At 37.5% G+C, this 72,089-nt stretch overlaps 5 protein-coding genes across 9 annotated transcripts; 2 read left to right on the top strand and 3 right to left on the bottom strand.

Annotated features, from left to right (window-relative positions):
• Window positions 1-2,625: 2,625 nt before the first annotated feature.
• LOC107185852 (enhancer of mRNA-decapping protein 3) lies at window positions 2,626-4,845 on the top strand. 2 transcript variants are annotated; one of them, XM_015573624.1, is made up of 6 exons: window positions 2,626-2,774; window positions 2,969-3,135; window positions 3,257-3,507; window positions 3,687-3,832; window positions 3,920-4,180; window positions 4,252-4,845. In XM_015573624.1, exons 2-6 carry the CDS (start codon window positions 2,978-2,980, stop codon window positions 4,843-4,845), a joined length of 1,410 nt encoding a protein of 469 aa, XP_015429110.1. In that variant the 5' UTR covers window positions 2,626-2,774; window positions 2,969-2,977. The 2 variants fall into 2 exon arrangements, with proteins under 2 accessions (XP_015429110.1, XP_015429109.1); XM_015573623.1 differs by having other exon boundaries at window positions 3,684-3,832.
• A 2,888-nt stretch (window positions 4,846-7,733) lies between these two features.
• Window positions 7,734-19,594, bottom strand: LOC107185810 (MAP kinase-activated protein kinase 2). Its single transcript, XM_015573572.1, has 10 exons — window positions 19,521-19,594; window positions 18,752-19,034; window positions 17,150-17,441; window positions 10,290-10,429; window positions 10,126-10,190; window positions 9,941-10,048; window positions 9,748-9,846; window positions 9,549-9,624; window positions 9,256-9,466; window positions 7,734-9,021 (listed from the first exon to the last, which is right to left on the bottom strand). The coding sequence occupies exons 2-10, from the start codon at window positions 18,784-18,786 to the stop codon at window positions 8,782-8,784; spliced, it is 1,266 nt and encodes a 421-aa protein (XP_015429058.1). The 5' UTR covers window positions 18,787-19,034; window positions 19,521-19,594; the 3' UTR covers window positions 7,734-8,781.
• Window positions 19,595-22,497: 2,903 nt separating this feature from the next.
• Window positions 22,498-28,719, bottom strand: LOC107185817 (orphan steroid hormone receptor 2). 3 transcript variants are annotated; one of them, XM_015573581.1, is made up of 9 exons: window positions 28,592-28,719; window positions 24,730-24,870; window positions 24,506-24,613; window positions 24,253-24,408; window positions 23,902-24,166; window positions 23,562-23,809; window positions 23,286-23,482; window positions 22,932-23,209; window positions 22,498-22,855 (listed from the first exon to the last, which is right to left on the bottom strand). In XM_015573581.1, the coding sequence occupies exons 2-9, from the start codon at window positions 24,862-24,864 to the stop codon at window positions 22,596-22,598; spliced, it is 1,647 nt and encodes a 548-aa protein (XP_015429067.1). In that variant the 5' UTR covers window positions 24,865-24,870; window positions 28,592-28,719; the 3' UTR covers window positions 22,498-22,595. The 3 variants fall into 3 exon arrangements, with proteins under 3 accessions (XP_015429067.1, XP_015429069.1, XP_015429068.1); XM_015573583.1 differs by having other exon boundaries at window positions 24,730-24,866; window positions 28,592-28,622; XM_015573582.1 differs by lacking the exon at window positions 28,592-28,719 and adding an exon at window positions 26,624-26,767.
• A 1,937-nt stretch (window positions 28,720-30,656) lies between these two features.
• On the bottom strand, window positions 30,657-31,899 carry LOC107185879 (microtubule-associated proteins 1A/1B light chain 3A-like). Of its 2 annotated transcripts, none has more exons than XM_015573652.1 (4): window positions 31,738-31,899; window positions 31,234-31,396; window positions 30,968-31,152; window positions 30,657-30,885 (listed from the first exon to the last, which is right to left on the bottom strand). In XM_015573652.1, exons 1-3 carry the CDS (start codon window positions 31,778-31,780, stop codon window positions 30,990-30,992), a joined length of 369 nt encoding a protein of 122 aa, XP_015429138.1. In that variant the 5' UTR covers window positions 31,781-31,899; the 3' UTR covers window positions 30,657-30,885; window positions 30,968-30,989. The 2 variants fall into 2 exon arrangements, with proteins under 2 accessions (XP_015429138.1, XP_015429137.1); XM_015573651.1 differs by having other exon boundaries at window positions 30,657-30,868.
• A 2,630-nt stretch (window positions 31,900-34,529) lies between these two features.
• On the top strand, window positions 34,530-71,212 carry LOC107185800 (dual specificity tyrosine-phosphorylation-regulated kinase 2). Its single transcript, XM_015573562.1, has 2 exons — window positions 34,530-36,627; window positions 70,043-71,212. The coding sequence occupies exons 1-2, from the start codon at window positions 35,482-35,484 to the stop codon at window positions 71,081-71,083; spliced, it is 2,187 nt and encodes a 728-aa protein (XP_015429048.1). The 5' UTR covers window positions 34,530-35,481; the 3' UTR covers window positions 71,084-71,212.
• The last annotated feature ends 877 nt before the right edge of the window (window positions 71,213-72,089 follow it).

Here is a 72,089-nt window from a genome sequence, read left to right as displayed (position 1 = left end):
ACATTTTTACATATGAATTTACTTACACGTTATTTACTTCCAAAAATTTTATTTATTGCGAGTAATTAAATAATGAACGTATGTTAATATTCAGCTACTCGTGGTGAGTATTATCATCGGTAAAGTACTGTAAACTGATGACAATATCGAGCTAATGGCTGCGAACTTCGAATCTATCTCATAAAACCACGTTCTATATTACATCGAACTAGGATTATTTTAGAAATCGATATGAGATTCAAAGTGTAACAATTTCTAGTACTTTGAACGTTTTAGAAAATTATTCGAGATAAAGATGTATGGAACTACTGAAAATTACTTTAGATTCCTTTTCCTTATTCTGTAAATTCTTTGATTGGAATATGAATGTTGCTGGAAGTAGGAACATTTTCACAGGACAATGATATAAATGGAACTTTAAAACTTTTTTAAGTGTTACAGTGATATTTCGTTATATGTTCCATAATATCAATATTGATTTCCTTGCAACATTCATAATTATTACAAATCTCAATATAACGAAATATCTTTTATGCGATGTTTGTGGTGTAATAAAAATCTGTGTTTCGATTACGTTTTTGATACGTATTACTCACTTATATGTAATAATATAGAATAAAAATATACTATTAGTCCGATATTTGAAAATATGCATGCGTTCGTTGTCACTGTTAAACTGTTGTAATAACAATGGAATAATAAAATAATTTACTCAAATGTACATAATAATACATATACATATCCATAAAAACAATATTAAACGCAATAAGTTTTTTGTACGCGAAGAAAAACTAATATAGGTCCGTCGGGATACGAACCCAAGACTCCTTTCTAATACGTCTACTTTATAGCGAACGGACGGAAGAGAATCGCTCACGACCATGGTCTCTTCTTAGATTTAACATAGTTCACAAATTCACCGTTCTCATAACGTAGAGGGCAGCAGAAAATCCCTGACTTTTTACACTATCGGTATTTCAGAACGTGAGACACGAAGTCCCATAAGATGATAGGTCTATCCTATACCTAGTCGGTACTATTATGTAGCAGCAATAATTTTTTCATTGGTTGAGGATCTTCTGAGTTTTCCATCGTAGTTGGTGACGAATATTAGTGTTTCTTAACAATTTACATCTTAAAAAATTGCTCCCGATTTGCTCTTTCCGAATCTGAAATTGCTCCCACAGCACAGACTATTTCCTATCTATTTTGGAGATAACAAATTTTTGCTTTATTTGCGTAGATCTCATTAAATATAAACAGTGCGATGGGAGCAATTTCAGATTCGGAAACAGCAAATCGGGAGCAATTTTTTGAGATATAAATCGTTAAGATACGTTAATATTCGGCGCCAACAATTTTCCGGTGGCGTCAGAGACCCCGCGTGGTGAGATCGTGGGGTCACAGAACCCCGGTGGAGGCGCCAGAGACCCCGTGTGGAGAGATCGTGGGGTCACAGAACCACCGGTGGAGGCGCCAGGGACCCCGTGTGTGTAAAATGTAGCCTCACGAGCAAAGTTATTGAGTATCTGACTATTGATTATTATAAAACAGATCAGGAGCAATTTTTTGGTACCATAATATTTGTGTAAAAAGGTCATTTACTACCTATTTTGTTAATAACAAATTGTTACTTTTTCTTTTGCGAATATCTCATTAACTATTAACGGTGCTGGGGGAGCAATTTCAGATTCGGAAGGAGCAAATTGGGAGCAATTATTTGAGATATAAATCAAAAAAGTTAAGATACGTTAACATTCGGCGCCAACTATTTTCCAGTCTCGATCGCTTGAAATATGTCCTTTACCTTCAGTAGTCTACATTCATTTTTCTTGTTTAAAAGAGTCATAAGCATGTATATTTTTATATATATAATCACTATTAACAATGTATAATCTTAAACTGTAGAGTATTCTTAAATCGAGTATAAAACCTTTTACCGGACGTTATTAAAAAAATGATGTCTTTCTAACTAGGAAGATTAATGCTACTGGCCTGTTTTTCACATTGATGCCTGAAAAACGTTCTTATTGCAGATTGCACCTAACGAAATCATAATATTTCACAGTAAACATTATGTATGTAAAAGAATAAGAATTTTTAACTTTATTGATAGTTGTTGGGGTTCAAAACGAGTACAAGAATGCATTTCGATCTACATACTGCTTTAATCGATATTATCACAAAATGTACGAACTTTGTCCCTATCTAACAAAATTATTATTAAATTTCCAAATTTAAATTCTAATTGGGATATAATTGGAAGTTGTAAACAAATACGCAAGATCCAGTAGTTTCAGTGACTTTATTTGTTCTCTTCAAAAATAAAACTTCCATTTATAACTGTACACTTTCCTTTGTTTAGACACATGAGTAAATATTATGTTTAACTTCTTTTTTACGAATTGGACATTTATTTAGTACTGAGTCTGATGCCGTGAAGAATATTGATAATAATGTTGTAAAGACTGGACAATTTTTAGTTCTTTTTCATAGGGAGAAATCGATACTATTACGCCAATGTTATGAAGTTACGCCTGTTTTCCGTGAAGCGTGTTGTGTAGTCCTCTATAAACCGTGCGCGGTTAGAGTAAGAATGAAAATGCATGGAAATTTGATGTCCGTTATTAGACATTCATGAATGTATCGTTACATATGTTTTATGCTTCCTAATTTCAAAATAATAACAGGATTTTAAGTTAATTACGAAACTGTTAGGCAGCATACATAATCGTTTTAAAAAGACATTCGAGTTTACGTATCACTTGCATTAGGTTTGTATTTTTTCCATTTTTCCGATCAGTGTCGATTTTCCATAATGTTTGATTTATAATTTCCAACGTATTCATCGATAATGTTTTACTAATTCTTTGTGAAAATATCACTCATATATAATAATAATTTTATTAAAGATGAATGTTGACAATGAAGCAACACTTTTAATTTATAATTTTAAATTTATGAACAGGTAAACAAAATGTCAGAACAGTTTGTGGGCTGCACAGTCTCTGTGAAATGTATTGAAGAAATTGGAACTTATCAGGGACAGATTGTTGATTTGAATAAAGATTATGTCTCACTTTCAAAAGCTTTTTGTAACGGAGTGCCTCATTCTTCATCCATTGTTGTCTTAAGGTAAAGAAAACTTATGTTTTTATTAATAAATGTACATATTAAATATATTTACACTTAAATAAATGTATTTACAGTTGCAATAACTCAAAACCTAAATGATGTTATTGTTTAATGGTTTCAGTGCAAAAGACATTTTAAATGTAGAATTTATATCAATCAATGATACAGGAGTCAATGCAAATGATAGTAATCAAGCACAAAATAAAGTGACTGTAAAAAGACCCATTGCTAAAAGAGCTGGCAGATCATTTTCAGAAAGTGTACCATCTTGTACTCAGTCAACATCTTCTCAAACACAATCTAATTTTAAAAAACCGGACACCAATATTCAGTGTTTTACAGAGGAAGCTACAAATGGCAAAGTTTCATTAGGTACAAAATATAATTTAATGCAATGTATTTCAAGAAACTGTTTTTTTACTATGTAATATTGCACTTGTCTATTACTAGAAATTATGCAAATGAAATTTAATGAAACACAATTTTTGAAAGGCATTCTTTTTTTCCTGTTAAATATAAACCATTTTTAATAGAAAACATTTTTTCAGTAGAAACTGCTAGTAAACCAATTCAAAAAAGATTGAGCCACAGACAGAGAGCATTAGAACGAGATGAACACACATTTGGTACACCAATTGATCAATCCTTAAATCAAGATTTTGATTTTGAGAAGAATTTAGCATTATTTAATAAAAAGGTTTGTTTATAAATAATCAAAGTATTTAGTTCTGATAAGAACAGTTTCATGGGAGTAATGTTTAATAGTTGTGTAAACTTTCAATAGGCAGTTTGGCAAGAAATAAATTCTTTGAAGCCTGATATTGTCAGGCAGTCTGAAAATAACAGGAGTACCACTGGAAGATACAGACACGATGAGAACATTATTGTTGCAGAACCTACAGTTTTTAGACAAATTATGGTACCCAGTGCTGATGAAAAAGAATATGTAACAGACAATGGCTTAATAATTCCCAGCATAAGTCTTAATCTGCACCGTCAATTAATAGGAGCAGCAGATCGTTATGGAATCAGTTGGGAACGAAGAGTATGTATAATGCATTAAGGAATTAGTAAAATATTTTAGACATTTTAAATGAATGAAATTTTATGAATTAGGTGGAACTTCTTGGCCGTGCTGGTGCAGAGATTATATTACAGCTGCTAGGAGGTAGCCACAGACTTAATCCGAATAATGCTCATCAGTGGCCAACGGTTGTTGCACTTTGTGGACCTCATCGTTCAGGTGCTGCTGGTGTGAATTGTGCTAGACAGTTATCTAGTCATGGTGTTAAAACAATAGTATTTGTAGAAAATTCTGAAGACGTTTTCCTATTGCAAGAATTGTCTTTGTACAAACTGACTGGAAATAAGGTAGATAGTAAAGTTAAGAATTTACCATCAGTAGTAGACTTAATACTTGTAGCACTTTGTGATGAAAATTCTCCGAGAATGATTACACCAATAGCAAAGTGGGCAAGCAGTAACAGAGCACCTATTTTAGCCATTGAACCACCAGCTAAAGGCACACCTGGCATACTTAGTAAATTCAGTCTACTTGGTGGATTACCATTGTCTCATAGCGTTGACAATGGCAGATTATACTTATGTAATCTTTCACTACCAAACAAAGTATATGCAGATGTTGGTATAACTTACAGATCGCCTTTTGGACCTAAATTTGTTATTCCTTTACATTCCAATAACTCTTAGCAAACTTATACAAAGGACGATGCTTCTAATAAAATATTTTAGCTTAATGAAACTCTAATTTTAAGCCTTGCATCCATAAAATGATCATTTTGCAAGGGGATTGTCCGGATTTATTTCAATAACGATAACGATAATGTCGCATTTAATGTTATAGAGTTAAAATATAGTTTGTGTATAGAGCGTTATAAGTTAATATGTAAAATCATATATAATTGTTTTTTTCTTCAACGCGCAAGTGTAGAAGAAATTAAATACTGAAACAGGAAGTTTATAAAAAAAAATTCAATGTTCCTGCAGCCGTAATAAATTGAGCAATTCTTAAACATTATAAATTGTGGACATTCAATACTGTGTGTATTTTGATTCATTTCAATAGATGTACTCTTTGCTATTACAATACACGTGTCGCGTTTCTTTATCACTTATAATTAGATAAAAAAAGCACTTAATCAATAGAAATAAAGTTTAAACCACCTTAGACTTTAGTAATACAGTCGTATAAACCAGGCGGCAGTTTGCTAGAAGAAAAAAGTCTTGTGATATATTAACATAACAAAATTTGTAAAATATTTATTTATAAATTACCTATTTTTTAAAACTGTAATAGTATTTGAATTCACTGTTAGCTGTATGATCTACTGTCAGCAAGTACATGACAAACAACAAAAATTGGTTTCATTATTCAGGGCACAAAATAAAACATAGTTGTTTATTGTATTGTATGAATTAAATATAATGTATTATTTTATCTTTTTTAGTCATCATTTGTCGTAAGTTGTGGATAGAAAAAAATTTATCTCTGTTTAAAGTGTAATTTAAACTTAGTTGTATGCTTTATTATATTTTGTGCCCAATGTTATTATACTTAATTGAGTAATGTCTCATCTATGATAGTGGAATTCAAATAATTACTTATAAAAAAAAATTTGTATGAGATTTATTTTAGTTGTAATTAGCGTAAGTAAGTTATTTATATTTTATATGTAAATACATATTTATATACTTCGGAAAATAATCTTGACCTTTAACAATGATATATTTTATAGATAATGGCAATGTAATCTTTCACAAGTTCTTCAAAATCACTGAACTTTAAATTAACTTAACAGATAGCGTGAAAAGCTATATTTTACTTATATATACAAAGAAGTGTGTTGGATGGTTTAAAATGATAACTATTTAAATTTTTATGACCCCAATGTAAGAATAAAATATATGAAAACAATATAATTAAAAAATTGTGATACTAATGATATTATGTTTACTTTTTTATAACACTATAACTTATTGATTTCATGTTACGATTTCTAAGAAACTACTTTTGTGAAGTGATATTTGAAAATTATATTAACAAAATGAGCTATTTGTATGTTAATTAACGTCACCTTGTATATTTATTGTCAAATTCCATAAATGCAATGCAGACCAACAGACTTAAATCCATTACAAAAATATTTCAATATTCTAGTTCAGCTCGAATAAAGATTAAATATAGTTTTTATCTAGTATATAATCATTCTAATCTATACAATTGTACTATCACAATATCGTCAAATACAATAGCATAACAATCTTTTATATTATATAAGAAAAGTACATATGTTACTTTGATCTGAAAATGTACCGTAAGATTCTTTTTTTTTAATTAAAGCATTATTATTTTCATTATAGTATGCGAGCTGAACAACCATCGTGTAACACTTATGTTGCAAAAATTTGTTTCCACAGGTGCTTGTTACACCATTATATTCACATGACTGGTAACATTAATTAAATAAAGATATACAAATTTAGTATTGCAAATAAAGTCTAATTAAATGACATAAAACTGTGGAAACAAATTGAGACCCTATCTCACTTATACATTCTCATGTAGTTTATCAGTTACAAAATCTATTTTCAATCGTGAAACATTCTGAATACTTATAACATGTGGAGGGCTACTAATAACATTACTGATCATTAATAATTAATGTAGATATGGATACTCTTATTAAAAATAATTAATACATATAATATTTACAGTTTACAACATATCAGTCGTATCTGAAAAAAAACACTAACACACTCATAAGATTTGATCACCCTTTGATTGAAATTAAATCTGCCCCTAATAGAAGTACTTAATATTTATAGTCGAAATTGGACTAAACTAAAAATAGGCCTCACATTGACTTTTCCGATCTAAATTCATTTCCTTTCTATTTTATGATATATCTAACCAGAATATATTTTTTACATTTTTTTTAATTGAAGTTTACATACTCATATATATATTGTGTTCATTACACGTTTTTTTTTCACTTAAACAGCTTTCATACTTTATCATATTGTAGGAGCGTTGGAAAAATGAGAGGGCCCAAGCGGGCTTCGAACTCACGACCCCCGGCACCGAAAGCAGAGACTCTCTACCCACTACTCCACGGAACCCTCCTATTTTCCCAAGATGTTATTTTGCTCCTTTGTTGGGTATGGAGTTCCCGATCCCACAATATTCTTTTAATATGTAGGTAATAATTACAGCAACATATATTTATAAGCACCTTGACACAATTTTAAAGATACTTACATATAGTGAGTCTCAGTCAAAATATCTCCTAAAATTACATTCTTTTATCTTTTAATTAAATTTTGATTTTATAATTTAATTGACTTTCAATTACACACGGATGCAAATTCAAAATTATGCGTAATGATGTAATGTTTTGTAAAATATTTTTTTCTTTCGTGTGAATTATGATAATTAAAAGTATTATAATAATTTTTAAATATTACAAAAACAAACCATTATGAAATATGTTTTAAGTGATCAAATAATACAGAATTTATTATAGCTACTAAATTATGTGTTCATTAATTTCAGATAATAGACTTCGTTCATTATAAAGTCTAATACAAGGTGTGACTATAAAATAACCGAACTTCTTTTTTTGTCGGTTTCCCGTGGCCTCGAGAACAGCGAACAGAGTGGGGTATTTACCTGTGCTGTTCCCTCTACCTACCGTTACACTTCCAAACCACGTGCGACGAACACTAAATAACATTTTTCCAACGTAGTTCAGGTATGTGGTCTGCTTTAAACACAGGCCACTGCGGAACTGTTGGTTGCACGTGGTTTGGAAGTTTAACAGTAGACAGAGGGAAAAACGCAGGTAAATACCTCAACCTGCTGGCTGTTACAAACGCCACGGGGAACCGACATAAAAAATCAGTCTGGTTATTTTATAGCCACAACCTTCTATATTCTATATGTAGGCCACGAAACTTGAATCTTGTCACATTATTTTATATCAGTTAACTCCGTTATTGTTTATTTCCTTTAGACTACTATTTTTACTACAGGACGTATAAAATGCACCATAACTGAAGTGTAGTGAAGTACCCTTTACAAATATGCACCTATCACTAGTCTGTTTCTTCATGCATGTATCATGACAATAGTGACTTCAAAATTTAAATTTATTAGGATATGTTACAAATAGCTGTCGACTTTTGTTTATAAAGCATTAAAATTGATCTCATATATTCTCCACCGTTTAAAATATAATAATCGTAAGTTTTGTTTGTTATTTAGTCATTATTTCTTTTATCTTCACCACCTGTGGTTGAAGTTATTTGTAACTTAACCCAATAATTATCGATTGGAAACAAATTTCTATGCGATGATAAATAAATACGCAACAATACGAACTCGTGCAATGCATTGCTGGAGCATCATCTTCGAGTTCCATTTGTTATAACATGGTGTTTGCGTGAAATTTAGCTGCCTGCGTTTCGATACAGGTATATCTTTTCTTTCAGAATTAGCCTGTTCCGTAAGCTGTCGTATTTCGTGCAATGTAATTGTTAAAAAACAATTCTCACTGTAATTAGACTATATCTTATACATCTACGTAAAAAAATACGCCAGTGCTGTCTGGCTCTTGTCGCGTCTCCCTAGGAGGCAGGCGTAGGATTAGCAGTTGGTGGTACAGCGTTCGACTGCTTTGCTCTCCTGCGTTTAATCAATAATGCATTATTTGTGTGATCCAATTGTTTCAAATTAGCCGTGTCATAGTCAACGCGCATCGTCGCCAAAGACCGTGTCATCTCCTCTTGAACCTCTGGCCAAAGTTCTTCGCCTTCTCGAAGTACGCGTCCAGTGTGTAAAGGAGTGGCTGGTACCTCTGTATGTTTCTAGATAAGAAAAGTATTTTATTAAATACACTGGATTCATCTATCTGGATATTCAAGGTGGATGTAATCGAGGAGGAGCTGATTTCGTCGTATAACATTTAGTTTCCCGAAATCGAAGTTGCATATGAAAACATGTTACTCTATATTTTCGATTTGTTTTTCTACTCAGAATCTCTTCCTTCTCGATTTTACAGTGTGAAACATTCTCTCTATGAAAGTAGAATGAATTCTTACAGAGATCCATTTGTTTCGCATAACTTCGCTGATTTGTAATCTTCTGGCCGGCTCTGTACACAACATTCCCTTGATAAGATCTTGCGCCTCTGTGCTTACATTTGACCATTCTGGGGCTGGAAAATCGTATTGCCCTAACCGAATTCTCTTTTTCATTCCCGGTGAAATTGCTAAACCATGGTTGCTATAAAATGGTGGGAAACCACATAATCTAAAACAGTGGACAATGTTGATTTGCTACAGGACGTCTGATCCAAGTTTACAAGTACAACTGATTAATGGTTTTCACTTACAATATGTACATAATAACACCAAGTGACCAAATATCACAGCTTTTATCATATTTGTCTGGTCCCAACACTTCAGGAGCTTGAAAAGAATATTAATTATGTAATCGTTTATCTTAACCTTGTGTCTATTGTTAATTACTTTCACGATAAATGTACAGTACAATTAGGAGAAAATGATCATGGAGCTATTAATACAACTTACCTACATAATATGGAGTATAACATGGTGTTTGCAATGTATCTTTCAAATGTGTTTCTTTTGCAAAACCAAAATCTGTAAGCTTTAGAATTCCAGTACTATCTGAAAATTAATATGCAGTCTGCATAAATAAATTTGTAACAATAAAAACTTTGTATTAAAACAATTTGTAGAAGAAGACAAAGAAATAATGTACCAGGCCTGGAGTAAAGAAGATTTTCTGGTTTGAGATCCCTATGTGCAATGTTCATGTCATGTAGATGCTTCACAGCGACACAAATTTCATACATTATTTGTGCAGCTTCTGTAGGTAAATTACAGAAAACAATTACAAGACGATCTCATTTATTAAAAATTTGTGCATAAATGTACTTTTCTTACCTCTTTCTGTGAAAGCACCATCTTGTCTGTCTTGTATCCTTTCAAATAGTTCTCCTCCTTCCATGCTGAAAATTTTGTAACATATATTTAGTTTCACTCTTTCAATTAACAGAGCATTACTTAATAAAAGTAAGATCTTAGTATTAAAATATGCAGAATCTCACCATTCCATAACAACTAATAAGCACTTATTTCCGCTATATGTATTTTCATATACATCTTTGACTTGGACTATATGCCTGCAATTTGATGCTCTCCAATGTAATTCAACTTCCCTTCTTGCCTTTACGCAGTCGTACAACACCTGCACATAAAAATTTATTTGATAAAACAGATTATGAAAATGTTTCATCTATACATATAATGCTGTTAATTATATATTTTGAATGTAATGAAATCCTAAACAAGGGAAATAAATTTTTGTTAAATTCTTACTTCTGTAACTTATTGTATAAAAATATAAATTTGCATAAACATTCGTAGTCTAATTACAAAAATTCGGTCACGTGATGCATTCACATTATTGTTTCTAGAAAGTTTAAGTTTTTTGTGAAACCTAAATCTTTGAAAAAATTAGTTATTTAGAATAAATATAGGAAGCGATAACAGTGACTTGCGAATTACCGGAGCGTTGCATCACTCGTATTTAGTTCCAGTATGAAAAAGAATATGTAAATGTTATATCAGTTTCTCAGCATGTGTTAAAAAAAAAAAACTTCTTGCCACGCAGGTGAACTTTTACATCCGTTTTTAGAAATGCTGGTGAATGACCCAAAAACGGCTGACGCAGCGATATCGTTAAATCGATGAAGCTTATTGCATTAATGTCCCCGATACTTGATATTCTTCGGTTAAGATAATACTATATGCGATCGATAAATGTAACCATTCACGATACTGCATTTGTCGCGCTATTCTGTCGGTTTTTATCAGATTGGAATGAAAACTTGAACAAAAAACGATCGATAAAAATCCCACAATATATTATCTTCAACTAATAAAATTTCTCAAAAAAATAAATATTGAAAATTATAGTAGAATTAAACAAATTTCATTGACTCAGTTCAAATTTGTATTATACTAAATAAAGATTACAGTGATTCATATTCTGATTGACCAACCAAATATGGTTAGCCGGGTTAGCCTTGTGGCCTTAACAACAAGGGACACTATTGTCATAATTTGTGGCCTTCAGTATTATATATATATATATATATATATATATATATATATATATATATATATATATATATATATATATATATATATATATATATATATATATATATATATGTATTATCATGATATATGCATGACGTATGTATATCACTGAGCTTAAAGAATTGGCAAAGCGTACAAAGGCATTATCTAACGTGCCAAAACTGCTACTGGCACCGACCGAAACGTCTTTTATTGCGGTTGCCACAATTGGGAACATTGTTCAAATATATTATTATATTCACATTACCTAATTCAAAAGGTTACATTACAGTATACTTTATATTACAATCAACTTTGGTATTATTCTTCTAGTAGTAATCAAATATTCGAATTCAATTATTATACATGATTGACTCGAAATTGATGATATTGTAAAAATCGTTTTCATGTTTCTGTATGCTACACGTAGAAACCCTAAAAAAATTACATGGTAGTATCGAGGAGGAAAGAGGAAAAGAGTGCCCCGCGGTTAAGTGGTATATTTTTAGTGCGCCGGGTATATTACGTGTTCTAAAAATATTCAAAGACAATTAAAGCCCGGGAAACAGACTGAAAAGAAAGTCGAAACCGGTTTCGTTTCGAAGTACACTTCATGGAATCTGTACTCGGTGACAGTTATGACGGACGGAATAGATCATAAATCATAAACATTATATATGTACATGGAACAATTTCAATTGCAATGTAAAATTTAATATTGAATCGACACAAACAAAAGACGACGTGAATAATTACAAAAGTTGTTTGAAATTACATTATTATCGAACGGACGAGTTTCGAATGCAAAGCGCGGGAAAATTGTTTAAACAGCAGTTTTTAACGACATCATAATTCTTAATTGTTAAAGAGATTTAAATGCGCGCGAATTCCCATAATGGCCTGTAGTCTTCGGTCTTAAATGAAAATACATTAGTCACGCGCCGTGAACACACGAGGTCTCGTATTATTGCGTGATAATGAGATTAGCGTTTCGCCGAGTGACATATACCCATTACTGGGATGAGCAGGACAAATGTGCGCGAGGAATTACGGTTGATAGGCTGGGTAACTAGATTATACGTATGTACGTTTCTCGTCCTACACGAAGGTATTTTACGCGAAACTTAATACGTGCGTCGCCAGCTGATTGGAATGTGACGTAAATGCCTGCGAAAATGAATATTAAACCATCTGGTTTTTCCTCCTGTCATTGGAATTAGGAATACCATTACTACCGCTCCAGTTTAACAATGGAAGATTCCATCTTGGAATTCCTATTTCTGCCTGAATTGTCGCATTCCCGGTTCTCACACGTAGGCCTCAACATGTAAGCCTATCAGAAGCTGAATTGATCTCACGACAAATAGTAAGAAAATTTAACGATATTTCAGTACATTATTTAAAATGTACGTTTTATATTAAAATATGTAAAATACTTAGAAACAAATAGTAAAGAAAATACTAAAATGGAGAAATTTGTAACTGACATTGATCGGTTTAGCGTGACTATTTTTCAACAAAACTAGACTACCAGACTACATGAACGCTAATCCAATTAGATTGCAACTGTCTCACGGAGCTTCATTTTTAACCCTTAGTTAGCGATATAAGATCTAACAAACCCGATTTTTCACTCTTTGACACTAAATACTCGAGTTGTTTTTGTATGTACTCTCGCGAGCAAACTCGACTTCCGCTAAGGGAAAAAGTGGCATAGGGTAAGGGCCTACTACCACTTGGTAAATTTATTTCAAGTACTGAAACAGATGTTAAAATGAATGTTAATTTGGCATAAATTTCAGAAACTTTCGAAACTAAATGTTTGGTGGCCCTTTCTCTACGCCACGTTTTTCCCCAGCGGAAACCGAGTTTGCACGTCAGTGTACCATAAATGTTTGACAGATTCCAATGTTGCTTCTGTCAGTTTTTCTTCGAATGTTTATAGTTAACCACTTCTACATGAAAAACCGTGAAAACATTCCCCCTTTCTTTTCGTATTGCAAAAGTTCCACCGAGGGTTTGCGTAGTAACGAGAAACGAACCGTTCTTAAAGGAACCGAGAGATAAAAATTGAGACGATTCTCGGAATGTAACGGCTAAAAGGAAACAAAGGAATATAAAAACAAACTAAGACGACACAACAGTCTGTCTGGTAGACTGTAGGTAGTCAATCATATTCGTAAAGGGAAACTAGCAAATATTGAGTGATTTTGAGTGACTTTGCAAATATTGACTTTTTTGTGACTGTTCTCTGAGGGACACGGAAATACAATTTCGATAGCTTTCACCTAGAGAATGCTCGGAGCTATTTTACTTGAATAAGTAAGGCATATGTACTGATTTTATGGCGAAGCTTAGACGGAGCAACTTCGCTGCATCTTCTCATTTCATTTGCGCTCACTTGTATAAATTGTCTCAATATTTTAAAAATATACAGTACACATACGAAAAAAAGCGAATAATCTTGATCGATGCATAATAACTGCAACGACCTAATTTTCGATCGAATCATAGAACAAAAGCGCCGTATCAGTTCGACATTGCTACGAAAGAATTCGAAGGTCGTAACGAAGTTTCCAATTATCCCGTTCGTATAACAGATTTATTGTCCTTGCTGTCAGATTTCTTCACGGTCAACCGGCATAATTCAAACTGTTTCGCCAATCTACACGTGGGCTCAACTCCAATAATTCGATCGAATCTGTGGAACGAATTTCCATTAAATTTCGTTTCGTGCGAATCCGTATCATCGAACGGACTGAAGAATTCGGAAGTCCGTGAAAAATTGAAACGATATTTTCCTTATGATGTGCAATAAAATTCTTTTATAACGGTATATATTATTATTGTTTAACCTATTGACTTTTAACACATCACATACGCGTATGAGATTTCATTACGCATTCTTATACATATATCTTCTGTTATCCAACCTAGATAAAAGATACAATCGATGAATTCAATGTATGATGTCATGAAATAATTATTCCAAATGTAGGAGCAATTATTTGTAATTGGTAAATAGACGCAACACAATATACCAACTAATCAAGTGTTCTGGTACTACGTAGATGTACTTATATATAAAGCCTTCCCAGGCGATTATCCGTCGAGATCAGTTATGCGTGCATGTTGCTCTAATAATCCTATAATAGCTGTACCCCATTCAACCACTATCATTTACCTAGTGCCAGGTATCTCGACATTTATAACTGATAATACAGTCGAGTCAGAATAATTTATCCTTTTGGGACCATATTTGAATAACACGTTCGTCTAACGTGAAAATGATGGCAAAACAGTTTCGCCATATCTGCAATATTAATGGTTCTGACTGGCAATAACTCTTGATCTATCTGGAAAGATATTAACCTCAAACTATAGATTGTCGGACAGATCAATATCGTCGAAGGCATCAACTGTTCAACGTTAGCAAATATGAGATCATCATTACTATATAAATAGTGATATATTTTCGTTGAAGCTTTATCAGTTATTCTTATCCATTCAGTCAGATACATACATGTACACGTTCTCCCTATGTAGCGCGTATTTACTTTTCCAAGCACGAAAGAAATAAACCGGTATATTCGAGACATAAACTTAAACGAGCTGTGACAACTATGCACCCTACATAACTGCAATCGTTCATGCCAGTCAAGAATGTTACATTGGCAAAATTTCACCAAGTAAAATGATGACACACGAGGAAATATGATTTTGTATACATATATACGTAATTGCATAACCGTATATCCCATTTTACACACTTATTTATATTTCATATTTTCAAATTTCACGAATTCGTGTGAACAAACTGAAACTTCCGGTCTAAAATTGATACACATCTTTTCGGTTATAATGATAAAGGCAAAATCGAATTTCGTGGTATAGTAAACAAGAACTGAAAATAATTTATAAACAATTTGACAGCGGGGTCGCGTGTTTACTTGTGGACCATCGTATGATTCGAACAATCGATCATTGGCATTCCGTGTATTTGCATCGTTTAATCAATATACTACTGACTTTTATACATATTCATGGTTTTTTTGAAAATTAATTCCTACTTCTTTAAAGTACATTGGAATGTATGTTCTTTACTGAAGATTTTATTATGGTAGAAATAAAATTAAAATTTTATTAACACCGTTCACCGCTAGTGCATACATTAGTTAATTTTTCGTGTTCGTCAATTGCATGATTTTACATTAAAATATCATTCACCAGTGATCGATGAGACGTAAACGGAAAGTTCAATATCGGTCATCGTCACGGCGGTAAATGTGTCAAAGTTTAAGGAATTTATTAATTTTTATCTATCTTATTGCGTTTCGTATATTTTAAGAATGCATAACGTCCATAGTCTAGTAATGAATGTTTCTTGTAAAACCCATGTTTCTGTCTCGTAAATAAAAAGATTTGTGCGTCATGTACGCATGCGCCTATTTACAGTCTATTCCTAGCTTGTATTTTTTACAATTTTGTTTATGCAACAGAAGATTCGCGTTGAGTAACTAAGCAAAGTTACCACAACTTTCGTTTTGTCACATTCCCTTAATACTGATTCTACAATGACCACGTTGGCAATAGCGTCACTGAATCGCAACTCTTTTTGTCTGACGACGCTTCCGTTCATCCTTCGAAAGTTTTCCCGCCAACGGTCCCCGCCCCAAGAACAACAAATCAACCGCGAAAAGACCACAAATACGTGGCTTCACGAATTTTTCGAAGAAGACACGAAGAAAACAGGAGGCACAGGCTGGGGGTTCAGCGATATATCGCATGACCGGAATCGTCGAACGGGAAATCATCGAGTATAAATAGAGGATGACTCGCGGTCTGGTCCCGCTTCGACATCCTTAGTCGATCTTCGTACTCCGTTGCGTTAAGGAGGCATCGATACACCCTGAGATATAGGCTGTTCCCACTAATGTGAAAATGCATATTTAATGCCCGATATCGGATTCATCTGCAGAGTATCGTTCCAAAAATAGCCAAGGACGAGCGTGTCATGTTACACTTAAGAGTGCAGAAATACGTACATAAAAGTTTTCGTGTCTCTCTTGATAAGAGCTCGAAGCCTTCGTCGAAACTCTGTTTGTTACGTTTTATCAGAGACGCGAACGCTTCGAAATGGTACCATAAAAAATAATATCCGTCGTTTTCCGTATACGTTGTTTCGAACACGCCTGGGCTTTGTAACCGTTCGTTTAAACACGGTTGTTCGCCTGTTCGTGCGTGAAATTTTAATTAACCTTCACCAAGTTGCAACTCACAATGAAGGACCGAATGGTAACCGCACTTTGCATGTGCCACATAAACAGGCAAACAAAGCACGTCAATATATACGCACTGCTTTTGAAATCATTCAATTAGAAACTAGAAACAAAAATTTACTTTTTCAATGTTTACAATGGAAAAATACAATGGATCTATTATAATAAACATAACAAATTCTTGGAAGTTCATATCCTCTGCTAACAAGAGAAATAAAAAAATGTGAGACAAGCTGTGTATAAAGCAAGCCTTGAATATAATTCTTTTTATGAGAGATTTTAAAATGATTCAGAGTAAACTTTCAACTTGCGATCAATTTCTAACTAAAAACTAAAACAATACCGTCAGTACCTTTGTCCGTTAAAGAAAAAGAGAAACGTATTTTTTGTATTTTCATAAAAAACTTTCTCGTTTACAGTAAGAAACATAGTGGACTATCGAATTCGTCAACACGTTACACTTTCCCCACGCATACTTGTCTAATTGGCGGAAGTGAAACCGAAAGATACATGATTTCCATGAAGGAGTTTCAATTATCTCTCACCTTGAGCGCATACTTTTCCCTGGTGTTCTTGTCATAACACTGAACAACTTTTCCGTTGATCCCAAGACCGAGCACGTGATTACTAATCTCGTAGTCGTCCGTGATCGGTGTAACTTTGGGCAAACGGGCGTCACACCTTGTGAGCGTGTGCTCCATGGTCTTCCGTCTTATTTCCAAGCTCGGGGCTTCCTTCTCTTTCGTCGGCACCTCGATGATCTCCGTTTCCGCTGACCGTTTCCGCTTTCCCTTTTCATTCACCTCGGTCTGTTCGCCGGCTGACCTCTTGCACTTTCTAAAATGATAATTGACGGTTAGTCATCGTCGCTGGAAAGACCGTTCGCGCGTAAGTATAGATGTTTGGTTGTACCAACAGAAATAATATATTGAGCAAATCAAGGCACTTCATGGGAAACGCGAAAACGTAACAAACCGATATAACCGACGTCTAGATAAGGAAAAACCTTAGAACGATAGCATATATCGTGTCGACACTTCTGAATACGCTACGCAAGTGATAGTAAGTACAGGTGAAAACGAAGTCACTGGCGACCGAAATTATCGCTCGTACAGGGAACGGCGCCTACTTTATCTTTGAAGTTATTGGATGCGCAATATTCATTGAGCAAATCTTATTCTTTACGTTGTACCCAACATGTATTATATATCGACGCGTCACATATAAATATTACTTTTCTTATTATTTCAGAAATCGATATATCGTTGATTATGACGCTCTGTTGAAAACATTTACTTGCATTATCGAATCTAGCATCACTACATACGGTAAATTAATTAATCTGTCAACAAAGTTTAGTTTACGTCGTTATTCGAATACATAAGAGATGAGAAATTGTTTTTTGTATTTATATAAACTTACATAAATGGTTCATGTCTGATATAATGTTTTAAGTTTTTAGTTGAAAGTCATAATATTGTGTACGCGTACACAACCACACGTGCGCGCGCGCACACGCACACACACACACACACACACGCGCGCGCGCGCGCGCGTGTGTGTTTCTACGTATATACGCACATGCCTACGTATTACACAACCACTTTCAATCGATTGCAGTTAAACCATAGAACATAGTTCAACGCATGCGATTGGTGCATTTGAAATTATCGACAGAATTTACCAATCGTGAGCATCGAATGTGTGTGGCGCTCGTAAGCGCGTGCAGGTAAACGGACTAAGAAAACGTTAGGCACTATACATATGCATATCGACCGACAAAGTATATTTTCGATGTACTGAACTATCTTTCGATGCGGGATTAAGTACAGTAATGATTTGAAGAAAGTTTAACATTTTCTGCATATATTCGCCACAAATTGACTGTATTTATCTTCTCGGTTAAATTATTTCTGTTATTGTTAGCATGTTCCCCTTTAAAACTTTCTTATCGCCGTTACTGTAACAATGTGCATTTGTTATGATCGTAACGGTAGAAGTGTACGAATAATGGAGGCATTAATGCTTATCGTTACGTATGATTCGGAATACTTCGATAAGTTTGTTAATTAGGATTTATCGTTATCGTTATCGTTGTAACGTCGGAAGATGGATACGAGAGAAATAAAAATAAATATGACAGAGACCTCCAGAATGTCCACTTGTGTGCCGATTTCGGCATTTGTGTAGCTTTTTAAGTATCAAAAATTTCTAATCAGATCGCTGATGGGAAGAGAAAAGGCATCGCCTTCCGGGAAAGCCGAAACTCCAAAGAATTCTCGGAGGCGAGAGAACAGCCAGTGGTGGTGGTTATAGGTAAACTGTGAGCTCCGCGTCGTCGAATAAAATAAGAATATTTTATTTTTTTCCTAATCGCAACTCAAAATCTCGATATCCGAAGAATAATCATGGAGGAAGGCCAGCTGAAAACTGAAGATAAAAAAACTAGTGAAACTCATCGTTTATAATGAATGAGTTGGTTGTCGATGAAAAGAAGCGTGCAAAAAAGCTATTACTTTGAGAAACACAAAAAGCAATTTTAAGGACGGACACACGCAATGGTACATGTTCTCCAACACTTCTATGAGATGAATCGCATTTCTGTTACGCAAGCTATACACAGCAAGAGATTCGCGAAATTGCCAGGATAAACACAAATTAGAAAAAGCACAAAGGGATTCGTGGTTGAGCTATTTGCATAGACTCATACGCACCGCCAAATTCGCCATCTATATTTTACAAATATTTAAACGAGTGACGGAAACGATTTACTCAAAATAGCGGTTGCATATGACGTACGCAAACGAAATAATATATTGACGACACACTGCAATTAATCTGAGTGAAAAAAAAGAACGATAAACAATTTCTAGCATGATCGTGTACAAAGCTAATTTTTGTGATGCTTTAACATACCTGATGACGTTTGCTTCTTCAAAACCAATTTCCCGCCACGAGATATAAGGCACAAATTGAAGGACATACACTACTATTGTAACATTGTCCTTTTTTACACTGTCACGAAAGCACTTGATACTGTTTGTACGAATAACTATTATCACAATATATGTACCACTGAGTCACAATTCGTATGTGACGATGTTAAGAATTAATGTTTGTAGATGTTTTTTAAGTTATTCGGATTTTAACGTATTTTCCGTAAGAAAATCAGGATAGACAAAGTCCTTCGGAGGTGTGTCACTCAACTTTCAAACGATCGAGGAGATTGGAATACCTGTCTACCTGTCGTGGAATAGCCGGTTTTACAGAAGATTAAAATATTCGGTGGCGCTGTTGGGGAAACGGATTATCTTGCCGTGTGAAGCAGAATAATAACGTATCTTAACCAAGCGCGACGTTTTCCATGACCATACTTTCCGTACATTCGACCGACCACTACTGAACTCGAGTCCACTCAACGACTCCGACTTTCATACGAAAAACCAATTCTCAAACACTAACGGATAATGCGGCTATGGCGGTAAAGCGCCTCTACAAGCAATCTTAGGATGTGACTCACTGCACAGGGACGACTCTATGCGATCAGTATTTGGGTTCCTCCGCGAGCCAGGCCTCCCCTCTCCAATCATGTCGGTTTATCGAAAAGTAAACGTAAACGATACTAGAAGCTAAATCATTATTTATTTTTTTTAAATTTCAATTATACGTTATACCACAATTAAACATGTATGTATATACACAATACTTTGATATAATAAAACTGAAGGAGCAACAATCTTCAGGTCTCTCGCATTTCATAACTTACATAATTACAAAACTACTATATTTAATATAAATATTCTTCTTTTTCTCATTCAGGCACAGATCTTATATTTACAGAGGTCTAATACAATTTTTCTTTCTTACACAAGTCAAATCTTTCCTAATAATATTGTCCATTAAGTATTTCACATGTAAAAATTGTATCACATTAAATTTACCAACTTCCAAAAGGTAATTTCCATGTATGGTTTGCTATTGGAACATTGCAAAATAGTAATATCTAGTACACGTCCTCCTGCTGTGAAGTACAAATGTAATAATGTGAATATCAGGTATAAAGATGCAAGAAAACCACTATTGATACAATGCACTGTAATGCCATTTTATGAAAAAATTGCTGCTGACTCTAAATTATTACATACTAGTCGTATTTTCTAAAGATTAAATCAGATTTTAGTCAACAAGTATAATTTACATGAATATCTGTAAAAAAAAACAAATGTATTGTTGTTTAATCTTTGGATTATCGAATTAAAAAGGATACTTAGGTTTACCTAGATATAGAACATTGTTAGAAGTATAGTACAAGCTTATCAATTATGTGGATGTTGATGGAAATCTCATAACCAGCTGATACGTTTCTATGAACATTAACAATTCTCAATAGCTCAACAATATTTAACGACTTGGCTCAACATATCTTGCAAAAATATCAATGATCTAAACATTAACATTAAATACACAAGATTATAATTTTTATCCTACATATACTAATTCTACCTTCACTGCTTCGTTATCATCAAATACATACAAATAATATATGTAAGTATATCTATGTCCATTGAATATTACTCAATATTAAATGTATATAACTACAATTAACAATATGATATAAAATGTACATTCATTTAAGTAAACGCATATACAATGATTCTTTCACGTCTTCTAGCTCGATAAGTAATTCCCATTTTAATAAAAATATACTTTTATTGTCCATTTTCGAAGAAGTAAATAATACTTGATTGCATAATAAATTTAAACCATACTGTATCACTTTAATCGTACAAACATCAATGCAATTCAATTTATGATATAAAATCATCTACCTCGGTATGTCGGAAATAAAGCACGGCTATTTCCTCTTTTTAACTTTGCACCAATTAGTACTATTGCACATTCTATGATTTTAAGAGAAACTCGAAACATTATACATTATCCTTCCCTTAATGTATAATAAAACACAGCCTAGAAATATATCAAGCATTATGATCGATTTCTAGGAAAATAAGTAAAACGTGTGCATATTCCGATTTATTAGTAATAGAATTACGGAAATATGCGATTTCTTTGTACTAATACTTATGTAATTTATACTTTTTATGTTTCTTGAAATAATAATTACAATATTCATGTAACATAACCGAACAGATTGAATAATCTATAGTTTGTGATTTTTCTTGACGGACGGAAATAAATTATACTTTTACCGTTTTGATTGTGTCCAAAGATACCAATGTATACGTGATTTGATTTTTCTCTTTCTCGGTTTGTGCAATAACGCTAAAATAATAGTTTTAAAAAACCATTCTCTTTCTCCAATTAGCCTGTACAAAAATAATTATATTCGATAAATAAAGCATTTCAATTAAAGTACAAAATTACTAATTCGGTTAAAGGCTAAAGGTAAAATCTGTCACTAATAATAAATTATAAGTATAGTGATATTGCCCTGTGTATTCTTTTTAAACTATATGCCAATACAAAACTTTCCAGATACGTATATTTCCCTCTAATGTTTGAAAGAAAATTACGTAACGTATATAACGCATAGTATCTTACTATTATAATTTACAATACTGTTAGAATTAAAATGAAATAATGAATTTATGCCAGTTGCAATAATATTAAGTCGCTGTTAAGAACAACTGTATATTGTATTAATACTAACATGTTTTTACCAACAAAAGGTCCGTGCAACATGGAAAGTTTTGTACAATAGGCAGTGAATTTACAACAAATAAAAAAAAAATGTTAAACGTCAGAATATTTTAAACTAGATATTATATCTGATTAACGAGTTAAAATACTACCCTGAGTTTCAACTTTATTTGATAAGAGGCACGTAGTCCTTTCAAGAAAAATAAAGATTAACATTGCCTCGTTTCGTTTCTCTTCTATTTCTCAGCGTATAAAAATATTTAAGGCATTCAACACTAACGTATATATCACTTTGTTAGGTCACGACTTGCATTGCACGGATAGTAATTGTCACCCCATGTGACTTTCAGGTTCAGTTTTGTAATCGTGCATAGTAAGAATATAAGGCACTACACTTGCTACGCTTACTCTACCAATGAGACCCGCGAAAAACAAATCTTCCAAAACTCTAGGGTTAATCGAACGCAGCGGTGCAAGTCTCAAAAGAAGGCGCGGCAACCGGTCAGATCCCACACGTTGTTGCAATTCTGTCCATGCAGCTTCTTGTAAAACTTCCACTTTCTTACGCCAAACGCCCGCCAAAACATTATCTAAAAAAGAATAAACAATTGAATGATAACAAAATCGTTTTGTATGCTCTTAGAACATAAATGCTATTTAACTCACCAGCACTGAAAAGAGTTAGCGCTTTAAGGTACGCATATTCAACAGAATCCACTTGTAATTTGTGAAGTGAACTAACACAATCCTGCAATCGGCATATGTGCTCCGTGACAGACTTTACTTTGCTAGCAGTAATCTTTTCCTGTGCAATACTAGCTTGTAAATGATTTATTATTGATGTTAGAATACTAGGAAGCGACAGAGTGTACGCGCATTGTGCAAGACCTAATGTAAAGAGCTGTCCCCAGGAACTGCGTACCAATGTTGTTTGAACTTCGGATCTAAAAAGTGCGTGCTGTTTAATTCACTATTCATGTTGACGATTATATTTAGCACTCAGGCTGTTTCATTACTTACGGTAATGCTTGAAACGCAGGAATTCCTCTTGCCCAATGAACAGAAAGAAAAAGTAATCTCGCAGCACTCTCGCAAATATAATGTATTGATAAATACGCAGGAGCTGGAGTAGGCGCTCTTAACTCAAATAGCGTATGCCTTTCGGATATTAACTGACCAGTCCATTCTTCTTCTGGTTCACTTGAACCATTAACACTCTGAAAAATAATAGAAACATCCGAAATATCAATACACATATATCAGTATATATTAAATTAAAAAAACAGAGAAACATACATCTCCAATAAGTTTAGTCATGCTATCCAAAGCATGTGAAATAAGTAAACGTTCCCTTGCTAACGTTAAAGCATCACTAAGGTCACTATCACTACTTTGGTCTTCCATACTGGGACTTTCGGGTTGTTCCCAGGTTGGAGGAGCTTCAGACACAGGTTGTTGCGGTTCTGGTTTAACTCTAGGGCTTCGATTTCCTACTTTTGTCCCTGCAGATTCTCCCAATACTGGTTTCCTTTCATGTTGAACGGCTATGGAACATTTGTTTAAAAAATTCACTTCACTTTAATTATTTTAACTATTATACATAGAAGACTTGTGAAAGAATTTGAAAGAAACATACAGTCACTTCTCATGCCCATTGCAAGACATTTCTGAAGTCTACAATACTGACACCGATTTCTATGGTGCTTGGTAACTTCACAACTCTTGCTTCCTCTGCATTGGTAACCCAACTGCTTCCGAATACTACGTTTAAAGAAACCTTTACAGCCTTCACAGCTTATTGCTCCATAGTGTCTTCCACTAGCTCTATCACCACAGACTACGCATAATTCTAATGACAGTCCCAAACCTAAAGATCCACGAACGTCTCTCGCCAATTTTACCTGAAAGATTATACACACAATGATTAACAGATATCTAAAGAATGATTCTAAAAATCCAAGTGAAAATAAATACGTAATAAACGTACCTCTACGTCGACATTATTTAAATGCTCGATCCCAGCGTGTAAATGAACCATTCCTGCGTGCGATGTTAAATTACGAAAATCTCTCCCAATCTTGTGATCAACTTTTTCATCATGTGCGTTATCGACATGATTATTCTGATCTCTTTCCATGTCTCTCTAAAAATATATCGAATATTTATAAGATCGATCGCTTATACTTATCTTACAAACTATAAAACTTTACTTTTTTATTAAAAAGAACATTCGAACGCACCATAGCGGGATGATGCGCTAAATTATGATAATTCCTCCCTATGTTTTGATCTATTTTATCATCGTGAAGATTCTCAACGCGATCGTTCTGATCAACATCCATGTCCCGCTAAAATAAACAAAACACAACATTAGAAAACGTTTCATTCGTCGTTCCATAAATAATTACAGTTCCTTTATTTTTACAATAATTTCATTTTATCAAATCGTGCAAACGACAAGCACCTCCGCATCAGCGTCAGCTGCATGATCCACGTTATGATGATGTGACAAATTACGAAAATCCATTACTACTTTTCGATCGCCTTCGTTTTCATTAAAATTATCGTGATCGTGCTTCTCCCTACGATCCCTGTCCATGTCTACCTGTAAAACAAAACATAATGATACCTTCTTATAGAACTCTCGAAATTACCCGCACATCGCAAAAATATTTCTACGCTGACGTCACGGTACGCGCGTTACGTGCTTCCCAAACAATCAGTGTCCACTTGTCGAATACTGACGTATACTACGCAGGCAAATATGCCGTTCAAATTCCGCAATATTTGTAGAAATAATAACTAACGTAAGTTTTTGATTTTTCAATTATTCTTAACTTAGACATTTTAATTACAAATAAACCGAAACTTATTAGATCCTAGAATGTCAAATAAATCAGAAGATATGCGGATGAGTATATACCGGGGGGTTAAAATAATATTTTTGTCATTAGAATCTATTAAATCTTTATTGAATTGTAATTAAATTCAGTTACTATCCTAGTGCTAGAAAAAATATTTTTTTCAGGTGACTGCATAACATTCGAATATTAGAACGCAACAATGCATGAATATAAACTTCACAGTAGCCATCACTGATGAACTCCATGACATACAACGTAATGAAAATACATAATAGACATTGCTTGGTTTAGTTAAATAATGTTATACGGTAGATTTCCAAGATGTTGGTTTAATTTTTGGTTAGTTTAAATATATTTAAAATCGTAAATTACAAAATTTTACAGAGCATGAAGTTAATGAGTCTGGCTTCTGAGAGGCTCATATGATCGGGCGAGTCGTGAGTATGTATAGTGTGATCCCGATCTAGGCAAACAGAATGTATCGTTTAAAGGCCTAAGCATCGGCACGGCATAAAAATGAAAACTGGAGCATTTGCCGTCCGCCCCTACCTGCCGCAACCCTTTCCCTCTACCATTTTAAGAAGTGAAAGAGATGGGCTTTGGTTCTTCGGTTCGTAGATTGCTACGTGGTTAAGCACATGCCGATACTACACAGTCCATGCTAGACTGGCTGTCATAGAACGAATGGTCCATTTCCATACACCCGTGATCCGACTTCGTCACCGTCGTCGCAGTGCAGTAACACGAGAAAACGGTGCCTGTACCGTTGCTCCGAAATAGTTAACATTCTTAGACCTTGCGCTCATTACATCGTATTACAAGAACGTTCTCTTTCACCCTTTCTAATCACGACAATAAACTTTCAACTTAGGAACCACGTCTACTTTCGAATGCAACGATACACATATTTATGACTTTTTATTTGATCTCGACTTATTTTTTTTCAATACACATCTACGAGTGTTCAGTCTTCTATCCTCGTGATCAATACTACCACACGTATCCGATCTCACGGAAGTGTCACGCTTGAAATTCAACGTCATTTTTTTTTATTCCCGAACAAGAATCCGCGGTAGTAACTTGACACCTGTTCTTTTCCTTTTTTTTTGTGTTCAAACTCGAGCCATTGACCCGCTTAGACACGTGTCACCGTTAAAAATATTAACGTGTTTTATTTGTCTTTATCGCAAGCGTTCCGGGGAGGCGGTATCGTTTACGGAATTTCATGCACCACGATAAAATGTCCAAAGAACAACAATTATGTATTACGGTTGTTAAACGCACGCGGTAAAGGTCACCGTGGATTGAAAGTGTGGGACCTGATGTATAATATTCTGATAAATTCGTTAGTTATTCTTTCTATTCCTCCGCTAGTTCGAAAGAATGTCGTTCGACATGTTTCATCAAGCGACTAGCGTTTCCTTCACGCCGACCTTAGAAAACACGCGACGTATCTTACATTAAAGTTCGAGGACAGTACGCACAATACACTACCTGTTAGGTCGACCTGTGTCGCCGCATTTGCGTGTGACGGCGGTGGCGCTCTCACGGGTCACGCACGGTTCTGAAAATATAACGTAACCAGCCACGCGGTAATACGCGCGGAAAATATATATCTGTTCGCGATTTCAGGGGAAATGACGCTTTTAAATTGAGAAACTATAACGGCGAACAAAGGCCACGAGAAGAATGACAAATTTAACGGTGTACGGAAATCGTTTCGCTGGCCCGTTCGAACGGTCGTACACGAAAACACCACGTCGAAGTTTAAAGGCAACCTTGCGCAGGTGAACGCAGCCAGACCGTTCGCTGTACTGGCAGGTTGGCAGGTCACTCTCTTGTGTACCGCCAAGACACACCGGCCAGGTGCATTCTCGCCCCGCTTGCCTGCTTTTCTACCTGAGCGAGAGCATTCGCCGTGGAGGACCGCATAGTGGTCTCTCGACGAACGTTACAGGTTATGTCACGTAATACACGCCCGCGATGACTTATCGGTTGAGGCTCGAGGTCGTCGCGTCGATTGAGAATAGGTCAAACACGAACTGTTCATGGCAAAAATATAGATACGCGGTATCGAACACTTTTATGCATGTTTTCTTTTTCAGGTGCGAACGTTATTTCCGTAGAAATTTCTTGCAGAACATATCTGTTTTTCGTTTTGCGATAGGTGAAACTTAAAACAACAACTCGTGGTTTCGGAGTAATTCTTTTAGAATAAATACAACAAAAGAATAAATCAAGAATATACTTACACATAAAAATAAGGGCTATTTATTACTAAATCCTGAATGTTTTTGCAAAATGTCGTAAAATAAAACCTAATAAAGTTCAATAATATTTATATGTTCGTTGCATTAACATAATAAAACATTTAGTATAAAAAATGAATTTTTGTCTACTTTTCATTTCTGAATTTGTACAAATATTCGCTGGTTAATTACAAATAATTTATTCTGTAGTCACAAAGACTGTATAATGTAATGTTTAAGACTACAAACGCAAAACGTCGATGCAAATTATGTAAAGAATACAAACAATGATAAGCAGCTGTGATAAAGTACGGTTACATTTTTGGTTAAATAATGCGACGTTTCAGATTATTTAAAATAAATATCTTATTTTCGTTAACTATAGTTACTGACTTTTAAAAATATAAAGTTTTGTAACTTTTCGAGTGGTCATTCCAAGTCACCTAGAGACTTCTTGGAATGGCATCAGTGAAGAAGAATAGTCACTCGAGAGTAATTATTTCTATACGACCGGACTTCACAGGTAAAGGTCGCCCGTGGGTCCGAAGGTTACCTCCTACCTACTTGATCACCGCATCGACACAGATTTAACTTGTAATCCTACTCATTGCGTTACTGCATTACTAATTGTGCATCGTTTTTTTTCAAGTAATCATAAGTAATTCACTTTTCCTTTAGTTTACACGCTCGGTTTGCAAGAATTTACAATGACGTCACCGCTTTTGTTCGTAAAGATAAGGAATAATGACAACAATTTTGCTATGCTATTAAAAAATGTCCTCTTTCATATTTATAACAAAAAAAAGCTAACCGTTCGTTTTTCTTTTCAAATACACCTTGCATAAATAACTCAATCTGTATTTACATAAAGAATGCAAGACAAATCAAAATTTCACCTGTACAGAAAACGAATAAAAATTTCTAAAAAAAGCGACTTATTATCGACAGAACACGAAACTGCATGATGGTAATGTCAAAATATCATATGATAGTTGGACCGTCCTTAAGGGACTAAGATCTTTTATTTACTAATAGTCTATACCTGTGAAAGGGTATAAACATTTTGTAGAAGTGTAACGTACTAAGCGGGACGTGTAGATACGAATTGGTACGACGTGGGCGAGTCATAGTTCGAGATCTCTGGTATCGTTATCGGTGGAAAGGTAACGAAAAGCTAAACAATAGTAAACAAGTAATTGTTAGGTGGACTCACCTTTATAATTAACAACGACGACTGGTCCGACTACGCGTCATTTAGACAGTTCATAGGAACAACTAGGCTTCGTCAACCATCGGTGGGTTAGAGTTCATAACCTCTTCTAACCTTTACCTTTCCTTTACCTCTTTCCCCCCGTATCTAACCCCACCGCTCACCTTTATACCCACCCGACATTGCATCTACTGGCATTGGTACGTGGTTGCACACAGATCGACGATTTTGAACCTCTGTTGCAGAATTTGTATGTCGCGCCGGATTCTCGGTGGAGTTCGGAACTACTTGTAGGAAATGTCCCCATGATAGAAACGGAAGTTGTCGCGTGACCATTACTTGTATTTAAATTTGATCTGAATGGAAAAGGACTATGTCAAAGACGAGTACCGGAAGAATTTCACAAAAATGGTTATTTGACGTAAGTGTTTACACGTAATTGTATAATACAACAGTTAATTCTGTCATTTTTAAAAATACTTCTGATAAAAGAAATTGTCACTCGTGTAAAAAATTTTAATCGTAATTTCCTTTAAACATTGTTTTGTAACTTTGGGAAGTTATAGAAGAAATTGTATTAAAATAATACTGTGTATTGCAAAAAGTTCTTTATTGCAAATAATGTTTTACATAATACACTACTTCATTGTACAGGAATTAATGAAGCATATTATATTGCCAGTATTTAGAATAGCTAATATTATATTTACTAATATATAACATATTTTACCATTATTGAAATATACATTTACTTATGAATTAATAAACTAACTTATTTTTATTATTACATCACTATTATATTTATACAGATGTTTAATAATATTTGCAGAAAGCCCTGTTTTTTTTGTTATTCGCCCATAAAATTTAGTGTGCCTAAATTAGGACTTAAATAACGTAATCAGTCAAGATGAAAGATGACTTATTGTTTTAATTATTTTAGAAAATATGCTAATATCGTTTTGAAATGTTCAAATATAATTAAATTTAAATGGTAGCTGGCAAAACATAAAACTGTACAATTTTTATTATTTTGTTACTGTTTGCGCAATTACCATTCATATTGTAAAATGCTATAATTTATTTACACTGAGAAACAACAGACGTCATTAACAAAATTTATAGAGTTTCAAGTTATTTTCTACTGTTTGCTTTTTAAGTCTTGTAGAATTGTCTTATTGGTACAATAATCAATTGTATTTGTTATTGATCATAATGCCAGGTACTTTTGTTTCTTATTTAATTTACTTCTATCAAAATCAAAGTCAGAAGTGCGCTTTTAAGTTTTTTTATTATTAAGATATAAGTTAATATATTAATTTTCATAATTTGCAAGTATAAGGTAACAGAAGATACTACTACTAATTTTAAGTGCATAACTGTCCATACTATTTAAAAATAAGTGAAAATGAATCGTAACTTCCTGATACAAGTAGTCAGTAAAATTGATTCAAGTCTAATAACATTATCACATACCAACATATGTTGCATACTGTGTAATAATACACGTGAACACGTTCTTTAACCTTTCTGTGACTTGCTATAATAACAGATTTCATTGCAAAAGTGATTCTCATTCATAGATATTACTGTCAATAACATAAAACATTTTCCTTTTTGTTATCTAAACTTCACATACTCACTAAAACTGTCAATTGTTTGCTATATCATAGTAAACAAAAACAAGCAGAAGTGCTACAATTTTGTTCACATAAAACACATAAAAGTAATAAAGATATAGCAACAATGTTTGATTTCATATTAGTTTGTAGGTACAGTGTACAAGTTGTTGAATACAACTGGCCACTACTTGTATAACATTTATACAATAGTATTTCACCTTACATACATTTAAAAGTGTTTACATTCATAAGATGTACATGGAAGTGAACAAATCCTGACAAATCGTAAAATTTATATATTTAGGTAATTTTCTTACCTACTAAGAATCCACTAGATATGTTTAATACCTCATTGTTTTCCTTTGTCATTGTCAAAAATAATAAGTACTGTCATTAATAAGAAACTAAGTTAATCCTATCCTTTAACATATAAAATATGATTGATGCATATTCTGAAGACCCAAAGCACCTTAATGATTTTACACATAAATGTCAATTGTGATTGTTCTGTTAATTATTTCAGCAGGTACTGCAGGTTGATCACAAAGATTCTGCGTATTCGGTTAAAGGCGGATACAATTAATAGCAGATCTAAAATTCCTTCTAAAGGTCTGTTAAAATATTTAGCACATAGTGTACTCCCAAAGGAATTTGGTTTTACCTATAAATCACAAAATCCTAAATAAATGCAATAATATTACTCCTATACATTATTAATATAAATTAAATCAAGATTTTCATTGTAATTATCTAAACTTACATATATATTAAATTGTTGTACTTTAATGCCCAAATACTTCTTGGCTAGCAAATACTATATAAAGAAAACCATCCGCATCTTTCTCTCTTTGATATAGTTGTGTCATAGTCATACTACCACTTGCCATACTTCTTTGGTTTACTAATAGGAAAAAAGCTTGTGTTGGGTGAAGCTGTAGCCTACGTCTGTTAGTTGTTATTAACAAACAAACATTATTAATCAGGCACATATATTCTAAATATTTAAAAATTCATATTAAGTCATACCTAATAATTTTTATAAGTTCTGCTACTGTCAAATAATCTGGCACCAAGAATTTTGACTTGTCCAGGACAGGTAATTGCTTTTCCCCATAGTATCTTTCGACAATAATGGGTATTTTATTTGGATGTTGTTCTCTAATCAATTCTACATCAGCAACTCGTTGTGCTAGAGTTTTAAAATAAATGTGTAACGTATCTCAGTATGTATGTAGGTAAAAAAAACTCTAAAATAGCTGAGTCTTCACAATGATAATAATGCCAGTACTAAACTTATTATGTAACTTATTCGTACAAATAAAGATTAATAATAAGTGTATTTACAACTAAATGAATAGTTTCTTCCTTAGCACAATATAAGAGTATGTAACGTGACCTATCAATGAAACTGTAGTATACTATGATGTAAAGCAAACAAAAACATCACAAAAGAATACTTTATCTACATTTTGTTTAGTTTTTATTTAATATCACGAAAGAAATGTATTCAATACAAACGAATATACTTACCAAAAGAGCGTTTTTCTTTAAATGATTTTGGTGTTAAACTCATCTTGGATCCTCTATCAATTATTACGACGTATTATTCACGATATCGGCTGTATGCTTATAAAAGTATTCTTGACGGGTCAAAATAACGCCAGTCTCTTCTCTGACTGTTTAAAGCTTAGGTTAGGCTTTGTGGACACCAATGGTAACATATGATCGTGTTGTCAAGTGCTGCCCCCTTAAGACTGCATCAAGCTTCTTGCATGCGACGCAATTCGACGACAACGAAACTTTCCTCCATTGTCTGTTTGAAAGCGAAGTTTTGTCATAGGTAAGATAACATACAAGAACGGCATGACTCATGCCTAAACTACGTGCGTTTATGCTATTTATTCATAATTTTATAAACCATAAGAAATAATGCTTTTAATCTTTACCGAAGTACTTGCTTCATTCTTTTTTTTAAATATGTCATAAATGTGTACAATCTATAGCTTAGTCATAACAATATGACCCCTCGCTCCTCTCATGCCAGAGTATTGTTATAATTTAATATATACAAATTTTTGTTGCTTATAAAGGAGGGAATTAACAAAAACTGAATCGTAAAAGTATTTTAAATACTTTGAAACGTATTAGCACAAAGTATTTAACTCAATGATAGTTTTGTTCAGTGGGATAAAGAAGAACTAATACAGAATAGGCGCGTTGCCATCTAGATGTAGTTTATAGTTTATGACCTCCCCTTTGCTTCGAAACAGGAATACGTCTGGACATCTGTGCGTGCGGCAAGCACACCGTCCGTGTACGTGAGAGTGCATGCGTGGGTGTCGCAGCAGGCGTTTCTTTATGAATAGAGAAATAGTGCTCGCGCCTTGAGTGCTTCGGTGAGTGTAAAGATTTCTCTGTGGAAACGTGTGCCGGAATTGAATCGGGGATTAATGTTGTTAAACGCGATTCGAAAAGCGTACCCATCGCTCATCGGGATTGAATGTGTAGCTCCGTTAATGCACGCACGCTAGACGTCGAAGGAAAGGGAAGGGGCAACAAAAACACCTGTACACTAAATATATAGCCATACGAGGGGATACGGTAGGAATGAAAGACAGTCGCGTCTCAATAATCATAGAAATCACGACGCAGGGGTTTTCACCACCGGAAGCGTCGGGCTACGTCGCCTAAACGTGAAGATCCACGGAAATTCTCCGTATATCGCGTCGGTTCTCTCCATTTTTTCATTTCTCGAAGTTAAATAGACGGGAGGATCGTGCATCGGATAGTTGGTCTGGCTGTTTATCCGTTTGCCTGGTCATCTACCCCTTCTGAACCGTCCTGACACTACGTTTTAACAGGGGTACAAAAAGAATAAACATGGTGGCTGCGCGAGAGAGATAGAAGACACGGCGACCGAAAGGAGGGAGAAAGAAAGAGAGACAGAGAAAGAGAGAGAAGTCAGCCAGCCAGCTAGCCAGCCAGCCAGTCAGTGTGCCAGAAGCGACGAACGTTCGTCTTGTGCTTTGTTTCTATGATAAAAAGAAAAATTCGTCGTTTTTGAACTACCACACGATTTTTGCATGTATCCGTCTTTGAACAAAAGCGAACCACTGGAAAATACGCGTTTGCACGATTAATGTTGAAGGAACAGTCCGCTTGTAAACAGTTATCAAGGTGCGGCCACGGTTCGTCGTGTTCGCGGTGTTTGCTTCGATTTTCATGCGTGCGGGGTCCACGACCGAGTCAGTGAGAAATTCATTGTATCGTCTGGCAACACGGTGGCTCGATCTCGGCTTCAAGCCGCCGCGGGGGTGATATGTTGCTGTCGGAGGAATTTCGTATGATTCGATGCCGGTGACGACGACCGTTCGAGACCGTTTCTCGAGGAAACAATTTTTCTTCAATTTTGACACACACATACATATGGAACATGTGAACGATCTGGCGACAAGTATACGCGAATAAGGAACTAATCCTGTAAATACGCAACATTCATCTGATTCGACGAATAACTGCCCGAGAAGACTTGAGAAGCTTTTCTAATTACACATAATAGCAGTTCCGCGAGAGATTCACACAGGAGCGCTACTGGAGAAGGCATTAATGACCAACCAAGATACGATCCATCGACGACAATAAGCATTTCGACGACGACTAAAATTCTGCACAGTCTGAATTTAATTGCACGACGCCTCTGGTCACAGTGACTATGAGATCGATGGTAGTGAATTAATTGGCCAACGAAGCGAGAACGATGCGTTGATTTACAGAAGAATACCCGGAAAAAAACGGTTCGAATTCACGTCGGAGATTACGTATCGACGTGTGAATAAACTGTGCTCGATGGAGCGAAGTGGTCAAACTCGGCCGGTCCGGTGCCAATAACCTCCAATTAGGAGAGGTAGACAGTTCTCGCACGATGCGTTTGCCCTCGTGCGCGATAGATTATAAAATTAGACGTTCGAAGGCTCGCGGGAAGGTAAAAGGAGCAGCACATCGTTTCCGTGCCGTAAAGAAGGTGGAGACACTGGCCGATGGTAACGAGCGAAGGGTCAAGCGACGAAGGGAAATAAATACGAGTCGGATGAATAATTCCGACGGGGGGGTAGACAGCTGTGTGTCGTAGTCGGAAGTGACGTCACGCCCGGCGGGTTCATAGTTCTTCTTGTTTCTTTTCGCCCGTGTGCGCGCGTGTTTCTGTCTGTGTGGCAGAGAGGGGTGCGTTTTCTCGCGGTGGCAAAAATATCGAAAAGAAAAAAACAAACAGGATCCCCCTGGTCGAACGTGGTGTGCTCCCTTGTCGCTGAGAGAATTGCGTCGCAGCTTCTAGTCCGTTGCATTTACACATCAAGGAAGAGAGCCTTCACGAATCTTTTTTTTTCTCTTTCTTTTATCGTTGCTCGGCAAATATTTTCAGACGATCGATTATCCTTCGAATCACTCACACATCGTGAGTCCTCGCGCAGCGCGCTTTAGGATCGAAACACGTTCCTTCGTGCAGCTTACGAGTAACGACATCCGTTGACCCTGCGCCGGCAACATAATTTTGGACACGTTTCGACGCTACGTCGCACGCAGACACACACATACACGATCTTTTTACTTTATTATTAATCACGAAGAGACTCGACATCGAGGCATTTCACTGACGTTAAACGAGACTGAAAGTATCGCGGTTCGAAATCGTTTATAATTTATTCGAAAGAACACCACACCGACGACACGAATCGTCCATGCGGATCAAGCGGAATCACTATATATTGAAGGTGGATTCCGGGAACCCTAGTTGAATAAGACGAAGCAATAATTATTGCGTTGAGAGTAATATGGTAAACACCAACGAACCAATATGTTTTTTATCCAAACGACAATACATTGTAAGGTATTAAGAGATACACAGCAACCGTGACGGTAGCAAAACGCTGAAAGGGTTTTTCTACATCGATGCACCTGACTGTTCCTTATCTTATAAGAGGGTCTATCTAACTATCGTCGAGTGACTACGATGACTACAGCCGAGCAGTGATCCTGGACGAGAAAGTGAATACTCTAATAAGGCTGTCACCGATCTATCTCAGCCAATCCCACTGAGAGATGTTGCATGCTTCGAAATCATCGTCGGATGGACACAAATGAGCGAGAGAACACGTTCACCGTCACACGCTAGCCACACCGTTAACGTCTGAACAGTGTCTACCCAGAAGAGAAACGTGTTCGGCATAGAAGTGTGTTTTCATTTATCAGCGATGATAATCGTGATCGTAAAAGTACATGTTGTTGTGTAGTATGAATGTTCCAGTTAGGGGGCGGAGTCGACGATCACAGCGTCGCTCGATCGAAATGCCCCTGTCACGAACGAACGAATTCGTTCCCGCGAGCGTGATCGCGGCGCAGACGTACATCTCGTCCGGCGAGAACAATCATCTGCCGCCCCTGAAGGCCAGCACGTTGTCCCTGAAGCAGCCGGCCGGTGAGTCGTCGCCTAGTCACTTGGCCCATTCCGTAGGTCACATGGTCGGTGGCACTCACCTGCCGAGCCTGAGCTCAAGTGCGAACAACAGTCTGCTCAGTCTGACCGGGAACTCGGACAGTTTGAATCTAAGCCTGAGCTCCCACGCGAGCCATAACTCGAGCCACAACTCCAGTCACAATTCCAGCCATAATTCCACTCACAATTCGCATCCACAGCCGAACGGTCAGTCTAGCGCCGCGCAGGTGAAGAACGGCCGTCCCGATGCCAGCTCGATCGACGGTCTCTCCTGCAAGCCGAAAACAATCACCGTCACCCCGGACCTAGTGATGAAGGTATACAAGGACAAGCTGACGGAGTACGAGCACCAGGAGATCTATAAATATCCCGAAATCTACTTTATCGGGGCGAACGCGAAGAAGAGACAGGGAATCATCGGTTGGTCGAACAATTGCGACTACGACAACGATCAGGGTTCCTACATCCACGTGGCGCACGATCACGTGGCCTATAGGTACGAGGTGCTCCGGGGCATCGGCCGTGGTTCGTTCGGTCAAGTGGTCAAGGCGTACGACCACAAGATGCACGAGCATGTCGCGTTGAAGATGGTCCGAAACGAGAAGAGGTTCCATCGTCAGGCCCAGGAGGAGATCAGGATATTGAGGAAGCTCAGGGAACAGGACAAAGACGACACGATGAACGTTATTCATATGTTCGACTCGTTCACGTTCCGTTCCCACATGTGCATCACCTTCGAGCTGCTCAGCATCAACCTGTACGAGCTGATTAAGAAGAACAAGTTCCAGGGCTTCAGTATGCAGCTCGTGAGGAGGTTCGCGCACTCGTTGCTGCAGTGCCTCGACGCTCTCTACAAAAATAAAATCATCCACTGCGATATGAAGCCGGAGAATGTTCTTTTGAAGCAGCAGGGACGCAGCGGCATCAAGGTGAGTTTATTTTTGTGTGATATTCATTATTTACCGATTTGTCATCACTGGACTGATGATTTTGTGATGGACAGAGTATATGTTAGCGTGTAAAACACAATAAAATTAAGAAAATGTTTTTCCTTCACTGTTGACCACTGAAAATGTATAACGAAACATTATCTTAAAGTACTAACTATCTATGTAATCTGCAAAGCTGATTATATTGAACTCGGACTATCTTTTTCTTTGTCATAAAAAAAACCTATTCCAACGTTGCACCACGTGCGTTGAGGTACAGAAGTATTCGCGTTGACTAATCACCGAAGATTACGTGTCGTCGACCAGTGATACACTTCCTTGTTTCATGAGTAATTCACTCTAAGAAATAGCTTCAAAGAAACTGACTTACAATTAGTTTCCAACAGACGACTGTTATAAAGTATTCTCCTTTTTCTCGATAGAACGTCACTTTTTGTTCACATTACTTCGTACAAGGTCTTTTAAAGTCGTGAGTGTACAGTGAAAGATCCTTGAAAGTATGTTTTTACACTATCGATTTTCTCTCGACAAAATATTGAACCTTCAGATTGGTGAAAAACAATATACACTTCAAAGATTGCTTTATTACACATTTATTAACTTTAGTGATCTTGCGTTAATAGGTCGTCGAACTTGCACTCACGTTGATAGAATGTGTCGTAGACTTGAAAGAGTAGATAGAGTTTTATCGGCCGTCAGATCAGAACCTGAGGAACATTTTGAGTAGCTTGCAGTTAACACATTCACTACTTTAGTCTCACAAGTCTTGACTTCGCTTGGTCACCCAGTACCACAGTGAATAAATGATTTAAAACTTTGCTGTACAACGTGTTCCGTTAGAGTCTGAGTTTCAGCTTTGAAACCTCTCAAATTCTGCCTTCAACCTTTTTCTTTATCATCAGAAACGAAGAAGATATTTAAGTGTTCCAGTTTTGATGGGTATGCCTAGTGATGTTCACGAGTGGGGCCTATCTTCCGGCATGTCCCCACTCTACGAGCATTAAATATGCATTCTATGACTTGTACTTATAGAAGGAAAACGTGCAGCACGAGGGACCCATACCGGGACACGGTGACGAGCTTAAATTTCGGAGCTCAGCTTGAATATCACCGCTGTATTGTCTGTCCAATCACAGCTGATGGATTTACTGCACTTACGTCCTATTCATACACCTTCCTTCCTCTATTACGAAACGCTGGTTCTACAGGGTCTGTCAGGGCCATCAGTTGTGCCACTACTCCGCCAGTATAACCCGTCATCTATTGCAGAGTAAAGATGGGATTTTCTATATAACCGTTTGACGGGTGAGTCTGCGTTTAAATGAAGTACGACTTATATCTGTTTCTCGTTTCGTTGGACTGTTCTCGACGGGTAACGTCTGCTTTAGTAGCCATTCAGACGCTGATAGGAAATCCCATCTTAGGTTTGTTCCATACAGAGTGAGCGTTCTATTAAGCAGATAGAGTCAGCCCATCTGGATTGCAACTAACAAACAGTCAGGGTGGCATCAACCTCTGCTTCCTCTTTCAACCATCAGCTGTTCAGTTGGTCGACATCCAAAATTTCCTCCCAATTTCCTCAGGCCTACCAGGTATCAGGGTTGCAATTATCAAACAACCAGTGTGGTATCAATCACTGACTCACCCTTCAACCATCAGCTGTTCAGGCAATCCACATCCACAATTTCCTCTGAATTTCCCTAAGCTTCTAAGCCCTGATACTCTCTCACCCCTCAATCGTCAGCTGTGCTCCAACAGTAACTGCTACCACCAAGAACATCTTCGACCGTCTTTCTTGAATCGTCCTCTATACCTCGCATTTACAAGTCCCATAAAAGGTTCTGCGAGTATCGATCAGCCGCCTCACCGCAGAGTATCCACCGAGAGCATTTTCAGGTTCGTTTCTCGATTCGTCGGTTCCGCGGGAACGACTGGTCTCGTGACCAATATTCAATACGTCCAAGAGGTGATTTTTTCTTTTCTTTTTTTCGGTGTCTTTACTTGAGACACCGTGTAATTACCAGTAAATCTACCGAACTCTTCAAAAAGGCAGGAATTAGAATGACAAAATCGATCATTTGACTGGTCGTGGTAGGTTTACTAAATCAGTAATATAAAAAAAAACGTATCGTCTGAACTGGTTGTTAGTGTTAACTGGGGAATACGTGACAACATACTCGTCGTTACCCCCCTCCCCCTGAAAACCGCAAGGCATAAACAGAATAAGCGCGACAAGCCGGCTCGCGTGCTCGCGATACGCTTTAATACATAACACGCCACGACAGCGTACAAGGTGTCCAGTAAATCGTTGCCGCGACCGTGGAGTGGTATTCTTGGTAGGTAGAACACTACTAGAATGTCGAGTGAAATTTTTCATACACGAGACTTCCTTCTTCAGGAAAGTTAGATCGAGGATTCGTCGTCCGGTACATATTTGCGTAGCACTTCGCACGTTGGGTGTGTGTATGTGTCTTGGCGCGTTCCTAATTTTTTTTTTTACTCATGTTAATATTTACGCAGAGTGTCGATGAAAAGGAAGTTTATTGTTCGTATTTTCAATAAATTGACTATCATTGCAAAATCGACATTTTGTGTATGAAAGTATACTTGCTTCTACCAGCACTGTTTTCTTTTATACATTCTTATCATCACCATTGTCCATATTGACAGAGGTATGATACCATTCATTTTTCGCAATAACTTGACGTGAATCGATAATCAGAATACAGTATGATCGATAGTAAACGCTAAAGATGATTGTTAGTCATTTTTAGCTAGCGCTGCCATCTGTCATTGAATTTTAAATTCTGTACTAGGAGCTTTACTACCGTAACGCATAAATAGTGCTAAACTTGATTGTGCTTCTCGAACAGCGGATTTCCAGCTGATACAATACACTGGCTCAATCGATGACCCGGTGAAACGAATGAATGAACTAAAATGAAATGAATGAAACCAACTCGTGAAACAGTTAAACACCGTGCCTCTCAGGTAGAATAATCCATCGCGTAAGACGAATTTTACGCGTTCTCCCCTTATTTTTAACAATTAATAACTCGGAAACGAAGTATCGAACGCAATTCCGCCATTTTTTATTTTCGTCTTAATTATCTAGAGTTTACCCTGCGAAAGTATCACGTTTTTATTAACACTCTGTACATGTAATTTCTATATTATCACTTCTGTTAACTAACTGTATTTATCCATTACCGTGGACGCCTATTGAATATGTCGCCAAGGCCATTGAAATCGTTGTTAAGGATCATGTTCTTAATAACAACCAAAATTTATTTTTCACATGTTAGTGCATTTTACTAACAAAGTGTTTTTTCTGTATATTTTTTTTATTAACACCTTGTAGGCACGGGGACGAGCCATGGGGGACCACGTAAGACTGCGACAATCCGTGAAGATTAGCGCGTATATTGACAAATGCAATCGCTCAGACTGTGTGTCCTTGTCCTTCGCAATAAGCAACGATGGACGATACACGTGCGGCTCGGCCGTCCGCGCTGCATTATCTCGTCCCGTCTATAGAATTCTCACGCAATACCGTGAACTTTCGACCAAAGCCGCTTTCCGCGCGACCTTGCCGAGTCTCGGTTGCATTATAGCCGCATCGGTTCGTTCGGAGGGACCGGCAGACCCGATCCACTCGGTGTATATAATTGAATCGAATTATTAACAACCGGATGACTGCAGAGTGCTTCCCAGACGCGATCTTAAAAATAGCAAGTCTACGAATGTCTTCTCGCCGGTGTTGGTTTATCGGAACCGATATATTAAATAGATGCTTTCGATCCATGAGTCTTGATGGGATAGAGGTAAAATGTGGTTCTATGACTATAGGGGATTATAACAGGTCGTCGGGAAAGTTCGTAGTGTTTTTGAGGACAGAGTTACAATCTATATTTTTTAATTTATATCATATTCTTACTTACTATTTTGTATACAATTTGTTTCCATGTTTCGATGAATTTCATAAATCGGTAGCGTGATCTGAAAACAGTTTGAGCAGCAATGAAATAAATATCGTTTTTTATGGGTCATAATTGACCTAGTCGCCGGGTCTGATTAAGTATATTCCGAGGGCTAAGGTAATTTTTTTGTGTTAATTATATTTTTCGTATGAGAAATGGACTTGGATACTTTTCGAAAATTCTAATGAATTTAGGAGATTGGATAAGGTTTTATCTTTAAATATTGATATCGCAGGTGTATGATTCAGGTGAATACCAATAATAATAAAAGCGTCTGCGTATATATAAATTTCAGTATCGGTGGAAGATTAATGAAATGTGAAATTGATCTTTACGTGTGAGATTAAATTTTATTCCTGCTCGAGAGAAAGCATAGGTCGCGTGTTAGTATTAATTCAGGCTTTAAACCAGGGATCGTGTTTACATACATAGAAGCAGCTTTCATTTAATAAATATTTTACCAGCGAGTGAGCTGAATATGTATAAAGATTAGTCCAAATGCACAGATTAATTCTGCATTTTCCCTTTTCTGCATTTTTGTTGTGCTACTGCGTAAATGCATTAAAAAATAAGCATAAAGTAATAAAAGAGTAATTATTAATCAATTTTAATCGAAGCATTTATGAATATATCAAGTAGAGCATTAAATATCTGCATTACTACTTAGGATATTTTCTCCAAGGAAGTTTCTTTAGTGCAACAGATTCTATCAGTGGTTTAAATGATTATTTTACAGAACGATTATTATTTAAAAAATTGTTTTCTCACTTCTACAGTTCCAGACCCATTTAAGATAGTAATTTTCATTGGTTCACCTTGTATATCAGAGTGACCCCTTCTATCAGAACATTTTGCTCGTAATTACAGTCCCTTTTAGCTCACCAACCGCTAATTTCCTAAAAACATCCTGCACAGTGTAACCTAACACCGTAGTAACTTAATTGAACCAACGTTTCTAATTACGCAATATTAACCGGGACTCCGTACATATTGCAATCATTTTAACTCGTAATTGCATTCCTTATCAATTCTCAAAACAGTCCCTTCTTGTGCAAAGACTATATAACGCAATATTTTCATCATGAAAACGTATTCCTCATTATTAGTTCGACGAACCCAATTTCCTATTCCTTTTTCCAATTTCTCTTCTGTTTTATTCCTTCAAATTACTTCTACTATCAAGATTAAATTGCCACAATAATTATCAACTCTCAAAACAGCCCCTTCTTTCAAAAACACCCTACACACTATACATATAACGCAGTATTTCCACCATAAAGACGTATTTCTCATCATCAACTAGAAGAACCCAACTTTCCTTTTCATTTTTCATACTCTTCTGTTCTATTCCTTCAGATCGATACTACACTATTAAGATTAAATTGGCATAATAACTGGGGAATCGTGCAGCAGCATAGAGTCCCGCGAAATCACGCATCCGATCGGATCGAGCTTCATTACTCGGGCCCACGATAATAACATTCATTAATCGCGACGCGAGTGAGGCAGATACACTTCTTCGAGCGTGTGCGGATCGGGCTTCGGGTATTATCGGATACTCTGAATAAGGTCGCGACTGGATGGTATTGCGAGCCGATCGAGCAGCAGATCGGAATCAATGGAGTGTGAATCGAGCGCGAATACGGGGAAAATAAGTCGAATTTTTTTGCCAGATGTAGAATATTCGACGGGGTGGTCATGGAGGCGTGTGTGTGTATGTGTTGCCTTGTTCGATTCGTTCCTTCGTAGACGACGTAAAAAAAAAAATTCAATTTTATTCAAGCAATTTGATCCTGACGTCTTTCGAAGAGAGAACCTTACGGAATTCGGAAACGTTCTGGAATATCGCGCAACGGGGTTAGGACGGTTTTTTATTTATTTACAAGTCGATCTTTCATTTATTTCTTTACTTCTGTTCTAGTATTTACGTGGACTGTTTATTTATTGGTGACGAATTTTGGCACGTATTATAAGGTCGTTATTATAAGGCACATGAAATTAATTATTTTACTGATAGGTGTATTTGACGTTACTTTCCCGACAGACACCGAATATTTCATGCAACGATGATGATCGTCTCAAATCTTGTCATGCATTGCGACCAATCCAATCGTCGAGTTTGACGTCTCCTATTCCAAAGGTGAATCTAACTTAAATCTAACTTAAGTGTAATAAAATACACTTTCTACTAATGAAGGTGGTTAGTAGGCTAGTGTATTATGCCTGCAGAGAAATGAGATCTTATAGAGCAGTTGACATAGTTCTGTGATCGCTCTTATTGGCTGGCGCGTCATTTCTATCTCTGTCTATTGCTGGTAGGCCTGGTACCCTAACTCTATGGATGATAAGGGTAGCAATACGATGATATAGCAGAGGGTGACAGTCCACGGTCTTATGGGGGAAATGTTATACAATAAAAAGCCCATTGCACTTTATTAACACATTCACTGTCGAACATATTCAACTGTCTTTCCTTTCACGCTAAAAGGATTAATTGTACAGTGATTGGGAAAAATCTTTTTCTTCGCGTCAAGATTATTCTTCTCCATCGTTGCAACTTCGGGATATTACGTAACACCTCAGTCACGTTCGATTTATGAATATTTAATGGACAGGCACTTCGTTGTCTCAATCTGGTTTGGCCAATATTTGAGCATCGACAAGTTAAACCTTGTACACCGTGGATTTTCACGCCCTCGAATATTTATCGATATTTCTCCGGAAGCAATCTCCTCGAGAACGCAAACCTCAATTTTTTTTTACGTAATTCCATTCCCCCGTTTGTATTGCATTGTTGTCGACTGCGGGTGACTTATTGCCTCGTTTCTCTTTCCGTGGTAAGGGGCGCGAAACTTAAGGGGTGAAAGAACCAGGAAGGAAGGGGAAAGCATTTCTTGGCCCTTTCATAAAAGTTTCCGCGGAGCAATCGGACGCGAGACGGACGCCAGCAGTAAATTACGAGATACGAACGCGGAAAGAGAGCAGGAGTAACGAGAAAATACTACGGCGACGTGCAACTCGTTCCGCAGGAGGCTGAAGTTTACGGTGATTCGCGCGGAAAGCCCTTAGGTTGGAGGGTTATGCGAGGTGGACACGTCGAAAATTGTGGCGTTTTTGGAATTTTATTAACAAACGAATTATTCGAGAATCTACTACTTCGTTGATAATAGAAGATAGTAGATTGAGTGATGGTTAATGAAAATTCTCGGTTTTACGAGCAAAATTTCAAACACAAGTGAAGTAGAACGGAATTTCAGAAGACTAATACGATACTTTGAGGTTATAATAGATTGAGGTTATGTTACTTTAAAGTTACGATACTTTGAGGTATGTTACTTCGAGGTTACCATACTTTGAGGTCATAATAGTTTATGGTTATGTTATTTTGAGGTTATGTTACCATGAGGTCATGCTATCCTTCTGTGACTTTGAATTTGTTACATTTCTTGACGAAAATATTAGTCTGATGGCGTTGTTACTATTTAAAAGTAATACATATTCGGATTCACATCCAAATACACTCGACTTTACATTATTACAGTATTATATTAAATGAACCTGTACCTGAAAAAAGGGGGAACAAAAATATGCTCTTAAAATTTCGAAAGCTTACCCTTCAACCACTATATTCTCGATAGTTCGCTTCCGTAGGGTAAATTTTTATTATTCGCAAACTTTCTTGAAAGCACTGCCAATTGTGGGACACCCTGTACACGAGCAATCGGCGTTTCCAGTTCGTGTATTCCGGCATGGTAACAAGATCGAGCCCCAGAGTTTTCCGCGCGGTTCGTTTCGATTCGATAAAAGCGCGGAGGAAGCTGCCGGCAAGCGAGCGAGTTCCTTCCTACGTCGGTTTTCCTGTAAGGTGGCGGAACGTCGTTGGTTGTATCGTCGCGATCGATGGGAGGACACAAGGTATCCATTATTACTGGTTCGGTAATCACCCAGATGGATCTGGCCTGGCGTCACTCCGGTTACCGTTTATATCTATCGGCAGAAATAAATATTTGACGTCCGTCGTCCGGTTACTATGCGGATTCGCTCTGATTTGGCTGTATGGATAATAGCCTCACTCGGGAATCGATTCTGCCTGGACTTGATCGTTGATAAGGAAGAGGATAGCCAATTAGAGCAGTAACTCCCATAGTGCTCGCTATTCCCATAGTGCTCGTTATTTCCACAGGACTGGTTTTTGTTCCTTTCAACTAGGTTATGGTGAATAACAACCTTACTCCGGGAAGGTTGCATCGATTCTGCCTAAACTTGATGGTTGACAGGGGAGAAGATAGCCAATTAGAGTAGTGACTCCCATAGTGCTCGTTATTCCCATAGTGCTGGTTTCTGTTCCTTTCCATAGGTTTTGATGAGTGGCAGCCTTACTCCAGGAAGGTTGCATCGATTTTGCCTAAACTCTATCGTTGACAGGTGAGACGATAGCCAAATAGACTAGTGACTCGCATAGTGCTCATTTCTATTCCTTTCAACTAAGTTTTGGTGAATAACAGCCTTAGTCTGGGAAGGTGGCATCGATTCTGCTTAGATTCGAACGTTGACAGTGGAGAAGATAGCAAATTAGAGTAGTGACTCCCATAGTGCTCGTTATTCTCGCAGTGCATGTTTCTATTTACTTCTACTAGATTTTGCAGACTGTTTGGAATTGTATTGCTTAATTGGCACTGCGCTGAAGTGCCTCTCGAGTTTTGTCTATGTCCCAAAAGAGATACTCCCGACAGCCCAAAGGGTCAACGAATTACCATTGGTGTATTATGCCACGTATCCACTTGAAAGTTTTACTCACGGCACTTCCTCCGTCTTATTCGCTGACTATATATCGTCTGTTTTTGAAAAACAACTCGAATCGAATCGTTCATAATAACGTGAGTTCTTTCTACGAGTAAAATACATCCGTGAACCTTAGCCTCCCCCCTCTACTTTTACGGCATCCTGTATAATTTACGGAGGATGTTGCAACCCAACGAAACGATCAGCTTGACTTCTTATTCCTCCGTAACAGGAAAGAAAGAAGCGTAATCGGAAGCATCGTCGTGCATCGCGGGGTTAATTGAAACGGTATCCGTGATTAGATTAAAAGCCGTGGAATTTGTGTCGAGAGAGATAGAGAAGAGGAGGGACGGTTCAATTAATCATAATGTTATTAAATCGACTCCCGGCGATAGAAAGAGAGAGTGGTGGAAGGGAGGGGTGACTCGTGAATTCGATACGTGGTATAAGTACCTATTACTCGTAGTTACTCCACGGATATTGCAAGATTAGCGTGCACACGTAGAGAGTGAGCGACCACGCACACCGTTGAAACGATCGATACCAAGGATGAGCAGACCGTTGCACTGTCGAAGATGCGCGACGATATGGGGTTGCGTGTGCACACGTCCAGACGACTCAATTTTGGCTTTCGTGGCGTTGTGTTAACGAGGCGTGGCCAAACAGATACGTGAATCATTCCTTAAGCCAGATCCACACTGTGTACAACGAAACGTAATAAATATGGATCGAATAATTCATATTTTCGAAGTTATAAATTGTATTTTGTTTTGTTTTTTTTTCTGGTTACAGAAGGTTTTCTGTAATTTTTAGTAGCTTCTTTTTTTACAATTTCCATCATTGTTTCCATGCGATACCGCTAGCTCCCGAAGCGAAAAGTAATAAATTTGTTTTTCAAATTAATAAATGAATAAACAAATTTGTAAGAATTTCATTATACACCTTTGCACCACAGTGGAACAGCGTATTCATTTTCATGCAAATTGAATTTCAAATGATGAACGAAACTCGACGATGACGAGGCGACTATTTCATTCGGTGGTTTTAAATCGATTATGGTTCGATAAACACGATCACAATGTAATTTATACTAATACAGACATTATGGTATAGTCGATGCGAGAATCATCTCAGGAAGACGGCGAAGAAAATAGAAAAGTCATCGTGAGATAAGGTCGTGTACGAGTGACGAGTTCGCTCGTCTATCACGGTTACCAGGTTAACAGCCAGACAGAATATTTGCGCGAGGAAACTTTCGAAGTTTCTTCCGATAGGGGCCGACTTCTTTCGATCGTATTATGTTAATGGTCGCACGATAACGCGTAATTGGGTCAAAGCAATCGTTCCTCGAGTACGGACTTATCTCCGGTCCAATAATATATCGTCTGTAATCACTGGATATGCGTTGCTTGGTAAAAATAAATAGAACGGACGACGTTGCTGCGGTTACGTTCACTTGTCATCGAGACGGTGCATCTTTTGGGGGGTTGGAATCTTCGCTCGTGTTTAGGGTGTTGCAGAAACTGATGGACGAACATATGCAGGGTGTTCCAAAAAGGTGTAAGTCCTTGAAAGGTGTGATTACGGGGGTGATTTGAAACAACTTTCTCCTTAGCAAAAAAGTTCTCAGAGGCTTTGTTAACGAGATATTATCGAAAACCCCTGACCAATCAGAGTGCGAGTCTGTCGGCGAGCTCCTGCGGTAACATTGGTTACGCGCTGATTGGTTCCAAGACGACCCCCCAATTGTGGGGATAACATCTGAACACTCAGTGTCGAGAAGTCTTCGAACACTCACCGATGATTTACTGTATTTGTGTGGTGGTGGAAACGAATAGCTTTGGTTAATGTATGTTGTGTAATGTGTACTAGTAGGTAGAGTGATTCCTCGATGAAAACAACTGAGAGTAGCGTTTCCGTATCAACAATGTTTCGAATTTATTCCGTTCTGAAAGCGTGTGAACAGTTCCTAAAATGGAAGATCACAGTATGCAAACTTCAGTGTGTACCACTAACAGTAATTCGTGGGGACCGAGAGTGGCTGTATATCAGAAGCAAAAGTTTATCCAATTTTTTATCTTTTTGTCGCTGTATATCAAAAACAAAAGTTTCACGAACTTTTTTGTACATTTCTTTGTTTTTCTAGTTTTCATTTCGAAACGTGGCGTAAGTTTATGATAAATTTAGCTGTGGTTCGGGTCGGCTCAATACGCACCACGCGGGGACAAATATTTCCTCAGTATACGTAATAATTAATTGGATCGCGCCATAGGACCACGGTGTTTCTTCAGTCTCGCGTTAATGGTTCGCCTCTCTTTTAACTATCACTCCCACACTGTGCATCCTCACTTCCCCCCAGCCTAAATATAAGCTTACCGTTCGCCTCTCCCTGACGTCTATTTTCGAATTCGTTTCTACGACTGGCTTTTCCCTTCTTCCGATATAGGGTAGATGTCCTAATTATTTACGTGTTGTTTAACTTGAAATGCGTCTCAGTTTGGAACGTAATATTATTTAACACCTTTCTCGTTAAAAGAAAAGTAGTTTTACACATTAAATATGAAGAATTAATTGATAATTTAAATTTGCGAGCAATCCCCGTGTCCCTATACAGTGAACCATCTATGAGTGTTCGAAGGCTCATCGGCACTGAACATTAAATATATCATCAACTAATGGCCATATACGGCTGGAACAAGTATCATTGACTTCAGAATTTCAAGCTCTACCAATAAACCTAATTAAAACGTCAGCGTTACACCTGAGGATCTCTCCTTGTCAATGTTGAGGAGCCTTCGAACACTCATCGAGGATTTACCGTAACTGTAAAACTCAAATTGGCAGTTGACATTTGACAATGTAGAAGAAAAAAAATGAAAAGTTGCAGGCAACGTGATTGCCATTGCCTCATAAAGGGTTAAAGGTCAGGATGCTAGGATTGTTCGAATAAAATTCTCTCCAACTCTGCACGCAACGAATTGTATTTTTTTTCATGGTTACAATTAGAAAAATAATACCAATGCAAAAAGATTGAATAGTTTCATGTGGTCCATTTTGGTACGGGAAAATTGTTTTTCGAGTGCATCGATGCAACCGCTGTATGCGGTTTTGGGTTAGGTCCACTTGTTATTTTGTGTGAAAAAAAAAGAGTATTCAGAGGATATGATGGAAAATGAAAAAGTTGTGGGTAAAATGTTTATGGAAAATCAGATTTCAGTGTCTGCTCCGTTACAACAAATATAATAATAATTCAGAAACGTAATTGTAAGGGTGGAACGATTCGAATGTATTCCACAGGGTGATCCTAATTTAATGCCACAAAATCCGCTGGGACTGCACGCTAAAACCGACAGAAAGTTACGGGGAATGTTTGTCCGATTCGTTTCCCGTTCCGCGAATTATAGGGCAATAACCGTCGGGCAAGATTTTAAGTGAGAATAAGTCGCTTCTGTTTCCGAAACTTCGGAGATCGGCAGTGTATACCTGAGGGCCCTTAAAACAGCCCCTTTCTTCGACCCTTTATTTTATTCCGCATTGTCATGGGGAAACTCTGGCTGAATTCCGGGCCGAAAGAAAACTTTCGAAACGAAATGGGAAAGGAACGAGACCCGACCGTGAAGGGAAACGAAGAGGCTGGGGGCGGTTCTATATACTGGGTGATTTTGAAATAGCGTCTGGAAGTCTTCCGTCGTGTCTACGAAGGCCGTTCAATAAATACTGGGACGAACTTTATTACGTGGGTCAGGGGATTTAGACCTTGAGTCGGTTCAGGATGTATTACTTTTTTAGAAATTTATGTTGGAGTCGTAAAGGTAGTCTTTTTGGAAAAAGTCCTTCATTGACGATAATGGCGTGTTTGAAGAATACGTAAGACATTTTTTTTTAATCGGATACTGGAAACAATATGGCAGCGTAGGATAACGTGCACGGTCAGACGGTGCATATACTGAATTTTACGATCAATTTGGACACCATTTACAAACTTATTGCACAGGTGTCTGTTCGTGTACAATATATTCTATTGGAAAACAAGCTCTCCTGAATCGAGCGCTACGGGAAGTCCAGAACAGCGAGGAAAACCTCTACGCAGCTTGTATTTATTCCTGTGCCAGCCTCGTTCCGGGGTGGGGGAGAGACATTTTATTCCGCGGCGTTTTAAATAGCCAGGCGCGTCGGTAATTATGCGGAAAACGGGATAAATATATTTAAACGAGACACAGCCTAAATGTAATTGGCGAGGAGGCGCTAGGAACGTGTAGCCACCGGAGTAGATCCACCGACTAGAGGCAGCTCGGTCGTAAAAATAGGGAACGGATAGGTCCCTCTCTGTTTTAGCTATTAATAGGACGATGCGTCGATACTCAGGATTTTAATCAACGATTCTATTTTATCGGAAATTTACGTCATCGATCCAGCTGCGTTGCAATTTTTGTGTGTATAATAGTTGTAATTTTACTAGTTGGAATCTCAAACACCCTGTCGGGTTCGCTCATAAAAATAATTGTCACCGTAGACGCTAAAACAATTACTAAATGAGCTGTTTATTTTGATAGTACTGTAACTCCTATTTCGAGAAAACTTGATAAACTGGTTGCTACGGTTATGAATAAGATCACATCATTAAATCTGGAAAACATAAGTTATTTATGACTCGACCTAATAGGTTGCATTCTCGAGTGCATCAGATGCAATTTCGGATACACCAGTTGTAATCTCGAGTGCACCAGTTGCAATTGAATTCTTCCTCCTGTATGTGCACCAGAAAAAATCAATAGAAAATACTCAGATTAACAAGCAAACTGATTTCTATGTAGAAATAAAGCGAAAGGGTAATATAATCAGTAGGAAAATTGCGCCTGGGCTACCGGATCATTCCTATATGTGTTACAGGATGGGTTAAGAAGTCAGAATGTTTGGAATTTCATTACCGTTAATGAAATCATTCTTTTATTTTTACTCTGATTAAAATTACTGATTGATATTTTATAAAATCACTCTGTACTCATTTGCATCCAGACTTTTATCACGGATCGTATATTACCCACTGTGGTTCAGAAAATAAATCCTCTAGTTCGCTTCTCATAATTAACAATCATCGTTGGACCGCACGGTTAATCTGTTATTATTTCAGTTCCGTACGAATGAATGTTAATGTTTCGCTCGTTTCGTGGGTTTTTTTATTGAACGCTTAATGAGTACCGTAATGATGATAACCGGTACTTCGTTTTACGGTTTGTTACAATACATCCCGCGAACGTGCGTGTGCCACAGGTCAGTGGACTCCGATAGGTAAAAATAGCGGAAGAAAGTTAAGAGAGAATGGTACGCAACGTCTTCGTTAGCCGGCATTCTAATTATTTTCATTTATATCGAACGCATTCGTTGGATCGTTACAATCACATTTGTCGAATTGCCGTAACACTCGGCGATAGGTTAGCTAGTGACTCGATTCAAACGTGTTCAAACATATAGGACTATTTCGGTTGAGCTGTTACAAGATTTTTCTTTCCTCTATCAACGAGTATATTGCCACATTGACTGCCACGTTGCTAATAGAAAAACCTTCAATTCCCAAACAAAATTACATACACGATTTGTCCCAAAAGTTTCCGAATTGAAGGTAAAACAGCAATTTTTTGTATGATATTTACGTTTAACAGTTAAAAGAACTCGAGACACATTACTGCACACAGTGCGCGTCGGAGCTGTTCTCGGACGAGCCGCGCGGAAACAACCTCGATACACTTATTCGCGTCGTTAATGGGAAAATGGGCGAAAGCGTGAACGCGAAATTGCGGTGTGTAACCGGGCCGTTTCCGTGCCTCCCGTCAGTCCATTTTTCTAGAAAATCAGAGTTCACTTCGTACAGGCAATTAAAAACTTTTCGATTATCGAGTAGAATTTTTCGAGTAGAACAATTCAGCTCGATGTAATTACGGGGATCGTTTATGCTTGGATAACTCGGGTTCGAGATGAAGTAATTAATCATTTTCAAGGCACTAGTACCACTGTCGGAAAATATTTCGACGTAGTAATTAAACATTTTCTAGTCAGATTATGTACATATCGCTCGTACAAAGTTTACTCGGTATATACATACACGAGGGAGGGGTGTTTCCAATGTTCTGGGAATTATAAATTTGTTACTTCATTCATTTTCGTCTGTATTACATCATAATTTTTAGGTATAAATTCCGTTCCGTCTTTTTTATCCACAGGTTTACAGCTTGTTTTACGCCATTTAAGTCCTCAAATCTTGCGCCACGTAGAGGTTTCTTCGATTTAGGAAATAGATGATAGTTACTAGGTATAAGATAAAAACTAATGTAAAGAAAATAAAATAATGTTTAAACTAATGTTTAAGAAAATAATGGCTCTTTGAGGATTGACAGTGATTTCTATAGTTGCGAAATTAACACTTAAAAAGCCACGTCAGTATTCGCCAAACGGCTAAATCATTCTGAACGGCATTGATTGACATCGTTGGGAAAACCTGTCAGGACTTATCTGTACCTGAAAGCATTATGTAGTCATTACCCTTGCATTAGTCAGCCGGATCGCAGTTCCCAGAACTTTGGAAACATCCCCCCTAATAGCGAAAGCAATAGCATGGAATAGTCATCTTCGTTTAACACAATCGCTATCACTATTGTATTTTAGACAACGTTTATCACAAGACCACGATGGATTTCCATCATTCTATTCAGTGGAATATTCATACCTTCTTGATTAGGTATTAACAAGATGTTAAACAGAGATAACGAATAACATAAAGTATAGGTAAATATTGCAAAGTAAAGTTTGCTGTTATCTAATGAAGTATGCTGATTTAAAGATTGGTGTGTCATACATATCTTTCACTCAAAATTGTTTGAACGGTATGACTTTTGGAGTTTAGGACAATGTTTAAACTCAGGTAGATATTTTATGACCCTTAGACCGTCTTGCCATTACTATGAACAGTTTGGGTTTTCCCCTAACGTGTTATTGTCCCTTGAGGGTCATTTCCCTACCATGAGTCCTATAAATACGAAATTCACCTTTTTCTTAATCATTTCGTGTTCGTCCCTTGGCAAAACAACACTTGTTCTAACGTGCTGAAAATATTGAAAGTTGCAGAGATTTCATTTGAAAAACGTTCTGCAGTGTGTGTTCGATTACTTTTGAGCTGTACTATATACATATGACGATGATAGCAAACGTGTTAAGTAAAATATTAATATAAACGCGGGTAATTTTGTGCATTTATAAAGTGCGGAACGAGACATTGAAACAGTGATTGAAGAAGGTGATCGAGGAACGTGGATGTTTGTGCAAATGTATATACAGGATGTTTTGAGACCAATTCAACGTGGATTCCACAGACTGGTTTACCAAAATGTGAGTTAAACTAAAGTTAATTTCCTTTGATAAGAATTGTAATAGGTTTAAAATTAATTACAGATTTCGTGAAGTTTTATTTGATAATTTTTGTTGTACGTTATTTTTTGCGTATTGACGTTTCTTTTAAATAATTGCATAAAAAGTCGCAGTCTAGTAATGTTTTCCGATATGTTGGATGATTAAGCAAAACCGGAAAATTTTAGAAGAAATAGATGAAGGTTTGTTGATAGAGGACTACTTTTGGTCAAGACAAAATAAGAGAACCAGAGGGTTTGTCTACCCAAGTTAGATCTTTGTTTTGGGATTTTGGGAATGGTCTTTCGCGCATTTACCTTAGATAACATGGAATTATGAACGATTTGGGAATCCCACTGTTTCCGTCGAAGTATTCCGTAGTCCATTGTGTAAACATTTTCAAGTTCCTAGTATCTCTGCCACGATCTTTGTCTATTTTTCTGAGAATTATCTTCTTCCATGGTTTTACGATCCTTGTTTCTAGATTGCATTCTGTAGATCACTCAAGGTGTATTACGCTTTACTTCTAATTTTATTTTAATACACAATACGTAATTTTTCATACGAGCATACTCTTTAGAAGAACAAAAATTGCCATTTCTTTATGACGAGTATACTCGTCAAAAATCGTTAACAGGTTAAACCGTGCTAAACATGCATCGAACCTTCTTATTCTGTAAAAGTTCGACCACACCTTATACATAAGAAAAATCCGAACGCATTAAATCTACATGGAACTCCTTTTGTCCCCGATAAAAATTGCTCCCTGGTCTCGTCTAAAGAACCCCTATCGATTAATTGTCCCGAACAGAACACGATTTAAAAACGTTTAGGTCGCCCTACGTGGAAATAAGACGCGACACAAGATTCAATAAACGAACGGCGAGAGGACATTCACGCCTGCGCACGCGTATATCGTTATTTAGTGTGCCGAACGTTGAATGAACCGCCTCGACTGTCATTGTTCCGAGGCTAATTGAGCTGCGCCCACTTCAGTTGCTGGTTACACGAGCGATAGGCACTTCCGCGGCACTTAAATCAGTCCATAAAACGGTCATGTAAACGGCGTTGCACGTGATTTCTGGTTTTACGGTCATTTTTACAGTTGGCGCGCGCCAACGAATCTACGAGATACGACAAAGAAAGTGGTAATCAAAAAGTGATGTCACCGATTTGGTTCGAATTTTTTGAGTAAACTTTTTCATCAGGTTTGAATGGAGAAGAGTCACAGAGGCTGTCGGTACTGAATAGTTAAAATTGAAAATTCTAAAATATTGTGCTTCTGTGAATTCAGTTTATTTATTCAGTAAAATAGTAACATTAAAGGTTTGATTTATTATTTCATATATTATTATATTATTTATTATGAAATAATAAAACAGTCTCAGAGGCTCTTCGGCCGGATGAAGATTAAAGTATATCTACACAGACAAATCTTATTGGCCTTCCGCCATATAGGCCTTTGTGGTTTGAAAAAATAGAGAATCAAAATTTGAATATTTTCGAGTATATGGTGAGACATAATCTGACACACTGAAGACAAATTATGATGTAGCTGAGTTGGTCATCCCTCGGGGAAGGTTTTTGATGCCATGAGTTTGTTTGGGTCCCCATTCATCATTCCTTCTAAACGCATTTTTGAACAAATTTCTTTGCAAATTTGCTATCTTTTGAATTTTAATTAACATAAACCCTTATAATATAATATTATATGAACAATTATAATATAAACCATTGCTAACTTGAATTTTAAAACCTTCAAACCGAGAGCCGTTGAGTTGGATGAAGTTCTTGAAAAGTTGGAACAAAATGACCCAGTGGTCGTCGTTCTGAGGGTTAAAGCCACGAAGGGAACCGTGTTTGTAATGGAATTAACTCGGATTCGTGAGTGCATGTTGAACTGGATTCCATCGGCAGCTAGAACCAACAATAGGATCGTACTGACTGGGTTGTAAAATAAAACCAGCTTGTGGAGTGTACTATCGTTCAAAAATTTACTACTTCCTCTTCGTACATATTGCGTTGGATCAGTGAAAAAGTTTTGATGTATTTACCACCAATGATACAATCGCCGTGGCTTTGCAGAAACAGCAAACAATTATGCTAAAATATTTGTCGATGTAACATTGACAAACTTGTTGTTTAGAACAAATATTATCGCGATTAAGTGTGTTTTATTGTTTAAGATAAAATTGGAATTGAGCTTTGGAAAAACAATTCGAGAATGAAGGAATAAACGTTACAAACACCGTGGAAAACATTTTTGATCAATGGAAGAAGCTGTTGTGTCGATTCCACTTTGTGGTGAATTGGAAATCTATTAATATAATTGAATTAATGCAAATTCAATAAGAATAATGTTCAAAAAATTTGTTTATTAGATAAAATTTTTCTATCGAAAATACGTGTGTTATAAAAGAAACTTTACAGATTCCATTGAACTATTATTGAATTGTGATTAAAACTATTATTAGTTTACTTTGTTAGAGCAAATCCCATATAAAATTTTGCATGCACAGAAACATTTCTAAATAAATTTTCTTCATAGATACACTACTTTCTGAGCAGTGTTTGTAATTTCTTGTGGATGTTACCCAGATTTACAGCACAATAGAGAAAAGAGCCGCTGTAGGAGCGTTTCGTTCCAAACAATTACTTCGCGGGAAGTCATTACAGTGCCGTGTGGCAGATAACGGTTTAAGAAATATGGATCCGAAAAATCATTTTGACTAGATCGTATCGTAAATTATCGTAATTACTGGGTTGGCCACAAATTAATTCGTAACTTTTGCAGGAAGTGCATTTCTGCAGACGGAACACAAAAATAGTGTGCTCCTAATTAATAAAATATATAATATAACATTTACTGAAAGTGGACACTTCAATGCATCGTTAAAAGAAAAAGAATCATTACGATTGCATTTAAACTTCTTGAATTGACCTTGTTTTAAAAATGAGCGATGAGAAGGTGCACTTTCAAGTATCTTTTTTCTTTATTTCCGTTCGTTAACAGCATCATCATCCTGCACATGCGAAATCTTTTTCTGTTAGTATCGCATTTTTCTATTTCCGAAAATAAAGAAGTATAGTTGCTCGAAAGCACACCATCTCGTTACTTATTTTCAAAACAAGGTCAGTTTAAGAAAATTTAACCAAATAGTAACGATTTTTTTTAAATTAATGTCACGTGTTGTGTCAGCTTTCAGAGTGTGTATATATTTTATTAGGTAGGAACAGTGTTGTTTCTATTAAACAAATTACCATATAATTGCAGAAATCCAATATTGCCTTTGGGCTGACCCAATACTTTCACAGAACCAATTAACCGCGTTAAATGTAGAAGGTATTATTGTATTTTGGTTTCGATACAGTGTCGCTGACGTTAATGACGCTAATGATCACTTAATTCACCAGGATTATTTTCAAATACTCGATAGATACGGTGTTCAATATACAATTGGAGGATGCGTCGTGTCCACGGAATCGTAGAAATATTTATTACATTCCGGGAAATGAATCAGACACCAGGAATGGAGGAACGCTGAACAAACAGCTTTCAAAGTTATAAAAATGAATACATTCTACTAATTATACCTAATAATCCTTTTGAAAACACAGTTAGTTTTTAAACTTCGCTGTGTTGTTATTCATATATAGAGAAATTAATGGCGAATTCGGTCGTATCTGTTAGCGTGAAGCACAACTAATTGAATGAAATTATAATTATCAACTTTCAATCTGGGCTTCTGCATACCAACGGATTTCGTGGCACTACAATATTTACATGTTTTTTTAAATTAAATACCTACAAACATAATCGACAGATTGATTTGCTTTAATTTTTAATACTTTTCACGATGCATATTATCTCGTTTTCTAAAGTGATTTCAAAACGAAAAACGAGATTACTGTTTGTGCTATGATACCTTGATGCGCAGAACGTTGTGTTAATTATTCATTTCAGTTTCCATTAATTATTTATGAGCGAACAGCAGATGTTTATGCAAATTCGTATTTCTATAAACGAATACGTACATAGAAATTAAATGCTAGCTTATTTACTTCATTCACGGTTGTATCGGACCAGGAAAAATATTTAAGTGTCTATTAAACATTATTAATATTGTCCACACAAGGGTTAAAATGAAACTTTACATCGTAGAATAAATTGTTTCACTTCGTAATCAATACGAACATTACTCGCCAACGTCGTTCAAAAGCGAGACGTCGATCCTAGATTTTCGCCATTTAATTCGATCGGTAGTTCCATCGGGGTGGCCTCGGGATATGGTGGTGATCGTGCAAGCTAGTGGAACACCGTCGATCGTTGAATGAATCCCAGCCTGTTCATTGTTTCGATACTTTAATTGAGCAAACGACGTTAGAGACTCGGGGACGTTACCGCAGTGAGACCAGCCCCCGTGGCACTTCCGCGACGCGAAGACCTGGACCGGTTTTCCATGCTGGATACGAATTGCTCGATCGTCCTTTTGCCTGGCTCTCCGACGCGCACCATGGCGCAGCCTGTACATATACATACCAACGGGGGCCGCTGCTGGAATTCTCTTTCGCGAAAGAAACGTTCGTCTGCGCTCGCGTATTGCGATCCCACTCGCGCATAAAATGCATTTTTTTTAAAATTTATTTGTTGCACTATACATTTCAGTATTAACACTAGAACTACCGACAATAAACGCATATCTGTTTCGATCGATAAACCTGAGAAACTTTTGAAATTAATTTCTTTGCTTTCAAATCGTAATATAAGTTACAAATGATCCGAGACAATGTATTGTTATAACATTGTAATCATCGTTATAAGAGTGTCCTGACAAGTCATTTTGATTTGTTTGGTAGTTCTAGTGTTAACCCCGGAAATTGTACAGTTCAGTGAACTGAGGCACTGAGTCCAATTGGTGCTAACATCTACAGGAAACAGTTGAGTTTTATTAACATATCTAAAGATCATTGAAATACGTGTTGAGTGTATAATTCCGAAAAATTTCCCACGCCTTTTTAAACGAAAATAACTAATGTATAGTACTTTGTCGACCTCCTTCGCTTGATTTTTCGTTTTAGTGATAAAATGTAGTTTTTTAAAAGGAACTGTCAAAAAAGCTAAAATTGAGAAAAGCTGTTAAACTGTACAATTACCTTCACATTTCATATTTTTAAAACAGTGTAAAGTTCACCACATAGGCGAATTAATGCAAAGTTCATTTCTACATATACAAACTTGCCTTAAATCCATTCAATAGTTCGAAGGTAGCGACTGGTTTCTCGTTCAATTCTAACCGAACGTTTCCAAAGTTACAAGGTTTTTGCACCTTTGATTTGCTCTCCTCTAAAGTGTAAAAAGTGTGACTTAATACACTCTGGCTCTAGGGTGCAGATAAGTTATTACATACACTGTTTTTTTTGTTATGTAACTGTTTTTTTAATTTCGTTATTCCGTTAATAAATCGAGTGTCGATGAACAAGCGTTGTTCACTAACAACGAATATGCAGCCCAGCGGAAATAGGGTATCTCGTTTTCTCTGAATTACGAAAATTCCACGGCGGGATGGCGCACTTGAAATCGTCGAGACCCGTGGACGGGCATTCACAGGGGGTAGGTATTATACCCGGCCTACTTCCTTAACTGGATCCGGTAGCAGTCGCGATTAATTTAAAAATTCATCACCGTACACCTCGGGACTGGAAGGAACGGAATCACGTCGCCCCCGAACGAGGACATGTACCAGCGGCTAGAATTAGTGGAGCTTCTTCGGAGCGGGGGTGCCCAGTGTGACCACCCAGCAAAAATATTTCGTATCAACTTACGCAGAGAAAAGGTACTAAATCTGAACAAAGTATTCAATTTTCATTTGATTGCGTTGTATTCTATAAAGAACAGTTTACGATATTACAGTCCCTGGTGAAAAATTTAGAGCCACCCATAATTTTCTAAATTTTTTAGGGTGGTTTTATGCCACGCAGTGTATAGGGTGGTGGCAGAAGTGAAAAGTAATAAACTCATATGTCTAACTCTAGTATTGTTGTTACTACATATTATTCGGAAGGAAGAAAGTTCTAAATCTATTGGTGAACGTACTAGACCAGTAAAAAATTTAAACAAAAATACCAGGTCTATTACGAAAGTACTAGGGGTGGTCACACTGGGGCTGCCTGGTGGAATTTACAAGCCGCCCGACGAGTATACAGGACGTGGAATTAGCCCCTTCCCACTCCTACGGTCGATGGTATTGTCCTCATTGTCGTGGCCGACGTACTCTTAGACGCCCTATCCCGTTTGCTCCGTTCGCTGGCGCGGGTATTTCTTATTTTCTGTGTCTCGTGGGGGGGAAACGGAGTTCGTAACCGAGGCCTAATTACCCCCCCCCCCCCCCACCCAGTCGTAATTCAACCCCATTCTATGCCCGGCAGTCACGCGACTTTCCACTCGACGCACGATCAGGCTCTATATCATGTCTTGAGAGGAACACTTCGAATTGGAGAAGATCTCGTTCAGGGATCATTTGCGGCGTGAATCGATCGTTTTTGCACAAGGAGTACGGAGTTACGAACGATTGAGAGACGATACAATGAAATGGATTGAGGTTTCAGCGACTTTATTACTCGGTTATCGGGTATTTTTCGAGCATATTTTAATGGTGTTTATGGTGGTTTTTCAACCTGTTTGACGATCGGAGATCTAGTTTCGATTGGAAGCGCTATCTAATTCTCTGGGTAGTGACAGATGGCAAAGGACGAGTTGACGCAAACAGGGACTGGAATGTTTAACCTCTTCAGGGACTAATTTTAATTCTTCAGAGCCCAGTTTTCTCCATACTATATGAACGGTTGACTAATTCCAAGAAACATTACATCAACATAACAGTTCCAAAAAAAACTGTATATTTTTATATTAAACACATTTCAAACCAGCGAAGTGATGATTAAACTACCCCTAATTTCGCAAGATTCACAGTACATTTGAATTTCATCGAAACATCCCGGGTCGTCGACCGTAGAAAGTGATCGATTTGGCATGGAATGACCCTATCGTGAGAGTGCTTCGAACCGGAGAAGGCTTTCTCTCCTTTTCTTCCTTTTGTACGCTTTTGTCGTTTCTTCTTTGGCCCGAGGAGGGGTTTGGCGGAGTTCGTTGCATAACTCGCGAACGATATTGTGTATACAGGCCAGATAGATAAGTGGATAGAGGTGCGCGGTTATCGTGGACATGCTCCTGGATCGACGAGAGCATTCGCTTATCTTCGCCCGGAGTGATTGAAACCGGAGCAGCTAAGCTGAAGGCTTCGTTAACATGCGGCGCTACTGGAACTGCATAATCGTGATATCGTGATGTAATAGTTGTATTACTCTTCCTGTTCAAGTAGAAAAATAAGAACAGGAATTGTTTGTTCGTAGGCAACTAAAATATGCACGGTTATTAAGTAATCGGAATATTCCTATTCCTATAGATTAGATAAACAAAGGTAAGTTTACTTTCATACGTTTCCGAAACTCTTAGTTTTCCTTTCTTATAATATACCAAGTGCTGTTTTAGATAAGAACATACAACATTGTGAAAGGAAATTTTAAATGGGTACTTGGGTACCCGGTTGCCTACACAATGGTTAAATATTTCATAAACTGATGGCCGTATGTGACTGAAACAAATATCACTGGCTTCAGAATTCCATGCTCTATCATTATGCTAAACCTCGTTAAAATGTCAGTGCTTCACATGGAGATTTCTCCTTAAATACGGACATGGACCGCCCAAAGCATCAGCCGAATCAACCGTAATCCATAATAAGACTTCGAAGTTTAAGATCAGTCGTTGACGGGTCCGCTGTTGACAGGGCCATAAGACTAAAAATGGTTAAATAACGTCAGCATGCCCAGAAATTCGGTCTTTATTGTTGCAAAGCTGGTGATGCGCTTAAATGGAATATTCAACGGAGAGACGATACAGCGACAAGTAGTTTCCCTCGTTAAACGTTTCACGTTTCCGTTTTAATGTTCTCGGAAGTTCCAAACCGGCCGGAATTTCTAAATGAGTTTCTAACTTCCGTCTGAAATATCATCTCAAAGCCTTGGGACCACGTTCCCTAAGCTCCTGCTTATTTAACACTGGTATTTACAATTAATTATACACTTGGTTATTTTATTTACACGTTACAACCACGTCCAACATTATCGCCGCGGCTTCCACGTGATCGAATCGCGATTCAACGTTCATAACCTTCTAATATGAATATAATGAGCGGAGGGAAATTGAAATTCTCTGGTCGGGCTCTACGATTAATTCGATACTATGTCCCGTATATGCTCGTCGATTGTTCCATAGGAGATGAAACCTCGACGTGGCAATCAAGGGGGGGCAACAACGGGGGCGGCAGTCCAGGTATTTCCGGTTAGATGTAATGGTCGACCTTGACAATAAGTCGCCTGTTGTGCTCGCTGTGACCAACCTGTCCCAGCACGAGCCACGATTCTGGAATAAAGCGGGGCTGCTCACGTTACCAGGCGACGTTGTTATTCAAATCAGGGTCGGGATTAATTGTGGAAAGTGATCCCGTACCGTGAACGATTTAAAGAAGCGCATTGTTCGAGATGAATATTAAAAGAATTCAGGAAGAAGAAGATAATTTTGTATTCAACGCGATACGCCACATTTCATAACTATAAAGCCACCTTGAATTTTCTATGTTCTTTATGGTTCAACAGATTTAAAGCACGATTATTACATGAAAATAGATGCAGAAATACTGGTTTTCGCTACTAAATCACATAGTACACGTATGAATACATGAAGATAGATGGGAAAAAGTGTTTCCATGCTTTTTTTATAACTATAAAGCCAGTATAAGAAATGCTTTGTTAAACAAAAATTGAACTCGACATACATTGAAAAATAATCACAGTTATGCAATGTGGTGGTTTGTGCTTTATTCACTGTTTATACGGTCCGAGATTTGTTGATATCGGGTAATGAAATGGATCGTAGTTGTTTAAATAGTTAAGGTAACAACGTGTCGAGATAAAAGTGATTCAGACAGACGAACGGAAGGCAGGGGTTGACAATCGATCAATAACTCAAAAGCTCCCGGACGGGTGAGTCACTTGTTCCCTTGCGGTTATGGTCCCCTGGGGACGGGGATTCAACGTCAGAATGGATTGTCGGGTCTGTACACAGAATGTTCACTTCGAACGTCGCCCAATATGAAGATTAGTATATTTGAAACCCTGAAACGAACGTTGCACAGGGTAATGACACACCCCGCGGTCACGAGTAAACGGTTTCCCCAAATCCAATTCTCGCGAGTTCCTGGCCAGCCCTTAATTCCATCATATAGTTTCCTAGGTCTAACATGAACTGACTCCTACGCGCTAAGAAGGTTAGAGGATGTCTACGAACAGTTTGAGAGTAGGCCGCATATTTTACGCTCACGTCTGCTTTCGTGAATGACGTAAATCCGATGAAAACAATTTCTCACCCGTGAATCCTGACACGGTCGATGACAGATTCCCGGAAAAAGATGGATACGGTGGCGAGCATTTGGAACACGATAAAAATGATTTCATACTCGTAGAATATTATATAGACTAACTCGGGCATGTAGGATACTGATATAGATGATTAGAGACACATAGAACACGATACAGCACGTGTGGATCCTATAGGACAGTGATATGGACGACTGTAGATGAAAAGAAAATAAATCTATATTTAATTCTATTGTCTATGAGTCATCTATATTGACGACTTTATACTTTATTGATTAAAGTCAATACTTCTTAATAAATGGCCCACTAGGTAGTATTGTGAGGTATCATAGGCACCAATAGGAGGTGGGCTAAATATGGGCTAGCACATTTACTTACTGCCAAACCTGTTGAAAATTTTTAAGATGTAACACTTCAGTGTATCTAAAACATGTTTGCTTTATGATATCTAGTCAAAACAATCTTCTTTTTTTCTTGCATCGTAGTACACGCTATTCCCGATATATTTGAATCACCTTCTCTTCTATTTAAAGTTATCATACAACGGCTGAAATAACTTCGGTAATCCGTGAATGAAATGTAAGAAAAATATTTGAAAGATAATATAGTTGAACCTCATGTCATTCACGTCTAACCAATATGTGTATTAACACTAGAACTACCGATGATAAACGCATATCTGTTTCGATCGGTCGATAAAGCAGAGAAACTTTTGAACATTTACAAATTTATAAATTAACTAATTTCTTCAATTTCAAATCGTAATATAAGTTGCAAATGATCCTAGACAATGTATTGTTATAACATTATAATCTTCGTTATAAGAGTGCACTGACAAGTCATTTTGATTTGTTTGGTAGTTCTAGTGTTAATGACACAGGTGATGTACTTATCCGACGCGTCCTTCAGTCTACCCGTTCTTCCTGTTACGATCCATTATGAGCAGCGTTCCCGTTTCCGTGTCACGTTGCGGTGTACCGGTTCCATGGCAAGCGGGGTCAGTTTTGATTTTACCTGAATCGCCGCGGCGGATCGATGCCGTGTAATACGTTTTCGCTCAAAGGCAACAAAACACTTAGCCGTCTATGTCAAGGCAAACAGAGTTCACGTCGTCGCATACACGTCGTTCCGGCAAAGTCACACGATCACGACCAACTAAAATACTATGGCGCGAAGCTAAAAATAAAGCAAAAGTTTTGAGTCCAAACTCGAGGTACAACAACAATGGTTGAGATCTCTTGAAAAATTGTGAAGAAAGTTGAAGAACTTGAAAACTATTGAACCGATTTTGACCAAACATAGCTATTTATCTTTCCGGAAATATACACTTTAAAACAAAAAAAACGCATCAAAATCAGATCATTCGTTGATGAGCTACGGAGCCACACACAAACATAGGCGTCAAACTTATGACACCTCTCCTTTTTGCGTCGGAGGTTAGAAATGAACGGTTCAACTGTAGGTACGTACTGTTTACTTGTTTTGAAGTCTTTATCAAAATTTTATATTCAAGCTACAATTTTGATAAGTGAATCGTATTATTGATTCGGTATACAGGCTTGTTACTGTAACTGGGCTCGTAATAGAATAGAAATTCGACAAAGGTCAAGGTTTGTTGAAGGCCTTTAATTTGATCAATAGAAAAAATCGACCGACAACGAAGCAGTCGTGTTACCGTAACCACACCGTTGATTACGGATATGTCAAAGGCGCACCGCACCGTGCCTCGGTTAAACTCTCCGCTTACGATGTGATCTCAAACATAGTATTACAGAGTTATGAGATAAATCTGGAAATTGTCTAAAACATGAAAATCAGAATTTAGTTATGAGCAGACTATAAATTATGAATAATCTATTAAGAACATGTGAGTAGTGAATTTCACTTTTTTATATTGCAGTATGATATTGGACTACTATCACAAAATTTTGGCATAAATCTAGAGGATCATATAAAAATTGAAAATCAAAATACAAACACGAATAGATTGTTGATTCTACTGGTTCTCCATAAATGTTCCAGCAGAAAAAATAAATTCCTACTATAATCAATTACAGGTTCTGCTTGTGACGAATTGTAATATCCTCTAAAGTATGAAATTCGTATAAATATGTACTACTTACGTAAACATTTATGGTATACGTGAGTATAGAAACGATAATATCGTAAGAATATTAGAAGAATAACTGTACTTAAATATAATTTGTGTAATCAATGAATAATAAATGATCAGAGTAAATCTATACTTACAGTAAAATTATTAACAATAAATTCACTCTGCCAAACGCAGTCATAAAAAAAATAGTAAAAAGAACAAATTATTAAAACCCAACAATAAAAATAAATTTATATTTAATTCTCAGTCGCAATCATATGAGTTATAAAACTTAATTTAATATAAATTAAAAACAACGCAACCTATGTACATTGAACGATTCAAATTCTCACGAGTAACGTTATTCGTTCATTCCGGATATCCGTGCAGGAACTCGTACAAACGATCGCCAAATTAAATCGGCCCCACCGTTTTCAGCGGCAATATTTTTTTTCTGTTTTTGTAACATGGAAAGGATCTCCGCGTTACGGGTGGTTCAAACAAACCACTGGAACGACGAGGCGGATACGAGTCGTTCCGCGTTTTCCTACACTCTCGTCTGTTTTTCGCCGATAAAATATCGAAAACAATTCGACGCGTCCCCCGATACGTTATTGGAGATACACTACTGGCGATTCGACGAAACAATTCCGTAGGTGGAACATGGTGCGAGATCGATGGAGGACAGATAATACCGTGTCATTGTCAGCATTCGATCAGAAACAGAGTCGACTGTGGATATAATAACCAGTCGTATCAGAAACACGCAGTAAGAGGGTATTCAAAAAGAAAGAAAAAATCATTCAATATTTTTATGACACATCGGATACACTGCACCGAGTAAAAAAGCCTTAGTAAACATAGATAGAAGAGTCAACTGTTTAGGAGATACAGGATGAGTCAGTAAGAACTATTATCTCAAATATCTCGTTACTTATTCGTTGTATTAAAAAACGTTCTAAATCAAGTATTTTGTATTTGAAGGGACTTATCAGATGGATGCAATTTAATTTTTTGTATGTCATATATTCTGAGATGTTAAGGTAATCTTTAGCTTTTTAAGTATTTTTTTTAATGCTGCGTTGTAGCCGATAAAAAGACGAACTCCACGACCTATAGCAAGATCTAGGGGAAAAGTTCATTGATCTTGAAAATACTCTAGGTCACCTTGATGTCTAAAACAATGAAATTGCATCCATTCGATGAGTCCCTATAAATGCAGCATAATTCATTTTAAAGAATTTTATCTATTAATCAATGGTCCTATTTTTCAAGATCTCAAAGTGATAACCAACAAAAAATCGAGTTCAACCAGGTGTGATATGCTAAATCGTCAAATGATCATTACCGTCCAGAAGCATACCCTTATAGAAAAACGAAACTAGGCCATATTTACATACCCCAGTGCAAATATGTACATATTTCAGATGTTCCAAATGATAACTGTGCGAAACACTCATTACCTACGCGCGCGCGTTTCTTTGGTCTGAATAAAGGAAAATTTTTATTCAACAAAACGGAAAGTTTATTAATCCCCGACGCGTATACTATCTGTTGACAAAACGACTGACCAGACAATGCACGAGCGAAACCAGCGACAAAGACCAACTCTGGAAGATTTCCGTCGCGTCAAACTATGGTAACGTAACCTCGACGCGCTGCGCCACAGAGCCCAGGCACCTGTAAACGGTTAACCTTTTGTCGCTCCGCTGACATCTCCGAAACGGTCGCTTCAAAGAGATTTCCTATTTTCTACGTCATCCAGTCAAAGCAACAATCACACATATACACGTATATATTGATTTTGGAAATATACCAAGTATGAGTGCACTTAACTCCTAAGTAATGACTTTTGATGAACCTTAGTATACATACAATGCTCTTTCTGTAGAATCTACCGATTCATCGATGTGAGGAGATAAGAAAACTATTAAATAAGACGAAATGTTCACTTTCTAAAGGGAATCATTTTGTTGTCTTAGAAATTGCTGGAAGTATTGCTCGTACTGTTACATATATAGTAAATTCTCAATGAGAGTTCGAAGGTTCCTCGGCAATCAGACTCTGCAGATTTTATTTGAAATGAGAATTAGAAATAATTATTTGAAATAATTTACCTCGAAACACTATTTTCAATACTATTATTGAATATAGTATACATTGATATAACCGAACGACAACCACCTTTACATTCATTAATTTTCATACCGATTATTCGCCTCGTTCGATATAAGTACTTTTTTTCGATACCAAGTATATATCGCAACCGGAAGTATCGATACTAAAACTACTCGGTATCGAAACGACAGTATCGATTATTTACTTCTATTTACTTGGATCGGTTCATCCGTTTCACCTGCTATTCCCATAAATGCATAAAATCTACAATCGACTAATAACCTCGCGAACTTGGATGTCACCCGGAAAAGAAATGAAAGAAAAAAAAAGCCAACAAAGCAAACAGCCCCCAGGAAACATCTCGAACGACAGATTTTCTTTGGTCTCTTGGTCGTGAATAAGTGGCGCGCACCACCTGTTACCTCGGAAGCTAAACAGCCGTTCTAATTAGGGGAATGAGCTTCTTTTTATCGCGGTGTTCCCGTGTACCGGAACGAAAGGGAAACCACGAATAAACATTTGCTGCCCCCCCCCCCACACACACACACCCACGGGTGTTTCGTTTCACGGGGCACGATAAAACAGAGAGCCACGGAGTACGGGATGATGGTATACCTGACCCGTTTCGCGTATATGCCAGACGTGCCTGGCGTGCTTTGGTAATTATTCGCGACTGGCTCGTACGTAATTACAGAGGGGTGGAGGGCCGAATAAATTCGCGCGTGAACCGCAAAACGAAACGCTGCTCCCGAGGCCAACGATCCCGTGATACACGTAATTAACAAAAAAAAAGAAAAACAAAATGGCTACCACGGATTATTTCGTAATCCTGTCGTAATTCGAATGGCGAAAATATTTAGCTGGAAGGCTCGACGAGATCGTTATTCCTCAAATCGAGATTTATATGAAGACATCGACGCGAACGAGCGGGAAATAGAGGATCTGCTGAAGCAACGGATAATTCTGTGAGATCGTCTCCCGTTTTCTACCGGCCTACTTTAATATTTCGGGTAGCATCGAGTGGCTCGCGTGTAGGCCAACAGAAACGCGGCTGTTGGAATTTATCCAGGATTATAGTGGGTCCCGTCTAGTTATTGGCAAACGAGCATCTACGGAGATTTCAATAAGCTATAATAATATCGGGAACGGTGTGTCTGCCTACTACGCTTCTAGCCCTAAAAATACTGTTCCGTATTATGGAAATCGAGGCAGCTGGCGGAGATTGAACACTACAGGATCGTTCAAAAGGGATGTTTTAGAACGGACATTGTTTCGTGGTGAAATACACGTTGCTTAGAACAATTAACGGATCACTGCTAGGGATAAACCGATACCGTCAAGGATCGACAGTTCTACTCATACCTTGTATCGAAAAAAAGTATCGATAGTTACTTAGCATCGCATCAAAAGTATCGATGGCTACTTGTATTGAAACAGAATGAATACGAAGTTCTTTTTTTATTAATAGATTTTAACCAGAGGTTAGCAGAATTTTCTGAAAAGTGCAGAAAAATTGCAGTATCTAAGGGCGTCATCCTAAGCTTTAAATAGTTGATGAGATTAAATAATTGTATGCCAAGTGTTGACTCATTCAGGAAGTAGTATCATTTTGTTATAAAAATTTGAATTTATACGTTTAAACAATAAAAATGAGGAAACTCTTCATCTATATATATATTTCGACAATTAACATATTGATTGTCGATGTTTCACTACATTTGTAATAACACACAAATAATATTAAACATTATTAAAATATTTGTTTGATTGTATGTTCCAAGTTAAGGAATGCTATCATTAGTGACCGATGTTCGTGCGGTGTTTATCATTTAATGAAGAATCCGATATGGGATCTGCAATCGATTACGATTTCGAATTACAAGTTTCCACACGAACATTGAAAGTAACGTTTATCAGCGGCGGCTTCTTGCTGGGAAGTGTATTATTTTGTCACGTTCCGTTGCCAAACGCGTCGTAAAGGATACGGCGGCTCCTCTCACTCCATGCAAAGCACGTACGTTATTCATGGATACACTTTCAGACAGTTCTGTACATCCGAGATTTCGTGTATCCGACCGGAGCGAATAATACAGTATTCCGTCAGTATAAACGATCCACCCGGGAATCTCTTGAAACGGTTGAAACGGTACCTAGCGTTTTGAGAAGTGTTAAAGCATGAAACGATTAGCCGTTCGGAGTACGAACCACCCAGACGGGAGACTGGGTCAATCGTGACCCGTAACAAGATCTATTGGATAGGTGTACATATGTCAAATATACGTACAATGGGGTTATGCTACAACAAACTACAGTAAATCTTCGATGAGTGTTCGAAGGCTCCTCGATACTGCCAAGATGAGATCCCCAGGTGTAACACTGATTTTTTGATGAGGTTTATTAGAGTGATAGAGCTTAGAACGCTGAAGGCAATGATATTTGTTTCAGACGCACATGGCCATTAGTTTATGAAATTTTTTGATATTCAGTGCCGTGGAGCCTTCGAACACTCATCGAGGATTCACTGTACTTATCGGTACACCTGATACTTTTAGTGATGATGTTCGTTGATGGGTCACTCGGTGATTAAACCATAGAAACGTGAAGTTTAAGCTGTTTCGTTTACAAGGAGGTCGCTTTGGAATGTATATTACGGTCTGACTTCGTACATAGTTAGTGGTTAACGTGACTATCTGCGATTCGTCACGTTTCTGTACCTGTTCACGGCGAGTGCAAACATTGACACAAATGTAATTTGTTTTATGTCGGTCGTTATATCTCACTCACCTCGTCAGTTTAATGATACGTGATAATTGAGTGTTATGGAGAAATAAATCATTCTAGCAGATCAGAGATGAAAGACCTCGGATGGAGTCGGCTCGTTTCGCGTCAAAAGGAACTACAAAGGGCTTCCTTGAAGCCTTCGGTACTATTTTCAAGCGTGTCTTCATCAATTCATAAAAACTGAATGACAAATGGAGCGAAAATGATTATAAACCCTATAATGTTTACTTCTTGTATTGAGAGATTTATTATATTCAAAAGAAACAAATAGTTTATGTTGTTTTTCCAGAATTCTGGGTTTCACTTGAATAATTTTTTTAATTTATTCGAATAATCTTTAAACAGTTTTATGAATGTGAAAAGTTCGCAACTATCCGACTCGGAATAAATAAATTATAAATAGCGGTATTAACTTAAAAACAATTGTTGACTCAGCTGAAAGCTCAATAAATTAATATAATGCAATAAATAGTATCAGTTAATCCGAGAACACTTACACGAGAAACACTGTGCCTCGAGAGATATGTTCTCTCTCTACTTTTATGTTGGCACGAGTAAGCAATATCAACGAGTGTTGGATCCTTACTGACAAAAGTAAGATAACCGCCCACAGAATTTCACACACTTTTGAAATCAGTATTGCACCGGTGCAACACTGCGCGTTAAAGGGTTAACATTAATATAAAAAAAAAACCCGAATGTTAGTAAATTCCAGGAGTTAATCAGTTCCGTCATCTGTTCACAGGTGATAGACTTCGGCTCGAGCTGCTACGAGAACCAGCGCGTCTACACCTACATACAGAGCCGCTTCTATCGAGCGCCGGAAGTGATACTGGGCGCGAAATACGGTATGCCGATCGACATGTGGAGCTTGGGCTGCATCATCGCGGAGCTGGTTACCGGTTTCCCGTTGTTGCCTGGCGAGGACGAGGCTGATCAGCTCGCCTGTATGATCGAGCTGCTGCACGTGCCGCCGCCCCGTTTGCTAGAATCGGCGAAACGATCGCGACAGTTCATCAGCTCGAAGGGCTATCCACGGTATTGCACCGCCACAACTATGTCCGACGGCACGATCGTGCTGAGCGGTGGTTACTCGCGAAAAGGTAAACGTCGTGGCCCACCTGGATCCAGGGATCTTCGACGGATATTGAAGAACTGCGACGATCCGTATTTCTTGGACTTCATAAATCGTTGCCTGGAATGGGACCCGGAACAACGTATGACGCCCAGCAAGGCCTTAAAGCACGGCTGGCTGCGTCGACGATTACCGAAACCGCCTGAAAAAGCAGCCAGCAACGACAACGGTCTGCCAGCAGTCCCAGCAGCCGCTGCACCACCTTCGTCCACTACCGGTCTCCGTATCACCGCGTCTGGTAGTCGTAGCTCCAGCAAAACGAACAACTTGCAGAGCAATAACATCGAGAACACGACCAGGATGAAACAGCTGAACGACATGTTTCAGACGGTGAACACCATTTACTCGGCACTACAACGTAAGTACGGAGGTCAGCCAGGTCCGACGACAGCGGCGGCAGTCTCTACGAATCATCAGGCGACAGGGGTCACCGTATATCCGCCGCTGAACTCCGTAGCTAGTGGTAGTGTCGGTGGTACTGGTGGTGGTGGTTCTGGTGGTGGTGGTGGTGGAAGCAGTAGTACTAGTGGTGAGCAACAACAGCACGGCCATCAATTGCAGGGACAACAACAGCACAGTAACGGTTCACGGAGCTCCCACGGATCCCACGGATCCTCGCACGATAGCCACAGCTCGAGGATAGTACTGTGATCGACGCGATACCTTGCTAAACGGCTGCTGAACGAACTGACCGGTTGTTCGATGTGCACCGAGCCTTCCGTCTCGCAGGCTGGACGGCGACGTTCGTTAAGCTCCCCGTCCCGCTTCTACAGGTTCCCGTCGCCCCATCACGAAAACGATCTACGTTGCGTCACTTAGTCGAGAAGAACGTTGCTTTTGATGTTCACGATCATGGTCGAACGATCTAGAATCCGCGAGACCTTTTATATATATATATACGTATATACTCGACTTCGCGACTATTGGCATGGTCTGTATGGTAGCAATCGGTTGGTAACTGTTTCAGTCTCGCGTGTGGTAGTCTTGATAAAAGAGATCTAGCGAAGTCGTGAATTAGAGGATCAAGAGTGAAGGGACTAGGAATCGGGGCTTAGAGACCTGCTTCCTGAGTGAGCTACTAGATCAGTGATGTCCACGAATTTGGCCCCTTAAGTGGCTGACTGACGTTAGTGCAGTTGGTGGATGAGATATATCGAACACGTGACATTGACCCCCAACGATCAGCATTTTAACGTGGCCAGACCTAAACAGGTCTCTGACTGAGCCCGAATAATGCTTTGAATCTTACACACGGTGTCCCATTTCAGGGATTAATTTCTACAGTGAAACGAATGGAAGTCGAATTTCAGTTTAGCATTTTCTACGTTCGTGGATGAGCACCAAGACCGTTCCTTCTCATACTTCAGTGAAAAGGGTCGCGACCTGGGATGTTAAAAACATTTGTATGATCACCGAAAGATTCTTACAAATTTGCTAGATCTTGCTCGCCAACTGTACAACGCTAAACGGGAACCGACATGGGAAAGTGCCTAAGCACCAGAGCTTAGTCTCGACATCACTGTCCTAGATCCTTCTGAAACTCAAGTGGCGACGTTCACAACCGACGAATCTTACGACTTCGCCTGTGTCTCTTCCATAACTGCGTGTCACCTGAAAGGTGTCATGGGGTGGCTGCTCGACACTCCGCCTGTGATAT

Source organism: Dufourea novaeangliae, unplaced genomic scaffold (genome assembly GCF_001272555.1).
Source record: "Dufourea novaeangliae isolate 0120121106 unplaced genomic scaffold, ASM127255v1 scaffold56, whole genome shotgun sequence".
In the NCBI taxonomy this organism is placed as follows: Eukaryota; Metazoa; Arthropoda; class Insecta; order Hymenoptera; family Halictidae; genus Dufourea; species Dufourea novaeangliae.
The sequence above is the reverse complement of the archived record's forward strand: the minus strand, read 5'-3'. Positions and strand labels throughout refer to the sequence as shown.

What these genes read in the sequence shown, in the direction of transcription:
- LOC107185852 (XM_015573623.1), top strand. Translation starts at nt 2,978, where the DNA reads ATGTCAGAACAGTTTGTGGGCTGCACAGTCTCTGTGAAATGTATTGAA. An exon ending in TCATCCATTGTTGTCTTAAG is followed by an intron (nt 3,136 to 3,256) that starts GTAAAGAAAACT and finishes TAATGGTTTCAG; the next exon opens with TGCAAAAGACATTTTAAATG. An exon ending in TAGCATTATTTAATAAAAAG is followed by an intron (nt 3,833 to 3,919) that starts GTTTGTTTATAA and finishes AACTTTCAATAG; the next exon opens with GCAGTTTGGCAAGAAATAAA.
- LOC107185810 (XM_015573572.1), bottom strand. Translation starts at nt 18,786, where the DNA reads ATGCCGAAATCGGCACACAAGTGGACATTCTGGAG. An exon ending in GGGAAAAGTATGCGCTCAAG is followed by an intron (nt 10,430 to 17,149) that starts GTGAGAGATAAT and finishes TTTTATGTGCAG; the next exon opens with GTGTTGTACGACTGCGTAAA. An exon ending in GGTGTTATTATGTACATATT is followed by an intron (nt 9,467 to 9,548) that starts GTAAGTGAAAAC and finishes CCACTGTTTTAG; the next exon opens with ATTATGTGGTTTCCCACCAT.
- LOC107185817 (XM_015573581.1), bottom strand. Translation starts at nt 24,864, where the DNA reads ATGGACAGGGATCGTAGGGAGAAGCACGATCACGATAATTTTAATGAA. An exon ending in CAGCTGACGCTGATGCGGAG is followed by an intron (nt 24,614 to 24,729) that starts GTGCTTGTCGTT and finishes TGTTTATTTTAG; the next exon opens with CGGGACATGGATGTTGATCA. An exon ending in CCTGCGTTTCAAGCATTACC is followed by an intron (nt 23,210 to 23,285) that starts GTAAGTAATGAA and finishes CGCACTTTTTAG; the next exon opens with ATCCGAAGTTCAAACAACAT.
- LOC107185879 (XM_015573652.1), bottom strand. Translation starts at nt 31,780, where the DNA reads ATGAGTTTAACACCAAAATCATTTAAAGAAAAACGCTCTTTTG. An exon ending in TAAAGAAAAACGCTCTTTTG is followed by an intron (nt 31,397 to 31,737) that starts GTAAGTATATTC and finishes TTAAAACTCTAG; the next exon opens with CACAACGAGTTGCTGATGTA. An exon ending in GAACTTATAAAAATTATTAG is followed by an intron (nt 31,153 to 31,233) that starts GTATGACTTAAT and finishes AACAACTAACAG; the next exon opens with ACGTAGGCTACAGCTTCACC.
- LOC107185800 (XM_015573562.1), top strand. Translation starts at nt 35,482, where the DNA reads ATGTTGTTGTGTAGTATGAATGTTCCAGTTAGGGGGCGGAGTCGACGA. An exon ending in AGGGACGCAGCGGCATCAAG is followed by an intron (nt 36,628 to 70,042) that starts GTGAGTTTATTT and finishes ATCTGTTCACAG; the next exon opens with GTGATAGACTTCGGCTCGAG.